This window comes from Pristiophorus japonicus, chromosome 12 (genome assembly GCF_044704955.1).
Source record: "Pristiophorus japonicus isolate sPriJap1 chromosome 12, sPriJap1.hap1, whole genome shotgun sequence".
Lineage (NCBI taxonomy): Eukaryota > Metazoa > Chordata > Chondrichthyes > Pristiophoridae > Pristiophorus > Pristiophorus japonicus.
The window spans coordinates 84840519-84912245 of record NC_091988.1 but is presented as its reverse complement, the minus strand read 5'-3'; the positions used below and the strand labels follow the sequence as shown (position 1 = coordinate 84912245).

The following is a 71727-nucleotide window of genomic DNA, read 5'->3' as shown; positions in this document are numbered from 1 at the left end:
ACTCAGTCAGCTTACGGCGCTTTGCCTCAACGATTTTGTGCATGTCTGGGAGGATTAATGAGAGCCTTGTTTTTAAAGTCCTTTTCATCAACAGTTACGCGGGGGGGATCCCAGTCAGTGAGTGCGGATGAGATCTGTATGCCAGCAGCAGTCGCAACAGGCGACCCTACAGCATGGGACCTTGGATTTTAAGCATGCCTTGTTTAATGATTTGCACTGCTCTCTCCGCCTGGCCGTTGGAGGCCGGCTTGAACGGTGCCGTCTTGACGTGATTTATGCCGTGGTCAATTATAAAATCTTGGAATTCTGCGCTGGTGAAGCATGGACCATTGTCACTGACCAATATGTCAGGGATTCCATGCGTTACAAACATGGTTGCGAGGCTCTCCAAAGTGGTGGAGGTTGTGCTCGAGTTTAAAATAGTGCATTCGATCCACTTTGAAAATGCATCTACAACTACGAGGAACATTTTGCCCATGAATGAGCCCACATAGTCTACATGCACCCGCGACCACGGTTTGGTAGTCCAGGGGCTCAGTGGAGCCTCCCAGGGGGCATTGCTGAGTTGGGCACAAATGGTGCACCTTCGGACGCAGGGCTCCAAGTCCGCGTCAATACCAGGCCACCAGACGTGGGATCTGGCTATGGCCTTCATGAGAACGATCCCCGAGTGCTCGCGGTGGAGCTCCCGGACAAATGCCTCTCTGCCTCGCAGAGGCATGACTACTCGGCTGCCCCACATCAGGCAGTCTGCTTGTAGTGATAGCTCATGTATGCGCCTGTGAAAGGGTTTTAATTCCTCGGGGCAGGCATCGCGAGCCTCTGCCCAGTCACCGTTTAGGACACATCCTTTTACTAAGGATAATGTGGGGTTGCTGGCCGTCCAGGCTCTGATTTGGCGAGCCGTCATGGGCGAACCTGTGGACTCAAAGGCATTGATTGCCATGACTATCTCATAGTCCTGTTCATCAGACCCTTCCGTGGTCACCAGGTGTAGCCTGCTGAGCGCGTCGGCACAGTTGTCTGTGCCTGATCTGTGCCTTATGGTATAGTCGTAGGACGCCAGCATGAGTGGCCACCATTGAATTCGCGCCGAGGTATTGGCGTTTATTGCCTTGCTCTCGGATAGGAGCGACGTGAGGGGCTTGTGGTCAGTTTCTAACGCGAACTTGGCCCCGAAAATGTATTGGTGGATCTTTTTGACACCGTACACGCACGCGAGCGCCTCCTTCTCTACCATTCCGTACCCGCGCTCTGCCCGCGAAAGTGACCTGGAGGCATAAGCTATGGGTTGTAATTTGCCCGCACTATTGACATGTTGCAAAACGCACCCGACCCCATACGCTGATGCATCGCATGTGAGAACTAGCTTTTTACCTAGGTCAAAGAAAGTCAAAACACTGTTGGAACACAGAAAGTTGCGTGCCTTATTGAAGGCTCGTTCCTGGGCGTCCCCCCAAAACCAATCGCACCCCTTCCTGAGTAGCACGTGGAGAGGCTCCAGCAGCATGCTTAAGTTCTACATAAAGTTCCCAAAGTAATTGAGTAGCCCGAGAAAGGCGCACAGTTCTGAGAAATTCCGGGGCCTGGGTGCCAGGCGAATTGCTTCTGTTTTGGACTCTGTTGGGCGGATTCCATCAGCGGCAATCCTTCTGCCCAAAAATTCAACCTCGGGTGCGAGAAACAGGCACTTGGATTTCTTGACTCGTAGGCCTACCCGATCCAACCGCTTCAGTACTTCCTCCAAATTACGGAGATGGGAGTCGGTATCCCTGCCCGTGATAAGTATGTCGTCTTGAAATACAACCGTTCCCGGGATGGACTTGAGCAGACTCTCCATGTTGCGCAGGAATATGGCAGTTGCCGACCTGATGCCGAATGGGCATCGATTGTATATGAAAAGGCCTCGATGTGTGTTGATGGTGGTGAGTAGCTTGGATTCCTCGGTCAATTCTTGCGTCATATACGCAGTTGTGGGGTCTAATTTTGAGAAAAGTTTACCACCAGCCAATGTGGCAAATAAGTCCTCCGCTCTGGGCAGCGGGTACTGGTCCTGTAGGAAGACTCTGTTTATGGTAGATCTGTAGTCCCCAGAGTTTCATACAGATCCATCAGGCTTCATGACTGGGACGATGGGACTTGCCCAGTCACTAAATTCCACAGGTGATATAATGCCTTCCTGCAGAAGCCTTTCTAGTTCATGTTCAATCTTTTCCCTCATCACATAGGGTACAGCTCTGGCCTTGTGATGGACCGGTCTAGCATCCTGTGTGATATAGATTTTGACTTTGGCCCCTTTGAAAGTGCCCATACCTGGCTGAAAGAGATGTTCAAATCGCTTTATAACTGTTGAACAGGAGATCCATTCCTCTAATGACATGGCATGGACATCATCCCATTTCCAGTTTAGTTTTGCCAGCCAGCTTCTCCCCAGCAGTGCTGGGGGGTCTCCGGGGACAATCCACGGAGGAAGTCGGTTCACTGTCCCTTTGTGTGTGACAGAGAGCATGGCGCTGCCGAGGACTGGTACGATTTCTTTGGTATAGGTCCTTAGTTTGGTGTCGACCCTTGTGAGTTTTGGTCTGTCTCTTTTATGCGGCCACAGTTGTCCAAATTGTTGAGTGCCCATGAGATTGACTCGCTCCCGTATCCAGCTCCATGTTAACAGATATCCCGTTGAGTAGGACCCTCATCATTATAGGAGGCATCCTGTTGTAGGAGCAGTGGCCATTGGTCGCGTTGACCCGCTGTACATCGGTGTCCCGGGTACTGTCCCCACCATCTTCTGGTCTGCTTTCTGACCCATCCGATTTGTATACCAGCCGAGCTGCCCTTTTTTTGCACATGCGGGCCAAGTGCCCTGTATATTCACAATTTCTGCAAACAACCTGCTGAAATCGACATCCCATTGATGAGTGCCCACCCCCACACCTCCAGCACAGACCTGTTCCATTGTTCAAAGTGTTTCCAAAGAATGAGCTGCGTCTGGCTGATCTCTCATGAGCTTCTCTCAGTTTGTAGTTGATTGCTCGCATTGTGGGTTGATGAGGTGTGAACGGCCGTTCCTGTGGCCCTTGATGGCTTCTGCCTGCTGTCGAGAGCCTGTTCTCCCGTTTTTTTCTGTGTGTGGGGGTAGCAGCTTGTTTAGTGCTGTGAACTTCTTGTTCCGATATTTCGTTAGTTGTCGTATCTGCATTGTAAATCAACCTCGTTTCTTCTACCCCTATTCAATGTCTGTGCAACCAGTGCTGCTGCCTCTAAGGTCAGATTCTTGGTCTCTATGAGCTTTCGGAATATGCCTGCGTGGCCTATTCCTTCAATGAAAAAGTCTCTCAGCATTTCTCTCCTCAGTTCATCGGAGAACTCACATAAACTAGCCAACCTCCGAAGTTCCGCCACGAAGTCGGGTATGCTCTGGCCCACACAGCGTCTGTATTTGTAGAACCTGTGTCTGGCCATGTGTAGGCTGCTCGCTGGCTTCAGGTGGTCTCTTACCAGTGTGCTCAATTCTTCAAACGACTTGCTTGCTGGTTTCTCGGGTGCCAACAGATCATTCATTAAAGCGTATGTTTTCAAGCCACAGCTGGTCAAGAGATGGGCTCTTCTCTTGTCTGCCTTATCATCGCCGAACCATTCTTTGGTTACAAAGCTTTGCTGGAGCCTTCCTATAAAGTCCTCCCAATCGTCTCCCGCATTGTTCTTTTCATCTGATCCGTTGTTCGCCATTCTGTGGATTCTGTAATCCCATAACTCGTCGCCACTGTAAAGTCCTGTCCCCTCAGTACAGATTCACACGAGGCATATAATGAAGTCAAGGTCACTCTGGACCTGCATCTTTATTTCACAGCTCTGGAATGCTGCACTTGCCTGAGACCTGTCCTTATATACCTGTCTCTTGCAAGTGCACCCCTGGTGGTAAGGTATGCTGGTGGTTACAAGTCATATCTTATTACAGTCATGTATAGCATGTTAGGATACAGTTATATATAATAATGTAAGATACATGAAAACTCGGTGTCAAATTGTGTTTGATGACTTTCCTGTAAAGCACCTTGGGTCATTTTACGATGTTAAAGGTGCTACATAAGTGCAGGTTGGTGTTGTTTTTAAAGCTGTCCATGAGCTCTTTTATAAACCTTTTGGTGCAAGACCCTAAAACGATTGGAGACTTGTTCAGAATGAGTTTGGGTTCAGATCTAAACTGGATAACTGCCCTACAGCCTGATGCAATCCGTAGTGATCTGTTGAGGTCCATTAGCTGACTGCATGTGGAGAATTGGTCAAGTCTTGGTTTATTTTAATAAACCAATAGAGATGATATTGGATGTCCCAGTTCCACCAAGAGAGAGGCAACTACACAAGTGCCCCTCAAACTGAGGCGGCACCACTAATATAATTAAACATCATCAACTATTAAACTAAAATAAACTCATAATGTAAATCACAATATTATTACTCATGTCGATAAGACTTTCCTTTCCCTGTGGTACCCATCGGTTGCAGGAGGACTCGAGTGTACCGATGGGCATTGCACGCTCCCTCTCCAGGGCCACCTGAGCATGGACAAGACCCAGCAGGAGAGACAGGAAGCCTGAGTGACCCCTCCCAACCCGTGGGCTGCACTCAGTCTGGGCCTGTGAACATCCGTCTTTGCCAGGCCCTGGCTCAGAGGTCAAGTTATTACAGAATTCTCCTTCTCTCTCGATTATCATTGAAAATTCTTTTGCCAATTGAGATTCCCTCCTCTCCCACTCCTGGCTCCTGAGCTCACCCCCATCCCCAATTCCAGCACCCTGCTAACTATCCCCTACCCCATCCCCCCACTGATGCTGCCGGCTACTGACCCCACCCTGTCCACAGTTCCTTCACCCCAACGTCTGTTACCTACCTCCTAGCCCCACCCACCCCCCACCCCCCACCCCCATTCCCACACCTTTCCCCTTCAACTGGCCACTATATGCCCCAGCACCCCACCACTCGCACTGCTCCCCACCGCCTGTCCGAACCCTGCCAAACCAGCTGGTCCAGCCCTGCCCCTGCAACTGTCCCTGCCCCCCATCCCCTTCCCACCCCCAACCCCTTCTGTTACTCTAGGCCCTCACTGAAGTTCTCCACCCCCTTTCCAACCATCCCCTGCCCACTCCTTAGTCCCAGCCCTAGAATGGCTCGCTCAGCATGGACAGGTTGAAACTGAACCAGACAGGCAAGCAGACACCACATTTAACTTCTGACCTTGTCCTGAGCTTACTAATCTTAGCCCATGGTGCTGATCAATTTGCCTTAGTGTCGGTTATGGAAGGGGGAGAAAGTCAACCAATGCCCTGCTATAATTCTTGGCCTTGCTGTTTAATTGGTTTATAGAGTGCTGTGGTGTGTTGTGCATCACCTTGACAGGAAGATGTGGAGGAAGCTGGCAGTGGTTTATTTGGGGGATTAACCGCCGCCGCAGGAACTTGTGGTTTGGTTTCGGCAGAAGCTGTGCTCAGGTAGTGTGGCGCGGCCCCATTGGAGGGAGTGTCTCGCTGCGCCATGTTTTAGTGTGGTTCTACTACAGTAAAATGGACAATCCATTTGTACACCCAATGAAAAGAAAGAATGAACTTGGGCTGAATTTTGGGGTCATTTGCGACTGGGTTTTTGCCGGGTTTTGACCCTCTGCGGCAAAAAATCTGTCGGTCAGCTGTTTTTCACCCTGCCGCGATCCTCGATTCGTTTTTTGCGGCGGCGTTGAGAAACACCGGGAAGAACTGCACCAGGTGTGCACCGGCTCGCATTGTGACACTGCTGCGAGTTTCGAGTCTCACCCGACCCAAATGGCGTAAAATGCAGCTCGCGATGGCCACCAGGGAAAACACAGCCCTGTCGGCGGTGGTGAGTTGGATAAACTGGAAAAAAGGCAAGTTAATTTTTTTAATGTTTTAATATTTTTGCAGCGATTTGAGAGGCAAGGGTGTCGGCAATGTTTCTTTAATGATTTTTTTCCCTCCCAAGGCCTCTCTCCGAGTGTTCCTGGCCCGCACTAAAGTTGGCGAGGTTTCTGTTTTAGTGTCGCAAAAGTAGTTCAACGCCTCCCTTTGCGCTGCACCTCTGGCACAGAGCCCAAATGTTGAAAGTTAAGCAATTAATCGCTAATGTTAATTGGGCAGTAAATTTCCTGCCCCGCCTGTTTTCACCCTGAAAACGGAAAGCCAAAGATCTAGCCCCTTGTGTTTATATAGCACATTTCACAACCACAGAGCGTCCCCAAGCACTTTACAGTCAATTAAGTATTTTTAAAGTGTGGTCACTGTTGTAATGACGGAATTACAGGCGGCGTCTCGGTTTAACGTCTTATCCGTAAGATAGCACCTCCAACAATGCTGCATTGGAAGTGTTTGCCTGGAATACCTGCTCAACTCCCTGGAGTGGGACGTGAACCCACGACCTTCTAACTCAGAGGCGAACATGTTGCCCATTGAGCTATGGCTGATCTGTTGGGCCTTTATTGTGTATAATCTTCCACAGGGCCCCTATAAGCGATCAACAGAGAGAGATCCTGGACTTCCCATGAACATCACCAGTAGAGATTGATTTGTGTAATATATAAACTACTCTATGAATGGATAAGATGCAGAGGCGCTAACCCAGTCAGAGTGTTCCGATACCCAGGCACAGTGGCCAACTCCTCTTTGGACATATTCTTGAAGGTTTCATCACATGACCTCCACATCCATCCTGGGGACACCCTGCCTTCCCATCCCGATTGGAGAGCGGACTCGCTTCCTTACCCACTCAGACAACCATTTTATCCTTTCTCCAATATTTTTATCAATAAACAGAAGTGCTCAGAGAAAATGAAAATGAAAAAGACACAATTTATTTTAAAGCCCCTGTGATTTTTCTGCTCGTTGCAGTGTCCTGAATATTTATCTTTATTTTGTGGCGCCTCCAGGTTAATCCTGGAGGGTTGGCAACCTTAGATCCAGGGCTAGCTGGCTTTCCCCACAATGTCATTTTCATACTAGATTCCCAGACATTTTACAATGTTGGGTGGAGATTTGGGAGAGGAACACTAACCCCAAGCGGACATAGTCAAGAGTCCCTACACCAGTGTGGCATTACCCCATCTCACACCAGATACTCCTTGTGAGCTGGGAGAGTGAGGCCAACCATTTCTAATCACCTGATTGAGAGTTGTGTTGTGGGTCTGGGTTGGGAAGAGAGTTGAGTCTATCCTCAAACTTATTTCACCCAAGACCGTTAAAGGCAGCAGGGAGTGAAAGAGAAAGGGAGAGAGAGTATAGAGTCTTCCATTTCATCAGGCTGGGTTGAATTCATATCTTGAATCCCAGAAGCCAAATGAGAAAATTCAATTTGTTTTTTTTTGTTCCCCACTCCAATGTACTCCTTGCCTGAAGGCTTTGATTCCTCAACCTGATTGGCTGCTGTTCTTGTGAACCCAGCCAATGAGTGTTTTCACTCTATTTGATCTTGGTGGGGCTGAGAAGGGGTGATTGGGGGAGGGAGCATAGAGGGTGGGGGATTGGAAGACAACATAAATTTGAATCCACTCCTCACAGCTGCACTTTCCAGATGGGGTGTCCGGATGGTGATGAGGAGCAGGAATCTTTAGCAAACTTGCCTCCTCCCTAACCAAGCGTCAGAGGCTGACTATTCCCCCACACTGCTCTCCTTGCTGAGATTGGCTGACACTGAGCAGACCAAGCATCGAATCTGGGATTTTCTGTTCTATTGGCCTCAGTATCACAAAGAGTCAGTGCCTTTAAAAAAGGATTGGTACGGAGATCAGCCATCAAATTTGCCTTGATAGGTAGATCTCCTGAGTTCAAATCCCACTCCAGAGCCTGAAGCACAAAATCCAGGCCAGCACTAGTTGAGTACTGAAAAGGAGCATTGCACTGGCAGAGGTTAGTCTTTCAGATGGTACGTTCAACCGCGGCTCCATCTGCCCTCTCGAGCAGCAGTAAAAGATCCCATGCGGCTATTGCAAGAGCAGGGCAGTTCTCTGCGTGTTCTGGCCAATATTTATCAGAATGATACTGGGGCTAAAAGGGTTAAATTAAGGGAACAGACTGCTTAGACTAAGTTTGTATTCCTTGAGTAAAGGTGGTTAAAGGGTGATCTAATTGAGATGTAGATTAAAGGAATTGGTAGGGAAAATATTTCCGCTGGTCAGAGAGCCCAGAACACATAAGAATAATAGCAGGAGTAGGCCATCTGGCCCCTTGAGCATGCTCCGCCAATTAATAAGATCATGGCTGATCTGATAATGAACTCAGCTCCCTTCCCTGCCCACTCAAAAATCTGTCTATCACCAGCTTAAATATATTCAATGACCCAGCCTCTGCAACTCTCTGGGGCAGAGAGTTCCATAGATTTCCAACCCTCAAGAAGAAATTCCTCATCTCAGATTTAAATGAGCAGCCCCTTATTCTGAGACTATGTCCCCGGAGTGGAAATATCCTCTCTGCATCCACCTTGTCAAGCTCCCACATTATCTTATGTTTCAATATCACTCATTCTTCTGAACTCCAATGAGTATAGGCCCAACCTACCTTCATAAGTCAACCCCCTTAGCTCCAGAATCAGCCAAGTGAACTTTCTCTGAACAACCTCCAATGCAAGTATATCCTTCCATAAATACGGAGGCCAAAACTGTATGCAGTACTCAAGGTGTGGCCTCACAACACCCTGTATAGTTGTAGCAGGAATTCTCTGCTTTTATACTCTATCCCCCTTGCAATAAAGGCCAACATTCCATTTGCCCTCTGATTACTTGGTGGACCTGCATACTAACTTTGTTTCTTGCACAAGGACCCTCTGTACTGCAGCATTTTGCAATTTATCTTCATTTAAAATTACAATTTGCTTCTCAATTATATCCGCCAAAGTGGATAACCTCACATTTTCCCACATCATACTCCAGCTGCTAAATTTTTGCCCACTTACCCTGTCTATATCCCTTTGCAGATTGTGCCCTCCTCTCAATTTGCTTTCCCATGCATCTTTGTATTAGTAGCAAACTTGGCTACATTACACTCGGTTCCTTTGTCCAAGTCATTAGTATAGATTGTAAATAGTTGAGGACCCAGCACCAATCCCTGCAGCACCCCACTAGTTACTGTTTGCCAACTGGAAAATTACCCATTTATCCCAAATCTTCTGTTAGCCAATCCTCTATCCATGCTAATATATTACCCCCAACCCCGTTAACTTTTATCTTGTGCAGTAACCTTCTGTGGGAGATTACTGATGGATTGACGTGTTTCGCAGCCACTGCGGAGGATGGGGGGAGTGTCCTGGGCAGCGCACAACCTCCCTGCAGACTTGCTCAAGTACATGCGCGGGTGGGGAGATTTGGCCCCTAAGATGGCGGCAGCTGTGGGGCACCTTCGGACATGGAAGGGCCTTTGTTATTGTCAGGGGTTGTGGTGAGTTCGGGCGCCATCTTTGGACAGCAAGAGTCCGCCCGCCTCCGGGAGCAGGAAGTGACACGGGCGGGGCTTTCTCGACATCAGCGCTTTCCATTGTCTCGCTGTGGGGCAGGGAGCATGCGCGGCAGCCAGCTTACTGCAGGGAGGCCATCAGGTGCTGGACGGTGACAAGTGTCATAAATACACAAGGTCCAGGTCAGTGATTGGAGCATGGGCAGATACAGCAGGAGCGGCAAGAGACTGGAGGGACGTGATCGGAGCCCAGAGAAGTGAGAGTTCGGGGCCAGGGGCAGCACGGGCCAGCCCACAATGCGATGTGCGCGCACACTAGGCCCGTGCAGCAGAGCAGGTCTCCAGTCGTCTTGGATAACCCTTGCCACTGGAGCAAGACCTAGCGGTCAAGCCCGTGTGGTGGCTGGTGTGCAACGGCCACCATTCATTTAAAAAAAATGCATACACAGGCATCTTCCACTCTTCAGGACATAGTTTGGGATCCTTCATTAAGACACCTGTGAACACCTTTTTTGGCATGGAAGCAAGTCATCCTAGTTTTGAGGGACTGCCTGTTGTGAATATGGCATCTTAGCGAATGTTTTCTGGAAATCCAAATACATCACATCGATTCGCTCCCCCTTATCCACCCACCTCATTATATCCCCACCAAAACTCCAGCAAATTTGTCAAACATGATTTCCCTTTAGAAAATCATGCTGACTTCGCTTGATTGAATTAGGCTTTTCCAAATGTCCCACTACTGATTCCTCAATAGACTCCAGCATTTTCCTAATGACATGTTAGGCTAACTGGTCTATAGTTTACTGCTTTTTGACTGCCTCATTTTTGGAAAAAAATGGAGGGGCAGTTATATTTGCGGTTTTCCAATCCGCTGGGACTGCCCCAGAATCCAGGGAATTTTGATAGATCACAACAATGCAGCCACTTCTTTTAAGACCCTCAGATGTAAGCCATCAGGTGCAGGGCACTTGTCCACCTTTAGACCCATTATTTTACTGAGTACCACTTCTTTAGTGATTGTTCTGCCCTCCCTATAGCCCCTTGATTATCCACTATTGGAATTTTTAAATAGTGTCTTCGACCGTGAAGATCAATACAAAATATTTTCTCAATGTCTTATTTCCCCGTTTCCCATTATTAATTTCCTAGTCTCATTCTCGAGGGGACCAACATTTACTTTAGCTACTCTTCCTTTTTATGTACTTGTAGAAATTAAAGACAATTGCAAGTAACCCTTAAGGGATATTAAATGTGGAACATTAGTGAAGTTACAGTACATGTGGAGGCCAATTAAAGAGAAGTTGCTTTGGTCTATTCCCTTGGCACTGGAGGGAGACTATAGCCTGCTCACAACTTCCTGGCTGACAGATGGGGTTACAGACACCCAGCATTCAACTTTCTGTAGAAAAATGGCAGCAGCTCCTTATTATTTACATCCATTTAAAGTCACAATATTTAATCCAGAGGAGTGGGGATTTATTTATTATTTATTTCACAAAAGTGGTGAAGGGGAGATTTAAGTGTGTCTTTCAAAAAAATGAAGGGTTTTAATAAGGAATGGGGAGGAGAACACTCTTCTAGCAGAAGGATCAGTCACCAGATGATCGATTTAAAGTACTAAAGGATATACTTTCTATAGAGAGTGCAGCAAAGGTTCACCAGACTGATTCCTTGGGATGGCAGGACTGTCGTATGACGAGAGAAATCAGTCAACTAGGCCTGTATTCAGTCGAGTTTAGAAGAATGAGGGGATCTCATTGAAATGTTTAAAATTCTGATGGGGTTGGACAGACTGGATGTTTCTCCTGACTGGGAAGTCTAGAACAAGGGGGTCATAGACTCAGGATATGGGGTAGGAAATTTAGGTCACGAGTAAGTTCTTAAGAAGGTGGTGAACCTGTGGAATTCTCTACCACAGAAGGCTGTGGAGACTAAGTCATAGAATATATTTGAGATATATCTAGACAAAAGACAAAGGGGTATGGAGAGAAAGCAGAATATGGTGTTGAGAGAGAGGATCAGACATGATCATATTGAATGGTGGTACAGGATCAAATGGCCTACTACTGCTCCTATTTTCTATGTGTCTATGTTAAATACATGCAGAAAGGGTCAAGTGGCCTCCTACCCTGCTGTATGCGTGCAGGTTCCATCCTTTTAAACTCAGGTACTGCAGAGTTTCAACTGACCCCAAAAAAGTGGCAGGTGTTGAGAATGTCAGTAAAATCTAATCTCATGTCTTTCAGATCAGAGGTTCGCAACCAATGGTCTGCAAAAATATTGTAAAGGGCTTGCCAAGCAGCCTGGGATTTTACACAGGATATACAGCACAGAAACAGGCCATTCAGCCCAACCAGTCAATGCTCCACTCAAGCCTCCTCCAGGTCTTTCCTCATCGAAATCTAGCAGCATATCCCTCTATCCCTTCTCCTGGATATGCTGGTCCAACTGCCCCTTATATGCTTCTCTATTTGTTTCAACCACTCCGTGGTAGTAGGTTCCACATTCTCACCACTTGGATTAAAAAAAAAATAAATGTCAGCTTTAAAAAACATACACCATCTCAGGTGGAAATCCAGCTGAGCAAAATGGTGGCTGTGGTCCAAACACTGAACGCCACACCCCCCAATGTTTGTGATAGCAGCAGCGGCCACTAAGCCCAGGGACCTGTTCACTGAAGGGAGAAAGCTGGCAGCACTGGTCCGCTGCCTTAATCTCGCCACCCTACACTCTCCACAGCTCCTTGTGATAATTCATACCTCACCACCACTTGTTCCAACGCCATGTTACGTGGGTTGGTCTTCCTTTTCCTGGACCAATTGCTCGGTTTTCACCCCTCACACCCCGAAGCCTCTCGCTGCCACACGTCACCAGCTACAACACTAACCCACGACTATTGAAGTCATCCAATGGAGGCTCCACTTCAGCTTGGAATTTTTCTCCCATGTGTTATTTGTGCGGTCAGGTTTGTCAATCAAGTGAAGGGGCAAGGAAATAGGCAGCAGGTGCAGGGAATAAAAGGAGCTGCTAGGTTCAGTCAGTGAGTCACTGTCTTTGGAGAGAATGGTGCCATTCAACTGACCTTTCAGAAACAGTTAACAATTACCAGTAAAATGGAGGCAGTTTGCAAACTCATTTATATAATCTGCACTAACTCAACCCCTGCCCCCTCTCTGCTGAATGGTTGACTCACACCAATAGTTACAAGGGTGTTGGCTGCCCTTTGCTGCCTGAACTCATTCATTCTTCACCTGTGAGCATTAGCAGTCTTGCTCTACCAAGGAGGGCCTCACACGCAGACCCAATTTTTCACACTCAATGTTGTGTTCCAGCTGGGATTTCAACCTTCCAACAGTGATCTGCACACTGCTGGGACCAATTTGGGCAAAAAGAAAACCCTGCAGCCTTTACAAAATATTGCAGATCGGCAAAAGGCTGTTTGACTGAATCAGAACCGGGACCGACTAATGTGCTGGAAACATTCGGAGGGAATGGGGGCTCATTAGGGAAAGTGGGAGTGGGATGGGCGCCGTGACCAGCATCATGATAGCACAAGCAGCTGCACTAGGAATTTAGTCATTTTTTTAAAAAAGTTACAAGGGAAATGTGGAATTTAAACACAGGAGAAGGGCCTTTGAAACAACTGAATTTCAAAGCACCAAGACCAAAGACTAATTCAAGCAAGTCACATTTCAAATTTATTACTCCATTTTGTGACAAATGATAGAAAAGCCCAAATGAGACAAAGGATTCAGGTGTGTTTCCTGAAGAGGAAGGCAGCCACCAGAGTCGCTGAGATCAGGGCCCCAGCTGCCAACGTCACAACCAGAAGCACCTCACCTGCAGATAATGAGAAGCCATTGAGTCAGGATTCACGAGACTGGAATTGGGTTCTCAAACTCAACACTCACCTGGAGAAGAACTCGGAGTCTCCGCACGAGTCTCGACAGCTTCACTTCCCATCGAATGAACCAGGTCTTTCAGATCAGCATCCACAATGATCAGGGTCCAAGGGAGGCTTCACCCTCCCACACAGGCTCCGACTCTGCAACAATTCATTCCATCCAGTTACAAACAAACATCGAACAATAGCCCCCACACCCAATACCACCACAACATACCCAGCTCAGATAGGACCTCCCTCCTGCCCCTGGAGTGAAGTCTTCCTCCAGATCGCAATCTCGAGGCTCCGCAGTTGCCCCCATCACAACAGGCACAAATCTCATTGGATCCTTCCACCATGGACAGGTCGAATTCAGTCACCAGGGACCATCTAAACAAACAAGGAAGCACACGATTGGCATATGGATGCATTCTGACCAAAGAGGATCACCATTGTTGGTTAGATTTCACTCACTGGTTGGCTGGCTTCTGGAAGGAACAAGCTTTGTTGACTGAATCTGGCCTTTGATCTGCTGCAGCTACTTTCAGGTGGCAAGTGATGAAGATCTGCAGGAGACACATGCAGGAGTTACTCAGTGTCAAACGCTCACTGTCTCAACATCTGGTCTCCTCTTACCAAGTCCCTGTCGTCCTCAAAGAAGCGGAATGCATCCAGCTTGAACTGAAGCTTGTCCTGGTGATCTCGCGGTGACACGAAGGAAGAAAAGGAGTCTTCGTCTCGGCTGTCCAACAGGCAACTGGAAAGAGGGTCAGAAAGAGCTGCATCATTAAGAATGGATTCCCTCCGCCAAACAGTTGTGAGAGTGACATATGCAGCCCAGATAAAGACCTTACCCGTTGAAGTCAATAATGTTGTATCTGGGGGTGGAGTCCTGGTCTGGGCTCAGTGTAGCTATACAGCGGTCAATATAGAGCTTCAGAGGCATGTGGTTCACGGTCATCACAGAGGCCTCGATGTGAATGAGGTCACCCAGGTGGTAGATATTGGAGGTACGCTCTGCACTCCAGTTAGCTGGAAAGGGAAAGGGAATGAGAGCAGGAACACAAGCTTTGGGTTCCTCACTTGATTCCAAGGAATGAGTAAAACAGGCATAGTAGATAATTGATGATCACTTACCAGTCATCAGACGCAGGGAGAATGACAGACGTCCCTCTCCGGCCTTGGTGGAGGAGAAGGGGACCCAGGTGGGCTTGATTGCATTGCTGCTCACTGTCCTCTTCCTGTGGGAAGGAAGGCGGACAGTTTTACTTCCAATTCACAACCCCATCAGAGGAAAGGAGAGCCTGTCAATCATCCACCTTACCTGGAATAATGGCACACAATAGGGACAACTGCTCCGCTGGTTCTCACAATGACTCCTCCAATACGGCTTGGCCTGTAGTACAGGTGGCTGGTGTAAATCAGCAGGTCATCCGTCATCTGGGAGAGAAAATGTGATCTGGTCAGGGTCAGGTACAGAACAAGGGAGTCATTCTTGGACAAGAGAGCAGTGTTTAGAGAAACACACACAGCCCTTCATACTTCTATTAATTAGAGTCCCAGCCCTATCCAAATGCATTTGAAGAGATATTGTAGGCCTCTGGGGGAAGTGAACCGCAATCAAGCACTTGTGCATTTATATAACTCACTTGACATTGTAAAACATTAAGGCACTTCACAGGGAGGTTCAGAAAAAAAGTTTGGCACCAAATCAACGCAAGATATTTGACCAAAGGCTTGGCCACATAAAACAAAGTTTTAATAAGTGCCATAAACAGATGGAGTGGTAGAGGCAGAGGGGTTTAGGGATGGAAGATAGAAATAGGGATAACTGCTCCATTGGGTCTCAGTACTTTATGGTCACTTATGGTGATGCATTCTGTGATGTATGTAAACACAATGTCTAACCACCAGAGGACTTATCCCCTGGAGTCTCAAGGGACCCCACAATGCCTTGGGAGCATCTGTATATATAAAAAGGAGGTCTCAGAGGGTGGAGAGGCACTGTGATCTGTAATAAAAGGACTATGGTCACATCTTTGAGCTTGCAGTATCTAGTCTGACTATTCAAGACATAACATTCTAAAATGTCAACAATCCTGAGAATTCCTTCAAAGGATTGTCTTCAGTCTAGGTTTCTTCAGTACAATTTCACCATGAGCATGTTCTGCCTTTACTCTAGAGGCACCTCAATTTGATGAAAAATGCCTCAATTTTTCCAAGCATTTTTGCATAAAGAACATTTGAATATTTAGACATCAGTTCCCATGATTCTTTCCCATGACCTGTTGAGGTCCAATAGCTGATTGCATGCAGAGAATTGGTCAAGTCTTGGTTTATTTTAATAAATCAAGAGAAGTAATGCTGGATTGCCCAGTTCCACCAACAGAGAGGCAACTGCACAAGTGCCCCTCAAACTGAGGCGGCACCACTAATATAATTAAACATCATCACCTATTAAACTAAAATAAACTCATAATGTAAATCACAATATTATTACTCGTGTCGATAAGACTTTCCTTTCCCTGCGGTACCCATCGGTTGCAGGAGGACTCGAGTGTACCTATGGGCACCGCATGCTCCCTCTCCAGGGCCACCTGAGCATGGACAAGACTGTGGAGGAGAGACCTGAAGGCTGAGTGAACCCTCCCCACTCGTGGGCTGCACTCAGTCTGGGCCTTCGCCAGGCCCTGGGTCAGTGGTCAAATTATTACAGAATTCTCCTTCTCTCTCAATTATCATTGAACATTCTTTTGCCAATTGAGCTTCCCTCCGCTCCCACTCCTGGCTCCTGAGCTCACCCCCATTCCCAATTCCAGCACCCTGCTAACTATCCCCTGCCCCCTCGCCCCATTGATGCTACCGGCTACTGACCCCATCCCGTCCACAGTTCCTTCACCCCAACATCTGTTACCTACATCCTAGACCCACCCCGCCCACCCTCATTCCCGTACCTTCCCCCTTCAATTGGCCACGATATGCCCCAGCACCTCACCACTCGCACTGCTCCCCACCCCCTGTCCGAACCCTGCCAAACCAGCTGGTCCCTTCCCCCCACCCCCTTCTGTTACTCTGGGACCTCCCCGTGCCCTCCGCCCCCTCTCTAACCATCCCCTGCCCACTCCTTAGTCTCAGCCCTGGAATCCCAGCTCCTGATCTACGACCCAATGGCTCACTCAAGATGGACAGGGTGGAACTGAACCAGACAGGCAAGCAGACACCACATTTAACTTCTGAACTTGTCCTGAGCTTACTAATCTTGGCGATGGTGCTGATCAATTTGCCTTCGTGTCTCTCGGTAATGGATGGGTGAGAAAGTCAGTCAATGCCCTGCTATAATTCCTGGCCTTGCTGATTAATTGGTTTATGGAGTGCTGTGGTGTGTTGTTCATGACCTTGGCAGGAAGATGTGGAGGAAGCTGGCTGTGGTTTATTGGGGGGATTAACCGCCACCTCAGGAACTTGTGGTTTGATTTCGGCAGAAGCTGTGCTCAGGTAGTGTGGTGCGGCCCCATTGGAGGAAGTGTCCCGATGTGCCATGTTTTAGTGTGGTTTTACTACGGTAAAATGGACAATCCATTTGTACACCCAGTGAAAAGAAAGAAAGAACTAGGGCTGGATTTTGGGGTCATTTGCGATCGGGTTTTTGCCAGGTTTTGACCCTCCGCGGCGAAAAATCTGTCGGTCAGCTGTTTTTCACCCTGCCGCGATCCTGGATTCGTTTTTTTCGGCGGCGTTTAGAAACTCTTTTGAGTTTACCTGCAAAACATAAAAACATTAAACGGTGCCACCCGACCTGGGTGACACTCCAGACATTTACAAGGCCCTTTTTTTTCCCCCTCTTTTTTTTGTTTTTTTTTGTGTTTTTCTTTTTTGGTTTTTTTTTTTGGGCACTAAATTCACAATTTTCCCCTGTGCCCCCTATAAAAGGGAAGGGGGACACTAAAAGCACCGGCAATTAAAACAAATTAAACTTAAAAAACGTAAAATCAAATTAAAATTTGGTTGCCGGGCGTGATGATGCACTCCAGTCCCTCCGGTGAAACACCGGGGAGAGCTGCGCCAGGTGTGCACCGGCTCACATTGTGACACCGCTGCGAGTTTCGAGTCTCACTCGACCCGTACGCCGCGAAACGCGCCCCACGATGACCACCAGGGAAAACACAGCCCTGTCGGCGGTGGTGAGTTGGATAAACTGGAAAAAAGGTAAGTTAAAATTTTTAATGTTTTAATTTTTGCAGCGATTTGTGAGGTAAGGGTGTTGGCAATGTTTCTTTCATGATTTTTTTGACGTTTTTTCCCCTCCCAAGGCCTCTCTCTGAGCGCTCCTGGCCCCGCACTAAAGTTGGCGAGGTTCCTGTTTTTGCGCTGCAAAAGTAGTTCAACGTCTCCCTTTGCGCTCCACCTCTGGCACAGAGCCCAAATGTTGAAAGTTAAGCAATTAATCGCTAACGTTAATTGGGCAGTAAATTTCCTGCCTCGCCTCTGTTTTCGCCCTGAAAACGGAAAGCCGAAGATCTGGCCCCTTGTGTCTATATAGCACATTTCACAACCACGGAACATCCCAAAACACTTTACAGTCAATTCAGTATTTTTGAAGTGTGGTCACTGTTGTAATGACAGAATTACAGGCAGGGTCTCAGTTTAACATCTTAGCCGTAAGACGGCACCTCCGCCAGTGCAGCACTCTCCCAGTACTGCACTGGAAGTGTTGGCCTGGATTACCTGCTCAACTCCCTGGAGTGTGATATGAACCCACGACCTTCTGGCTCAGAAGCGAACATGTTACCCATTGAGTCATGGGTGACCTGTTGGGCCTTTATTGTGTATAATCTTCCACAGGGCCCCTATAGCGATCAAGAAAGAGATCCTGGACTTCCCATGAACAACACCAGGAGTGATTGCTTCGTGTAATATCTAAAACTACTCTATGAATGGATAAGATGCGGAGGCGGTAACCCAGGCAGAGTGTTCCGATACCCAGGCGCAGTGGCCAACTTCTCTTTGGACATATTCCTGGAGGTTTCATCACATGACCTCCAACCCTTCCACCAACATGTTCATCCTGAGGGCACACCACCTGATGGGAGAGCGGACTCGCTTCCTTACCCACGCAGGTGATTCTTGACTCCCAGTCAGCCAACCATTTTATCCTTTCTCCAATATTTTTATCATCAATAAACAGACGTGCTCAGAGAAAATGAAAATGAAAAAGACAATTTATTTTAATGCTCCTGTGATTTTTCTGCTCAGCGACAGTGTCCTGGAGATTTATCTTTATTTTGTGGAGACTCTAACGTAATCCTGGCACGCCCAGCAACCCTATATCCAGGGCTGGCCAGTTTTTCCCACAATGTCATTTTCATAGCAGATTCCCAGACATTTTACATTGCTGACCCCACCAATGAACATTAACACCGAGCAGACATGGTCAAGAACCCCTACACCAGTGTAGCATTACCCCATCTCACACTAGACACTCCTTGAGAGCTGGGAGAGAGACTGACCATTTTTAAGCACCTGATTGAGAGTTAGTTTTGTGCTGTGGGTCGGGATAGGGAAGAGTGGAGATTATCCTCAAACTTATTTCAGCCATGACCATTAAAGGCAGCAGGGAGTAAAGAAGAATGGGAGAGAAAGAATTTTGTGTCTTCCATTGCATCAGGCTTGGTCAAATTCATACCTTGAATCCCAGAAGCCAAAAGGAGAAAGTTCCAATTTGTTTTAGTTTGGGTCTTTTTGTTCCCCACTTCAATGTTCTCCTCGCCTGAAGGCTTTTTGATTCGCAGAGATTCCTCACCTTGAGTGGCTGAGCTCAAAAGAACAGCAGCCAATGAGTATTTTCACTCTATTTGAGTGGAGTGGGGCTAACAGTGGAGTTTTTTTTTTAAATTTAAAAATATACTTCATGAATATAACATTTTCAAAATACATTTGGATGTGGTCAGCAATTCCATACAATACATTTAGATACTGACAGCAGTTCTGTTCAACACAGTTGCTTACTTTACATTTCAGAGGTACAATTCAGGATACATTGTAATACAGTCATCAAATTACATTACATATGGCACTATACAGTACATGGAATGGGTGAGGTTAGTTAGATTTCTTTGCAACATACATTACTAAACAGAACTTTCATTATACATGGCGCTACATAGATGTTTTCAGATCATGGTGCTTTACATATATAAAAAGTTTACCAATACAGCCCGAGGGGCATTTTATACTGATTTCAGCCCCTGGGTGGAGCTGGGAGATGGAGTGTAGGGGAAATTGGAAAACAGCATCATAAATTTGAATCCACTCCTCACAACTGCACTTTCCAGACAGGGTGTCCAGATGGTGATCAGGAGCAAGAATCTTCAGCTAACTTGCCTCCTCACTAGCCCAGGGTCAGGGGCCAACTCTATTCCACCACACTGTTCCACTTGCTGAGATTGGCTAACACTGAGCAGACCAAGCATCAAATCTGGAATTTTCTGCTCTGTTGACCCAAGTACCACAAGAGTCAGTGTCTTTAAAAATGTTTAGTACCGAGGAGGTCAGACATGGAATTTGCTTCAGTGGGTAGATCCCCTACCTGTGGTCAGAAGATCATGTGTTCAAATCCAACTCCAGAGATTGCAGCACAAAATCCAGGCCAACACTAGTTGAGCACTGAAGGAGCACTGCACTGGCAGAGGTTCATCTTTCAGATGGGACGTTTAACCGCAGCACCATCTGCCCTCTCGAGCAGCTGTAAAATATCCTATGGGATTATTGGAAGAGCAGGGCAGTGCTCTGTGTGTTCTGGCCAATATCTATCAGAATGATACTGGGGCTAAAAGGGTTAAATTACAGGAACATGCTGCTGAGACGAGGTTGTATTCCTTGAGTAAAGAAGGTTAAAGGGTGATCTAATTGAGATGTAGATTTAAAGGAATTGGTCGGGAAAAATATTTCCGCTGGTCAGGGAGCCCAGAACAAGTATAAGAATAATAGCAGGAGTAGGCCACCTGGCCCCTCGAGCATGCTGTGCCAATTAACAATATCATGGCTGATCTGAAAATGGACTCAGACAGATTTTTGAGCGGGCAGGGAAGTGAGCTATCACCTGCTTAAAGATATTCAATGATCCAGCCTCCACAGCTCTCTGGGGCAGAGATTCCATAGATTTACAACGCTCGGGAAGAAATTCCTCCTCATCTCAGTCTCAGAATAAGGGGCCGCCCATTTAAAACTATGTCCCCCATGAGTGGAAATATCCTCTCTGCATCCACCTTGTCAAGCTCCCTCATTATCTTATGATTCAATATCTCTTATTCTTCTGAACTCCAATGATATAGGCCCAACCTACCTTCATAAGTCAACCTCCTTAGCTCCAGAAGCAACCTAGTGAACTTTCTCTGAACAGCCTCCAATGCAAGTATATCCTGCCTTAAATACAGAGACCAAAACTGTACGCAGTAATCCAGGTGTGGCCTCAATACTCTGTACAGTTGCAGCAGGACTTCCCTGCTTTTATACTCTATCCCCCTTGCAATAAATGCCAACATTCCATTTACCTTCCTGTTTACTTGCTGTACATGCAGTCTAACTGTTTCTTGCACAAAGACCACCCCCCCGACTAGTCCCTCTGTACTGCAGCACTTTCATTTAAATTATAATTTGCTTCTCAATTATTGCTGCCAAAGTAGATAACCTCACATTTTCCCATATTATACTCCAGCTGATAAATTTTTGCCCACTTAGCCTGTTTATATCCCTTTCTAGATTTTGTGTCCTCCTCTCAATTTACTTTCCCACCCATCTTTGTATCAGCAGCAAACTTGGCTACATTGCACTCAGTCCCTTCATCCAAATCATTAATAGATTGTAAATAGTGGAGGACCCAGCACCAATCCCTGCAGCATTCCACTAGTTACTGTTTGCCAACTGGAAAATTACCCATTTATCCCAACTCTTCTGTTAGCCAATCCTCTATCCATGCTAATATATTACCCCCAACCCCATGAACTTTTATCTTGTGCAGTAACCTTCTACGTGGGAGATTATTGGTGGACACACAAGTTTTGCAGCCACCACGGAGGATGGAGGTGTGGCCTGGGCAGCGTACAACCTCCCTGCAGACTTGCACTCAAGTACATGTGCAGGAAGGTGGGGGGGGGATTTGGCCAGAGTCGGCGGCAGTGGCTGCGGGGCACCTTCGGGCATGGACGGGCCTTTGTTACTGTCGGGGGTTGCAGTGAGTTCGGGCGCCATCTTTGGTCTGCACAAGTCCACCCGCCTCAGGGAGCAGGGAGTGATGGGGCGGGGCTTCCTCGATGTCACACCGCTTTCCATTGTCCCGCTGCGGGGCAGGGAGCATGCGCAGCAGCCAGCTTACTGCAGGGAGACCATCAGGTGCTGGATGGTGACCAGTGACATAAATATCCAGGTCAGTGATTGGAGCATGGACAGAAACATCAGGAGTGGCAAGAGACTGGAGGGATGTGATCGGGGCCCAGGAGAGGAGAGTTAGGGGCCAGGGGCAGCACCGGCCAGCCCACACTGCGATGTGTGCGCGCACTAGACTAGTGCAGCAGAGCAGGTCTCCAGTCGTCTTGGATAACCCTTGCCACTGGACCAAGACCTAGCTGTCAAGCCCATGTGGTGGCCGTTACACACCAGCCACCAACATTTAATAAAATCCATGTACTGGTATCTTCCACTGTTCAGGATCCTTCATTGAAACACCTGTGAACTCATCCTTTTTTGTCGTGGAAGCAAGTCATCCTAGTTTTGAGGGACTGCTTGTGATGAATATGGCACCTTAGAGATTTCCAGAAGGCAAATGCATCACATCCACTGGTACCCCCTTATTCACCCACCTTGTTACATCCTCACCAAAACACCAGCAAATTTGTCAAACATGATTTCCCCTTCATAAAATTATACTTTTCCAAATGTCTCACTACTGCTTCCTTAATAGACTCCAGCATTTTCCCTAATGACATATTAGGCTAACTGGTCTATAGTTTACTGCCTCATTTAAAAAAAAAAAAAAGAGGGGCAGTTATATTTGCGGTTTTCCAATCTGCTGGGACTGCCCCAGAATCCAGGGAATTTTGGTAGATCACAACAATACATCCACTATCTCTGCAGCCACTTCTTTTAAAACCCTCAGATGTAAGCCATCAGGGGCAGGGGACTTGTCCACATTTAGACCCATCATTTTACTGAGTACCACTTCTTTAGAGCTTGTTCTGCCCTCCTATAGCCCCTTGATTATCCACTATTGGAATTTTGTGTTTGGTCGAACATGAAGAATACAAAATATTGGTTCAATGTCTGCCATTTCCCTGTTCCCCAGTCTCATTCTCTAGGGAACCAACATTTACTTGAACTATTCTTGTCCTTTTTAATATACCTGTAGAAACTTATTTAAAAAAAAAAAGACAATTACAACTAACCCTAAAGGAATATTAAATGTGGAACACATTTAGTGAAGTTACAGTATGTGGAGGCTAAAACATACCTATCTGCAGTGGCCAATTAAGGAGATGCTGCTTTGGTCTATTCCCTTGGCACTGGTGGGAGACAAGAACCTGCTCACACAACTTCTGGGCTGACTGAATGCTGGGTGTCTGTAACCCCATCTACTTTCTGTAGAAAGATGGCAGCAGCTCCTTATTACTTACATCCATTTAAAAAGGCACAATATTTAATCCAGAGGCATGGTGATTTATTTATTTGAAAAGTTGTGAAGGGGCGATTTAATATAGAGACTTCCAAAAAAATTGATGAAGGTTTCCATGAGGAATGGGGAAGAGAACACTTTCTAGCAGAAGGGTCAATCACCAGATGATAGATTTAACGTACTAAAGGTTATACTTTCCATAGAGACAGTGCAGCAAAGGGTCACCAGACTGATTTCTTGGGATGGCAGGACTGTCGTATGAGGAGAGAAATCAGTCAACTAGGCCTGTATTCACAAGAGTTTAGCAGAATGAGGAGATCTCATTGAAATGTATAAAATTATGATGGGGTTGGACAGACTGGATATTGTCCATAGCTGGGAAGTCTAGAACAAGGGGGTCACAGTCTCAGGATAAGGGGTAGGAAATTTAGGACATGAGAAATTTCTTCAGAGGGTGGTGAACCTGTGGAATTCTCTACCACAGAAGGCTGTGGAGACCACGTCATGGAATATATTTGAGATATAGCAAGACAAGAGTATGGAGAGAAAGCAGGAATATGGTGTAGAGAGGATCAGACATTATCATATTGAATGGTGGTACAGGATCAAACAGCCTACTACTGCTCCTATGTTCCATGCTTCTATGTTGAATATAGGCAGAAAGGGTCAAGTGGCCTCCTACCGTGCGGTATGTGTGCAGGCTCCATCCTTTTAAACTCAGGTACTGCTGAGTTTCAACTGACCCCAAAGTGGCAGGTGGTGAGAATCAGTAAAATCTAGGCCTCCATATCTGGTCTCATGTCTTTCAGATCAGAGGTTCTCAAACAATGGTCTGCACAAATATTGCAAAGGGCTTGCCAAGCAGCCTGGGATTTTACACAGGATATACAGCACAGAAACAGTTCATTCTGCCCAATCAGTCCATGCTCCATTCGAGCCTCCTCCAGTCTTTCATTGAAATCTAGCAGCATATCCCTTCTCCGACATGCTGGTCCAACCTCCCTTTATATACATCCATGCTATTTGTTTCACTCAGTGGTAGTAGGTTCAGCATTCTCACCACTGATTTAAAAAAACTTTAATAAGTCAGCTTTTAAAAAAAAAACATACCATATTAGGTGGGAAATCCAACCGAGCAAAAAGGTGGCGGTGATCCGAACACAACACTGTCCCCCAGACCCCGCTCCAGTGTTTGTGATGGCGGCAGCGGTCATTAAGCCCAGGGACCTGCTCACTGAAGGGAGAAAGCTGGCAGCACTGGTCTGCCACCTTAATCTCTCCACCCTCCACTCCCCGCAGCTTATAGAAACAGAAACATAGCAAATAGGTGCAGGAGCAGGCCATTCAACGAGTTCATGGCTGAACATGCAACTTCAGTACCCCATTCCTGCTTTCTCACCATACCCCTTGATCCCCTAGTAGTAAGGACTTCATCTAACTCCTTTTTGAATATATTTAGTGAATTGGCCTCAACGACTTTCTGTGGTAGAGAACTCCACAGGTTCACCACTCTGGATGAAGAAGTTTCTCCTCATCTCGGTCCTACATGGCTTACCCCTTATCCTTAGACTGTGACCCCTGGCTCTGGACTTCCAACATTGGGAACATTCTTCCTGCATCGAACTTGTCTAAACCCATCAGAATTTTAAACGTTTCGATGAGGTCCCCTCTCCTTCTTCTGAACTCGCAATGAGTACAAGCCATTCAGGAGACCAAAATTGTACACAATACTCCAGGTGTGGCCTCACCAAGGCCCTGTACAACTGTAGCAACACCTTCCTGCCCCTGTACTCAAATCCCCTCGCTATGAAGGCCAACATGCCATTTGTTTGCTTAACCGTCTGCTATATCTGCATGCCAACCTTCAATGACTGATGTACCATGACACCCAGGTCTCATTGCACCTCCCCTTTTCCTAATCTGTCACCATTCAGATAATAGTCTGTCTCTGTTTTTAAACCACCAAAGTGGATAACCTCACATTTATCCACATTATACTTCATCTGCCATGCATTTGACCAATCACCTAACCTATCCAAGTCGCTCTGCAGCCTCATAGCATCCTCCTCGCAGCTCACACTGCCACCCAACTTAGTGTCATCTGCAAATTTGGAGATACTACATTTAATCCCCTCATCTAAATCATTAATGTACAGTGTAAACAGCTGGGGCCCCAGCACAGATCCTTGCGGTACCCCAATAGTCACTGCCTGCCATTCTGAAAAGTACCCATTTACTCCTACTCTTTGCTTCTTGTCTGACAACCAGTTCTAAATCCAGGTCACCACACTACCCCCAATCCCATGTGCTTTAACTTTGCACATTAATCTCTTGTGTAGGACCTTGTCGAAAGCCTTTGAAAGTCCAAATATAACACATCAACTGGTTCTCCTTTGTCCACTCTACTGGAAACATGCTCAAAAAGTTCCAGAAGATTTGTCAAGCAGGATTTCCCTTTCACAAATCCATGCTGACTTGGACCCATCATGTCACCTCTTTCCAAATGCGCTGCTAAGACATCCTTAATAATTGATTCCATCATTTTACCCACTACTGATGTCAGGCTGACCGGTCTATAATTCCCTGTTTTCTCTCCCTCCTTTTTTTAAAAAAAGTGGGGTTACATTGGCTACCCCGCACTCGATAGGAATTGATCTAGAATCAATGGAATGTCAGAAAACGACCGTCAATGCATCCGCTATTTCCAAGGCCACCTTCTTAAGTACTCTGCGATGCAGTCCATCAGGCCCTGGGGATTTATCGGCCTTCAATCCCATCAATTTCCCCAACATAATTTCCCGACTAATAAGGATTTCCCTCAGTTCCTCCTCCTTACTAGACCCTCTGACCTCTTATATCCAGAAGGTTGTTTGTGTCCTCCTGAGTGAATACCGAGCCAAAGTACTTGTTCAATTGGTCTGCCATTTCTTTGTTCCCAGTTATGATTTCCTGATTCTGACTGCAGGGGACCTACGTTTGTTTTCACTAACCTTTTTCTCTATACATATCTATAGAAATTTTTGCAATCCGTAGTAATTTTCCCTGCCCTAATCAAACCCTTGGTCCTCCTCTGCCGAGTCCTAAATTTCTCCTAGTCCCTGGGTTCGCTGCTATTTTTGGCCAATTTCTATGCCACTTCCTTGGCTTTAATACTATCCCTGATTTCCCTTCATAGCCACGGTTGAGCCACCTTCCCTTTTTTATTTTTACACCAGACAGGAATGTACAATTGTTGTAGTTCATCCATGCGGTCTCTAACTGTCTGCCATTGCCCATCCACAGTCAACCCCTTAAGTATCATTCGCCAATCTATCCTAGCCAATTCACACCTCATACCTTCAAAGTTACCCTTCAAGTTCTGGACCATGGTCTCTGAATTAACTGTTACATTCTCCATCCTAATGCAGAATTCCACCATATTATGGTCACTCTTCCCCAAGGGGCCTCGCACAATGAGATTGCTAATTAATCCTCTCTCATTACACAACACCCAGTCTAAGATGGCTTCCCCCCCTAGTTGGTTCCTCGACATATTGGTCTAGAAAACCATCCCTTATGCACTCCATGAAATCCTCCTCCACCATATTGCTTCCAGTTTGGTTAGCCCAATCTATGTGCATATTAAATTCACCCATGATAAGTGTTGCTCCTTTATTGCATGCACCCCTAATTTCCTGTTTGATGCCCTCCCCAACATCACTACTACTGTTTGGAAGTCTGTACACAACTCCCACTAACATTTTTTGCCCTTTGGTGTTCTGCAGCTCTACCCATAAAAATTCCACATCATCCAAGCTAATGTCCTTCCTAACTATTGCATTAATCTCCTCCTTAACCAGCAATGCTACCCAATCTCCTTTTCCTTTTAATCTATCCTTCCTGAATGTTGAATACCCCTGGAAGTTGAGTTCCCAGCCCTGATCATCCTGGAGCCACGTCTCTGTAATCCCAATCACATCATATTTGTTAACATCTATTTGCATATTTAATTCATCCACCTTATTACAGATACTCCTTGCATTAAGACACAAAGCCTTCAGGCTTGTTTTTTAACACCCTTTGTCCTTTTAGAATTTTGCTGTACAGTGGCCCTTTTTGTTCTTTGCCTTGGGTTTCTCTGCCCTCTACTTTTCTTCATCATCTTTTTGTTTCCCTCTGTCTCCCTGCATTGGTTCACATCCCCCTGCCATATTAGTTAACTCCTCCCCAACAGCACTAGCAAACACTCCCCCTAGGACATTTGTTCCGGTCCTGCCCAGGTGCAGACCATCCGGTTTGTACTGGTCCCACCTCCCCAGAACCAGTAATGATAATTCATACCTCACCACCTCCACTTGTTCCAACACCATGTTATGTTGGTTGGTCTTCCTTTTCCGGATAGAATTTCACCCCTCACTCCCCAAATCCTCTCCCTGCAGAAGTCACCAGCTGCAACACTAACCCACTTCAAGTATCCTGCAACTATTGAAATCAGCCAATGGAGGCTCCACTGCCACTTGGAATTTTTCTCCCATGTATTATTTGTGCTGCCAGGTTTGTCAATCAAATGAAGGGGAAAGGAAATAGGCAGCAGGTGCAGGGAGTAAAGGAGCTGCTAGGGTCAGTGAGTCACTGGTTTTTGGGAAAAAGCCCAGTTGAATGGCACCATTACCAGCAAAACAGAAACAGTTTGCAAACACATTTATATAATCTGCAGTAACTCAACCCTGGCCCTCATTTTCTCTGCTTGACTCACACCAATAGTTACAAGGGTGTTGGCGGATTCATTCTTCACCTGAGCATTAGCAGTCTTGCTCTACCAAGGAGGGCCTCACAGGCAGACCCAATTTTTCACTCAATATGGTGTTCCAGCTGGGATTTCAACCTTCCAACAGTGATCTGCACACTACTGGGACCAATTTGGGATGAAGAAAAAACCCTGTGACCTTTAACTGATGTAAAATATTGCAGATGGGCAAAAGGCCATTTCACTAAATCAGAGAACCGGGACTGACTAATGTGCTGGAAACAGTCGGAGGGAATGGAGGCTCATTAGAGAAAGTGGGAGTGGGATGGGTGCCGTGACCAGTATCATGATCGCACAAGCAGCTGCACGAGGAATTTAGTTTTTTTTTAAAAACCATTACAAGGGAAATGTGGAATTTAAACACATGAGAAGGGCCTTGGAAACAACTGAAGTTCAAAACACCAAGACCAAAAACTAATTCAAGCAAGTCACATTTCAATTTTATTACTACATTTTTTGACAAATGATGGACAAGCCCAAATGAGAGAAAGGATTTAGATGTGTTTCCTGAAGAGGAAGGCGGCCACCAGAGTGGCTGAGATCAGGGCCCCAACTGCCAACGTCACAACCAGAAGCACCTCACCTGCAGAGAATGAGAAGCCATTGAGTCAGGAGTCACTAGACTGGAATTGGGTTCTCAAACTCAACACTCACATGGAGAAGAACTCGGAGTCTCCTCACGAGACTCGACAGCTTCACTTCCCATCGAATGAACCAGGTCTTTCAGATCAGTGGTCCAAGGGAGGCTTCAACCTTCCACACAGGCTCCGACTCTGCAACAATTCATTCCATCCAGTTACAAACAAACATCGAACAATAGCCCCCACACTAAATACCACCACAACATACCCAGCTCAGATAGGACCTCTCTCCTGCCCCTGGAGTGAAGTCTTCCTCCAGATCGCAATCTCGAGGCTCCGCAGTTGCCCCCATCACAACAGGCACAAACCTCATTGAATCCTTCCACCATGGACAGGTCCAATTCAGTCACCAGGGACCATCTTATCAAACAAGGAAGCACACAATTGGCATATGGATGCATTCTGACCAAAGAGGATCACCATTGTTGGTTAGATTTCACTCACCGGTTGGCTAGCTTCTGGAAGGAACAAGCTTTGTTGACTGAATCTGGCCTTTGATCTGCTGCAGCTACTTTCAGGTGGTTAGTGATGAAGATCTGCAGGAGACACATGTAGGAGTTACTCAGTGTCAAACGCTCACCGTCTCAACATCTGGTCTCCTCTTACCAAGTCCCTGTCGTCTTCAAAGAAGCAGAATGCATCCAGCTTGAACTGATGCTTATCCAGGTGATCTCACGGTGACACGAAGGAAGAAAAGGAGTCTCCGTCTCGGCTGTCCAACAGGCAACTGGAAAGAGGGTCGGAAAGAGCTGCATCAGTAAGAATGGATTCCCTCCGTTATGAGTGTGACTTATGCAGCCAAGATAAAGACCTTACCCGTTGAAGTCAATAATGTTGTATCTGGGGGTGGAGTCCTGGTCTGGGCTCAGTGTAGCTATACAGCGGTCAATATAGAGCTTCAGAGGCATGTGGTTCACGGTCATCACAGAGGCCTCGATGTGAATGAGGTCACCCAGGTGGTAGATATTGGAGGTACGCTCTGCACTCCAGTTAGCTGGAAAGGGAAAGGGAATGAGAGCAGGAACACAAGCTTTGGGTTCCTCACTTGATTCAGAAGGCTTTCGACAAGGTCCCACACAGGAGATTAATGTGCAAAGTTAAAGCACATGGGATTGGGGGTAGTGTGCGGACGTGGATTGAGAACTGGTTGTCAGACAGGAAGCAAAGAGTAGGAGTAAATGGGTACTTTTCGGAATGGCAGGCAGTGACTAGTGGGGTACCGCAGGGTTCTGTGCTGGGGCCCCAGCTGTTTACATTGTACATTAATGATTTAGACGAGGGGATTAAATGTAGTATCTCCAAATTTGCGGATGACACTAAGTTGGGTGGCAGTGTGAGCTGCGAGGAGGATGCTATGAGGCTACAGAGTGACTTGGATAGGTTAGGTGAGTGGGCAAATGTGTGGCAGATGAAGTATAATGTGGATAAATGTGAGGTTATCCATTTTGGTGGTAAAAACAGAGACAGACTATTATTTGAATGGTGACAGATTAGGAAAAGGGAAGGTGCAACGAGACCTGGGTGTCATGGTACATCGGTCATTGAAGGTTGGCATGCAGGTACAGCAGGCGGTTAAGAAAGCAAATGGCATGTTGGCCTTCATAGCGAGGGGATTTGAGTACAGGGGCAGGGAGGTGTTGCTACAGTTGTACAGGGCATTGGTGAGGCCACACCTGGAGTATTGTGTACAGTTTTGGTCTCCTAACCTGAGGAAGGACATTCTTGCTATTGAGGGAGTGCAGCGAAGATTCACCAGACTGATTCCCGGGATGGTGGGACTGACCTATCAAGAAAGACTGGATCAACTAGGCTTGTATTCACTGGAGTTCAGAAGAGTGAGAGGGGACCTCATAGAAACGTTTAAAATTCTGACAGTTTGGACAGGTTGGATGCAGGAAGAATGTTCCCAATGTTGGGAAAGTCCAGAACCAGGGTCACAGTCTAAGGATAAGGGGCAAGCCATTTAGGACCGAGATAAGGAGAAACTTCTTCACGTGGAGAGAGTAGTGAACCTGTGGAATTCTCTACCACAGGAAGTAGTTGAGGCCAATTCACTAAATATATTCAAAAGGGAGTTAGATGAAGTCCTTACTACTCAGGGGATCAAGGGGTATGGCGTGAAAGCTGGAAGTGGGTACTGAAGTTTCATGTTCAGCCATGAACTCATTGAATGGCGGTGCAGGCTAGAAGGGCTGAATGGCCTGCTCCTGCACCTATTTTCTATGTTTCTATGTTTCTATGAATGAGTAAAACAGGCATGGTAGACAATTGACAATCACTTACCAGTCATCAAACGCAGGGAGAAGGACAAACGTCCCTCTCCCGCCTCGGTGGAGGAGAAGGGGACCCAGGTGGGCTTGATCGCATTGCTGCTCACTATACTCTTCCTGTGGAAAGGAAGGCGGCCAGCTTTACTTCCAATTCACAAACTCCACCACCCCCAACCATCATTGGAGGAAAGGAGAGCCTGTCAATCATCCACCTTACCTGGGATAATGGCACACAATCGGGACAACTGCTCCACTGGTTCTCACAATGACTCCTCCAATACGGCTCGGCTTGTAGTACAGGTGGGTGGTGTAAATCAGCAGGTTGTCCGTCATCTGGGAGAGAAAATGTGATCTGGTCAGGGTCAGAACAAGGGAGTTATTCTTGGACAAGAGAGCAATGGTTAGAGAAACACACAGCAATTCATACTTCTATTAATTAGAGTCCCAGCCCTATCCAAATCCATTTGAAGAGATATTGTCAGCCTCTGGGGGAAGGGAACCTCAATCAAGCATTTATATAACTCACTTGACATCGTAAAACATTAAGGCACTTCACGGGAGGTTCAGAAAAAAAGTTTGGCACCAATCAACACAAGATATTTGACCAAAGGCTTGGCCACATGAGCAAACTTTTAATAAGTGCCATAAACAGGTGGAGTGGTAGAAAGGCAGAGGGGTTTAGGGATGGAAGACAGCACCAGGGATAACTGCTCCATTGGATCTCAGTACTTTATGGTCACTTATGGTGATGCATGTAAACATGTAAATACCATGTCAAACCACCAGAGGACTGATCCCCTGGAGTACCAAGGTATCCCACTATGCCTTGGGAGCATCAGTATATATAAAAAAAGGAGGTCTCACAGGGTGGAGGCACTCTGATCTGTAATAAAAGGACGATGGTCACATCTTACTTTGAGCTCACAGTATCTAGTCTGACTATGCAAGACATAACATTCCAAATGTCAACAATCCTGAGAATTCCTTCAAAAGGATTGTCTTCAGTCTACATTTCCTCAGTACAATTTCACCATAAGCATGTTCTGCCTTTACTCTAGGGGCAGCTCAATTTGATGAAAAATGCCTCATGCTGCAAAGCATTTTTGCATAAAAGAATCCTTGAATAGTTAGAAATCAGTTCCCATGATTTTCTACAATTGTGAAATATATCAGTTGGGATACAGTTAGAGTTCAATCTCAGAAATCAAAACTAAACCACCAAATGTACACCAAAAAAAGTCACCCATGTAGCCACAATCCTTCATCTCACCCTCCACTGTTACATTGCTCAAGACAGTCTAGTAACCATGTACTTCAGTCCAGATGACCAGTTTAGATTCAATCAATAAAACATTGAATCAGGGAAAGAAACCTCCATGAGTATCTCATTTAAACAGGCCTCACTAAAATATTCTGATCATGAAGTCCAATGAAAATGAAAGCTTACATTAAAATCATATTGTTACAGGTCCAAATATTTCATTGAATGTTCAGCACAAACAGTCCATTCAGCCCAACTAGTCTATGCCCATGTTCCTCCTCCCAGTGGCCCATTGTTTGCAGAAGGTTTTAGATCAAGAATCACATTACCTTTACTGTGCTGTCACATTCATGGAGCCCATAGTGAAATAGGACAGTGTGGTTCTGAGAGTAGACCCCAGTAGGCCGACAACCTGTTGACCCCAGGGTCAGATCAGCTGCTTTAATCAGGTGCCTGGTTCCAAATAAATCCATCTGTACACTGACCAGCAGGTTCTGCTCTCCACACTGTACCATCACAGTCTGCAGTGGAGACACACTTCGCCCCTCAGACTTACTGAAACCAGAACCAAAAGCTGGGCCAGGAGGGACACGAGCGGCCTTCTCAATGCTCCATGGGAAGTCCCAGTTTCTAAACCGCAGCCTAGTATCAGAGCGACAAACAACTCCACCCAAACCCTTCACTAGTTGCCCCATAACACAAACTACTACAGCTCAACTGTGCTCTGTGGGGAGTCCCCTGATCCCCTTTTATACACACAGCCTGCCGTCACCTGAAAACAATTGGAGCAGGTGTGGTTCAACTAAACCAATAGACTATCCAACAATCTTACTAATTGGTTGTTTCCAGAAAGTTTTTCACACAGACTGGGTCAGTGATCGGGAGATGCTCCAGGCTGGAGACTATCTGGGTCTATGGGAACAAGACAAGTTCTCCTTTTGTTTTTGATGTACTGAAGGTTTACTGAAACAGAATGTAATGAAAGAAACATATACAGACACCTAAAGAACATACATTCTGTTCAAACTATGTAAATTTAATCAAACTTTCCAACTTCAGATAAATACAGAACTATATTTTATTAAGAGCTTTGATAATGTTTCACTGAAAGAAGTCTATTTCCATCTCTGTACCACTGCCCGACTCCGCCCCTGCCTTGGCTCCTCCAACCCTGCAACGCTCCGAGATCTCTGCGCTCCTCCAATTGTGGACTCTTGCGTCTCCCTGATTTCGATTGCTCCACCATTGCTGGCTGTGCCTTCAGCTGCCTTTGCCCTCAGCTCTGGGATATCCTCCCTGAGCCTCTCCTCCTCTCTGCCTCTCTCCTCCTTTCAGACGCTGATGCAAGGTCATCGACATTACATTCTGACGAAAGTTCATCGACCTGAAACGTTAACTGTGTTTCTATCTCCAAGATGCTGCCTGACCTGCTGAGTATTTCCAAAATTTTCTATTTTTATTTCAAATTTCCAGCATCTGCTGTTTTTTGCTTTTGTCCTCCTGTAAGACGCTCTTTAAGACCTATCTATTTGACATGTTTTTGATCACCTGTTCTAATATCTCCACTTGTGACTCAGTGTCAAATTGTGTTTGATAACTTTCCTGTGAAGCACCTTGGGTCATCTCACGATGTTAAAGGCACTACATAAGTGCAGGTTGTTGTTAGTTTTAAAGCTGTACATGGGCTCTTTTAAAATCCTTTTGCTGCAAGACCCTAAAACGATTGGAGACTTGTTCGGAGTGAGATTGGATTCAGATCTAAACAGGATAACTGCCCTGCAGCCTGATGCAGTCTGTAGTGAACTGTTGAGGTCCAATAGCTGATTGCATGTAGAGAATTGGTCAAGTCTTGGTTTATTTTAATAAATCAATAGAAGTGATGCTAGATTGCCCAGTTCCACCAACAGAGAGGCAGCTGCACAAGTGCCCCTCAAACTGAGGCGGCACCACTAATATAATTAAACATCATCACCTATTAAACTAAAATAAACTCATAATGTAAATCACAATATTATTACTCGTGTCGATAAGACTTTCCTTTCCCTGCGGCACCCATCGGTTGCAGGAGGACTCGAGTGTACCGATGGGCACCGCATGCTCCCTCTCCAGGGCCACCTGAGCATGGACAAGACCGAGGAGGAGAGACAGGAAGGCTGAGTGACCCCTCCCAACCCGTGGGCTGCACTCAGTCTTGGCCTGTGAATATTTGTCTTCGATGGCCCTGGGTCAGAGGTCAAGTTATTTCCGAATTCTCCTTCTCTCTCGATTATCATTGAAAATTCTTATGCCAATTGAGCTTCCCTCCGCTCCCACTCCTGGCTCCTGAGCTCACCCCCATCCCCAATTCCAGCACCCTGCTAACTATCCCCTTCCCCCTCCCCCCACTGATGCTGCCACCTACTGACCCCACCCCATCCACAATTCCTGCACCCCAATGTCTGTTACCTACCTCCTAGCCCCACCCACCCCCTGCCCCTGTTCCCACACCTTTCCCCTTCAACTGGCCACTATGTGCCCCAGCACCTCACCACTCGCACTGTTCCTCACCCCTGTCCGAAACCTGCCAAACCAGCCCCCACCCCCACCCTCTTCCGCTACTCTGGGACCTTCCCGGAGCCCTCCGCCCCCTCTCCAACCGTCCCCTGCTCACTCCTTAGTCCCAGCCCTGGAATCCCAACTCCTGATCTACGACCCAATGGTTCACTCAGGATGGACAGGGTGGAACTGAACCAGACAGGCAAGCAGACACCACATTTAACTTCTGAACTTGTCCTGAGCTTACTAATCTTGGCCATGGTGCTGATCAATTTGTCTTAGTTTTGGTTATGGAAGGGGGGGAAAATCAACCAATGCCCTGCTATAATTCCTGGCCTTGCTGATTAATTGGTTTATGGAGTGCTGTGGTGTGTTGTTCATGACCTTGGCAGGAAGATGTGGAGGAAGCTGGCTGTGGTTTATTGGGGGGATTAACCGCCACCTCAGGAACTTGTGGTTTGGTTTCGGCAGAAGCTGTGCTCAGGTAGTGTGGCGCGGCCCCATTGGAGGAAGTGTCCCGATGTGCCATGTTTTAGTGTGGTTTTACTACGGTAAAATGGACAATCCATTTGTACACCCAGTGAAAAGAAAGAAAGAACTTGGGCAGGATTTTGGGGTTATTTGCGACCGGGTTTTTACACTCCGCGGCGAAAAATCTGTCGGTCTGCTGTTTTTCACCCTGTCGCGATCCTCGATTCGTTTTTTGCTGTGGCGTTTAGAAACACCGGCTCGCATTGTGACACCGCTGCGAGTTTCGAGTCTCACTCGACCCGTACGCCACGAAACGCGCCCCACGATGACCACCAGGGAAAACACAGCCCTGTCGGCGGTGGTGAGTTGGATAAACTGGAAAAAAGGTAAGTTAAAGTTTTTAATGTTTTCATTTTTGCAGCGATTTGTGAGGTAAGGGTGTTGTCAATGTTTCTTTAATGATTTTTTTGACGTTTTTTCCCCTCCCAAGGCCTCTCTCTGAGCGCTCCTGGCCCCGCACTAAAGTTGGCGAGGTTCCTGTTTTTGCGCTGCAAAAGTAGTTCAACGCCTCCCTTTGCGCTCCATCTCTGGCACAGAGCCGAAATGTTGAAAGTTAAGCAATTAATCGCTAACGTTAATTGGGCAGTAAATTTCCTGCCTCGCCTCTGTTTTCGCCCTGAAAACGGAAAGCCGAAGATCTCACCCCTTGTGTCTATATAGCACATTGCACAACCACGGAACATCCAAAAGCACTTTACAGTCAATTCAGTATTTTTGAAGTGTGGTCACTGTTGTAATGTCAGAATTACAGGCAGAGTCTCAGTTTAACGTCTTATCCGTAAGACGGCACCTCCGACAGTGCAGCACTCTCTCAGTACTGCACTGGAAGTGTTGGCCTGGATTACCTGCTTAACTCCCTGGAGTGTGATATGAACCCACGACCTTCTGACTCAGAAGCGAACATGTTACCTATTGAGCCATGGGTGACCTGTTGGGCCTTTATTGTGTATAATCTTCCACAGGGCACCTATAGCGATCAAGAAAGAGATCCTGTACTTCCTATGAACAACACCAGGAGTGATTGCTTCGTGTAATAGATAAAACTACTCTATGAATGGATAAGATGCGGAGGCGGTAACCCAGGCGGAGTGGCCAACTCCTCTTTGGACATATTCCTGGAGGTTTCATCACATGACCTCCAATCCTTCCACCAACACGTTCATCCTGAGGACACCCCACCTTCCCACCCTGATTGGAGAGCAGACTCGCTTCCTTATCCACTCAAGTGATTCTTGACTCCCAGTCAGACAACCATTTTATCCTTTCTCCAATATTTTTATCATCAATAAACAGACGTGCTCAGATAAAATGAAAAAGACAATTTATTTTAATGTTCCTGTGATTTTTCTGTGTCCTGGAGATTTAATCTTTATTTTGTGGAGACTCTAGGGTAATCCTAGAGCGTTGGCAACCCTCTATCCAGGGCTAGCCAGTTTTCCCCACAATGTCATTTTCATACCAGATTCCCAGACATTTTACATTATTGGGTGGAGATTTGGGAGAGGAATTCTGACCCCAACAATGAACATTAACACAGCGCAGACATGGTCAAGAACCCCTACACCAGTGTAGCATTACCCCATCTCACACTAGACACTCCTCGAGAGCTGGGAGAGAGACCGGCCATTTTTAGCACCTGATTGAGAGTTAGTTTTGTGCTGTGGGTCTGGGTTGGGAAGAGTGGAGATTATCCTCAAACTTATTTCAGCCAAGGCCATTAAAAGCAGGAAGTAAAAAAGAATAGGAGAGAAAGAGAGTGTTATGTCTTCCATTTCATCAGGCTTGGTCAAATTCATACCTTGAATCCCAGAAGCCAAAAGGAGAAAGTTCAACTTGTTTCAGTTTGGGTCTTTTTGTTCCCGACTCCAATGTTCTCCTCGCCTGAAGGCTTTGATTCGAAGAGATTCCTCACCTTGATTGGCTGGGCTCACAAGAACGATAGCCAATAAGTATTTTCACTCTATTTGAGTGTAGTGGAGCTAGAAGTGGAGTTTTTTTTTTAATATTTCAAAATATACTTCATGAATATAAAATTTACAAAATACATAGGAAAGCAGTTCAGTACATTTGGATGTGGTCAGCAAATCCATACAATACATTTAGATACTGACGGCAGTTCTGTTCAAGACAGTTGCTTGCTTTACATTTCAGAGGTACAATTCAGGATACATTGTAATACAGTCATCAAATTACATTACATATGGCACTATACAGTACATGGAATGGGTGAGGTTAGTTCGATTTCTTTGCAACATACATTACTAAACAGAACTTTCATTATACATGGCGCTACATAGATGTTTTCAGATCATGGTGCTTTACATATATAAAAAGTTTACAAATACAGTCCGAGGGGAGTTTTATACTGATTCCAGGCCCTGGGTGGAGCTGGGAGATGGAGTGTAGGGTTGGGGGTGGGGGAAATTGGAAAACAGCATCATAAATTTGAATCCACTCCTCACAACTGCACTTTCCAGACAGGGTGTTCAGATGGTGATCAGGAACAAGAATCTTCAGCTAACTTGCCTCCTCACTAGCCAAGGGTCAGAGGCCAACTCTATTCCACCACACTGTTCCACTTGCTGAGATTGGCTAACACTGAGCAGACCAAGCATCAAATCTGGGATTTTCTGCTCTGAATACCATAAGAGTCAGTGTCTTTAAAAATGTTTAGTACTGAGGAGATCAGACATGGAATTTGCTTTAGTGGGTAGATCTCCTACCTGAGGTCAGAAGATCATGTATTCAAATCCCACTCCAGAGACTGCATCACAAAATACAGGCCAACACTCGTTGAGTACTGAAGGAGCACTGCACTGGCAGAGGTTCATCTTTCAGATGGGACATTCAACCGCAGCACCATCTGCCCTCTCGAGCAGCCGTAAAATATCCCATGGGATTATTGGAAGAGCAGGGCAGTGCTCTGTGTTCTGGCCAATATCTATCAGAATGATACTGGGGCTAAAAGGGTTAAATTATAGGAACATGCTGCTGAGACTACGTTGTATGCCTTGAGTAAAGAAGGTTAAAGGGTGATCTAATTGATATGTAGATTTAAAGGAATTGGTCGGGAAAAATATTTCCGCTGGTCAGGGAGCCCAGAACAAGTAGAAGAATAGTAGCAGGAATAGGCCATCTGGCCCCTCGAGCATGCTGTGCCAATTAACAAGATCATGGCTGATCTGAAAATGGACTCAGCTCACTTCCCTGCCCGCTCAAAAATCTGTCTATCACCTGCTTAAAGATATTCAATGATCCAGCCTCCACAGCTCTCTGGGGCAGAGATTCCATAGATTTACAACGCTCGGGAAGAAATTCCTCCTCATCTCAGTCTCAGAATAAGGGGCCACCCTTTTAAAACTATGTCCCCATGAGTGGAAATATCCTCTCTGCATCCACCTTGTCAAGCTCCCTCATTATCTTATGATTCAATATCATCTCTTATTCTTCTGAACATCAATGATATAGGCCCAACCTACCTTCATAAGTCAACCCCCTTAGCTCCAGAAGCAACCTAGTGAACTTTCTCTGAACAGCCTCCAATGCAAGTATATCCTTCCTTAAATACAGAGACCAAAACTGTACGCAGTAATCCAGGTGTGGCCTCAACACCCTGTACAGTTGTAGCAGGACTTCCCTGCTTTTATAATCTATCCCCTTTGCAATAAAGGCCAACATTCCATTTACCTTCCTGATTACTTGCTGTACCTGCATTCTAACTGTTTCTTGCACAAAGACCACCACCCCCCCCATCCCCGACCTAGTCCTTCTGTACTGCAGCACTTGTTCATTTAAATTATAATTTGCTTCTCAATTATTGCTGCCAAAGTAGATAACTTCACATTTTCCCATATTATACTCCAGCTGCTAAATTTTTGCCCACTTAGCCTGTTTATATCCCTTTCTAGATTGTGTCCTCCTCTCGATTTACTTTCCCACCCATTTTTGTATCAGCAGCAAACTTGGCTACATTACACTCAGTCCCTTCATCCAAATCAATAGATTGTAAATAGTGGAGGACTCAGCACAAATCCCTGCAGCACTCCACTAGTTACTGTTGGCCAACTGGAAAATTACCCATTTATCCCAACTCTTCTGTTAGCCAATCCTCTATCCATGCTAATATGTTACCCCCAACCCCATGAACTTTTATCTTGTGCAGTAACCTTCTACGTGGGAGATTACTGGTGTATGGGCAAGTTTTGCAGCCACCATGGAGGATGGAGGAGTGGCCTGGGCAGCGCACAACCTCCCTGCAGACTTGCACTCAAGTACATGTGCAGGAAGGTGGGGGATTTGGCCAGAGTCAGCGGCAGTGGCTGCGGGGCACCTTCGGGCATGGACGGGCCTTTGTTACTGTCGGGGGTTGCAGTGAGTTCGGGCGCCATCTTTGGTCTGCACAAGTCCACCCACCTCGGAGCAGGGAGTGATGGGGCGGGGCTTCCTCGATGTGTCAACGCTTTCCATTGTCCCGCTGCAGGGCAGAGAGCATGCGCAGCAGCCAGCTTACTGCAGGGAGACCATCAGGTGCTGGATGGTGACCAGTGACATAAATGTCCAGGTCAGTGATTGGAGCATTGGCAGAAACATCAGGAGTGGCAAGAGACTGGAGGGATGTGATCGGGGCCCAGGAGAGGAGAGTTCGGGGCCAGGGGCAGCACCGGCCAGCCCACACTGCGATGTGTTCGCGCACTAGACCAGTGCAGCAGAGCAGGTCTCCAGTCGTCTTGGATAACCCTTGCCACTGGACCAAGACCTAGCTGTCAAGCCCATGTGGTGGCCGTTACACACCAGCCACCAACATTTAATAAAATCCATGTACTGGTATCTTCCACTGTTCAGGATGTAGTTTGGGATCATTCAAACACCTGTGAACTCATCCTTTTTTGGCGTGGAAGAAGTCATCCTAGTTTTGAGGGACTGCTTGTGATGAATATGGCACCTTATTTAGATTTCCAGAAGGCAAATACATCGCATCCACTGGTACCCCTTTATTCATACACCTCGTTACATCCTCACCAAAACACCAGCAAATTTGTCAAACATGATTTCCCCTTCATAAAATTATGCTTTTCCAAATGTCTCGCTACTGCTTCCTTAATTGACTCCAGCATTTTCCCCAATGACATATTAGGCTAACTGGTCTAGAGTTTACTGCCTCTTTTTTTTATAAAATGAGGGGCAGTTATATTTGCGGTTTTCCAATCTGCTGGGACTTCCCCAGAATCCAGGGAATTTTGGTAGATCACAACAATCCATCCACTATCTCTGCAGCCACTTCTTTTAAAACCCTCAGATGTGAGGCATCAGGGGCAGGGGACTTGTCCACATTTAGACCCATCATTTTACTGAGTACCACTTCTTTAGAGCTTGTTCTGCCCTCCTATAGCCCCTTGATTATCCACTATTGGAATTTTTTTTTTGTCTAATATGAAGAATACAAAATATTTGTTCAATGTCTGCCATTTCCCTGTTCCCCAGTCTCATTCTCTAGGGGACCAACATTTACTTTAACTATTCTTGTCCTTTTTTTGTACCTGTAGAAACTTATTTAAAAAAAAAAGACAATTACAACTAACCCTAAAGGAATATTAAATGTGGAACACATTTAGTGAAGTTACAGTATGTGGAGGCTAAAACAAACCTATCTGCAGTGGCCAATTAAGGAGATGCTGCTTTGGTCTATTCCCTTGGCACTGGAGAGAGACTAGAACCTGCTCACACAACTTCCTGGCTGACTGAATGCTGGGTGTCTCTCACCCCATCTACTTTCTGTAGAAAGATGGCAGCAGCTCCTTATTACTTACATCCATTTAAAAAGGCACAGTATTTAATCCAGAGGAGTGGAGATTTATTTATTTGAAAAGTTGTGAAGGGGAGATTTAATATAGAGACTTTGCAAAAAATTGATTAAGGTTTTCATAAGGAATGGGGAGGAGAACACTTTCTAGCAGAAGGGTCAATCACCAGATGATAGATTTAACGTACTAAAGGTTATACTTTCCATAGAGGGAGTGCAGCAAAGGGTCATCAGACAGATTCCTTGGGATGGCAGGACTGTCATATGAGGAGAGAAATCAGTCAACTAGGCCTGTATTCACGAGAGTTTAGCAGAATGAGGAGATCTCATTGAAATGTATAAAATGATGATGGGGTTGGACAGACTGGATATTGCCCATGGCTGGAAAGTCTAGAACAAGGGGGTCACAGTCTCAGGATAAGGGGTAGGAAATTGAGGACATGAGAAATTTCTTCAGAGGGTGGTGAACCTATGGAATTCTCTACCACAGAAGGCTGTGGAGACCACGTCATGGAATATATTTGAGATATAGCAAGACAAGAGTATGGAGAGAAAGCAGATATATGGTGTGGAGTGTATCAGACATGATCATATTGAATGGTGGTACAGGATCAAACAGCCTACTACTGCTCCTATTTTCTATGCTTCTATGTTGAATAGAGGCAGAAAGGGTCAAGTGGCCTCCTACCGTGCTGTATGCGTGCAGATTCCATCCTTTTAAACTCAGGTACTGCTGAGTTTCAACTGACCGCAAAGTGGCCGGTGGTGAGAATCAGTAAAATCTAGGCCTCCAAATCTGGTCTCATGTCTTTCAGATCAGAGGTTCTCAACCAATGGTCTGCAAAAATATTGCAAAGGGCTTGCCAAGCAGCCTGGGATTTTACACAGGATATACAGCACAGAAACAGTTCATTCTGTCCAATCAGTCCATGCTCCACTCGAGCCTCCTCCAGTCTTTCATTGAAATCTAGCAGCATATCCCTTCTCTGACATGCTGGTCCAACCTCCCTTTATATACATCGATGCTATTTGTTTCAACCACTCAGTGGTAGTAGGTTCAGCATTCTCAAAGATTTTAAAAAACTTTAATAAGTCAGCTTTAAAAAAACACACCATATTAGGTGGGAAATCCAGCCGAGCAAAAATGGTGGCTGTGATCTGAACACAACACTGTCCCCCAGACCTCGCTCCAATGTTTGTGATGGCGGCAGCGGCCACTAAGCCCAGGGACCTGCTCACTGAATGGAGAAAGCTGGCAGCACTGGTCTGCCACCTTAATCTCTCCGCAGCTTATGATAATTCATCCCTCACCACCGCCACTTGTTCCAACACCATGTTACGTTGGTTGGTCTTCCTTTTCCTGGAAGAATTTCACCCCTCACTTCCCAAATCCTCTTCCTGCATACGTCAGCAGCTGCAACACTAACCCACTTCAAGTAACCTGCGACTATTGAAATCAGCCAAATCGAGGCTACACTTCAGTTTGGATTTTTTCTCCCATGTATTATTTGTGCGGTCAGGTTTGTCAATCAAGTGAAGGGGAAAGGAAATAGGTAGCAGGTGCAGGGAGTAAAGGAGCTTCGAGGGTCAGTGAGTCAGTCTTTTGGGAGAAAGCCCAGTTGAATGGCACCATTACCAGCAACAGTTTGCAAACATTTATATAATCTGCAGTAACTCCACCCTGGCCCTCATTTTCTCTGCTGAATGGTTGACTCACACCAATAGTTACAAGGGTGTTGGCTGCCCAAACTCATTCATTCTTCACCTGTGAGCATCAGCTGCCTTGCTCTACCAAGGAGGGCCACATAGGCAGACCCAATTTTTCACTCAATATTATGTTCCAGCTGGGATTTCAACCTTCCAACAATGATCTGCACACTACTGGGACCAATTTGGGATGAAAATAAAACCCTGTGGCCTTTAACTGATGTAAAATATTGCAGATGGGCAAAAGGCCATTTTACTGAATCAGAGAACCGGGACCGACTAATGTGCTGGAAACAGTCAGAGAGAATGGGGGCTCATTAGGGAAAGTGGGAGTGGGATGGTCGCCGTGACCAGTATCATGATAGCACAAGCAGCTGCACTAGAAATTTAGTCATTTTTTTTTTATAAAAACAGTTACAAGGGAAATGTGGAATTTAAACACAGGCAAAAGGGCCTTTGAAACAATTGAAGTTCAAAACACCAAGACCAAAGACTAATTCAAGCAAGTCACATTTCAAATTTATTACTCCATTTTTTGACAAATGATAGAAAAGCCCAAATGAGAAAGGATTCAGGTGTGTTTCCTAAAGAGGAAGGCGGCCACCAGAATGGCTGAGATCAGGGCCCCAACTGCCAACGTCACAACCAGAAGCACCTCACCTGCAGAGAATGAGAAGCCATTGAGTCAGGAGTCACTAGACTGGAATTGGGTTCTCAAAATCAACACTCACCTGGAGAAGAACTCGGAATCTCCTCACGAGTCTCGACAGCTTCACTTCCCATCGAATGGACCAGGTCCTTCAGATCAGCATCCAGAATGATCAGTGGTCCAAGGGAAACTTCACCCTCCCACACAGGCTCCGACTCTGCAACAATTCATTCCATCCAGTTACAAACAAACATCGAACAATAGCCCCAACACCCAATACCACCACAACATACCCAGCTCAGATAGGACTTCCCTCCTGTCCCTGGAGTGAAGTCTTCCTCCAGATCGCAATCTCGAGGCTCCACAGTTGCCCCCATCACAACAGGCACAAACCTCATTAGATCCTTCCACCATGGACAGGTCCAATTCAGTCACCAGGAACCATCTAAACAAGCAAGGAAGCACACGATTGGCATATGGATGCATTCTGACCAAAGACGATCACCATTGTTGGTTAGATTTCACTCACCGGTTGGCTGGCTTCTGGAAGGAACAAGCTTTGTTGACTGAATCTGGCCTTTGATCTGCTGCAGCTACTTTCAGGTGGCAAGTGATGAAGATCTGCAGGAGACACATGCAGGAGTTACTCAGTGTCAAACGCTCACCGTCTCAACATCTGGTCTCCTCTTACCAAGTCCCTGTCGTCTTCAAAGAAGCGGAATGCATCCAGCTTGAACTGAAGCTTATCCAGGTGATCTCGCGGTGACACGAAGGACGAAAAGGAGTCTTCGTCTCGGCTGTCCAACAGGCAACTGGAAAGAGGGTCAGAAAGAGCTGCATCATTAAGAATGGATTCCCTCCGCCAAACAGTTATGTGTGTGACATATGCAGCCCAGATAAAGACCTTACCCGTTGAAGTCAATAATGTTGTATCTGGGGGTGGAGTCCTGGTCTGGGCTCAGTGTAGCTATACAGCGGTCAATATAGAGCTTCAGAGGCATGTGGTTCACAGTCATCACAGAGGCCTCGATGTGAATGAGGTCACCCAGGTGGTAGATATTGGAGGTACGCTCTGCACTCCAGTTAGCTGGAAAGGGAAAGGGAATGAGAGCAGGAACACAAGCTTTGGGTTCCTCACTGGATTCCAAGGAATGGGTAAAACAGGCATAGTAGATAATTGACGATCACTTACCAGTCATCAGACGCAGGGAGAATGACAGACGTCCCTCTCCTGCCTTGGTGGAGGAGAAGGGGACCCAGGTGGGCTTGATCGCATTGCTGCTCACTGTCCTCTTCCTGTGGGAAGGAAGAAGGCAAGTTTTACTTCCAATTCACTACCCCATCAGAGAAAAGAAGAGCCTGTCAATCATCCACCTTACCTGGGATAATGGCACACAATAGGGACAACTAATCCACTGGTTCTCACAATGACTCCTCCAATATGGCTTGGCCTGTAGTACAGGTGGCTGGTGTAAATCAGCAGGTCATCCGTCATCTAGGAGAGAAAATGTGATCTGGTCAGGTACAGAACAAGGGAGTTATTCTTGGACAAGAGAGCAGTGTTTGGAGAAACACACACTGCAATTCATACTTCTATTAATTAGAGTCCCAGCCCTATCCAAATACATTTGAAGAGATATTGTAGGCCTCTGGGGGAAGTGAACCACAATTATGCACTTGTGCATTTATATAAAACTCACTTGACATTGTAAAACATTAATGCACTTCACAGGGAGGTTCAGAAAAAAGTTTGGCACCAAATCAACACAAGATATTTGACCAAAGGCTTGGCCACAAACAAAGTTTTAATAAGTGCCATAAACAGATGGAGTGGTAGAAAGGCAGAGGGGTTTAGGGATGGAAGACAGCACCAGGGATAACTGCTCCATTGGGTCTCAGTACTTTATGGTCACATGGTGATGCATATAAAGCTGTAAATTATATATAAATTCAATAGGTCTCAGGGGACTCTGATCTGTAATAAAAAAGGACTATGGTCACAGCTTACTTTGGAGCTTGCCGTATCTAGTCTGACTATTCAAGACATAACATTCCAAATTTCAACAATCCTGAGAATTCCTTCAAAGGATTGTCTTCAGTCCAGGTTTCCTCAGTACAATTTCACCATAAGCATGTTCTGCCTTTATTCTAGGGGCAGCTTAATTTGATGAAAAATGCCTCAATTTTTCCAAGCATTTTTGCATAAAAGAACACTTGAATATTTAGCAATCAGTTCCCATGATTCTTTCTACAAGTCAAAAATAGCATGGAACTCCAACTGTGTCCCAACCAATCTCAAATCAAAAATAAACCAGCAAATGTGCATCAAAAAAAGTCACCCATGTAGCCACAATCCTTCATCTCACCCTCCACTGTTACATTGCTCAAGACAGTCTAGTAACCATGTACTTCAGTCCAGATGACCAGTTTATTTTCAATCAATAAAAGGTTGAATCAGGGAAAGAAACCTCCATGAGTATCTCATTTAAACAGGCCTCACTAAAATATTCTGAACATAAAGCACAATCAAAATGAAAGCTTACATTAAAATCATATTGTTACAGGTCCATATATTTCATAGAATGTTCAGCACAAACAGTCCATTCAGCCCAACTAGTCCATGCCAGTGTTCCTCCTCCCAGGGGCCCTTTGTTTGCAGAAGGTTTTAGATCAAGAATCACATTACCTTTACTGTGCTGTCACATTCATGGAGCCCATAATGAAATAGGACGGTGTGGTTCTGAGAGTAGACCCCAGTTGGCCGACAACCTGTTGACCCCAGGGTCAGATCAGCTGCTTTAATCAGGTGCCTGGTTCCAAATAAATCCATCTGTACACTGACCAGCAGGTTCTGCTCTCCACACTGCACCATCACAGTCTGCAGTGGAGACACACTTCGCCCCTCAGACTTACTGAAACCAGAACCAAAAGCTGGGCCTGGAGGGACACGAGTGGCCTTCTGAATGCTCCATGGGAAGTCCAAGTTTCTAAACTGCTGCCTGGTATCAGAGCAACAAACCACTCCGATCAAAACCAATAGAGGCACCAAACCCTTCACTAGTTGCCCCATAATACAAACTACTGCAGCTCAACTGTTCTCTGTGGGGAGTCCCCTGATCCCCTTTTATACACACAGCCTGCCATCACCTGAAAACAATTGGAGCAGGTGTGGCTAAACTAAACCAATAGACTATTCAACATTCTCACTAATTGTTTGTTTCCAGAAAGTTTTTCACACAGACTGGTTCAGTGATCGGGAGATGCACCAGGTTGGAGACTATCTGGGTCTCTGGGAACAAGACAAGTTCAGCTTTTGTTTTTTGATGTACTGAATATTTACTGAAACAGAATATAATGAAATAAACATATACAGACACCTAAAGAACATACATTCTATTCAAACTATGTAAATTTACACATACTTTTTGACTTCAGATAAATACAGAGCTATATTTTATTAAGAGCTTTGATAATGTTGAACTGAAAGAAGTCTATTTCCATCTCTGTACCACTGCCCGACTCCGCCCCTGCCTCGGGTCCTCCAACCCTGCAACGCTCCGAGATCTCTGCACTCCTCCAATTGTGGACTCTTGCATCTCCCTGATTTCGATTGCTCCAACATTGGTGGCTGTGCCTTCAACTGCCTTTGCCCTAAGCTCTGTGATATCCTCCCTGAACCTCTCCTCCTCTCTGCATTTCTCCTCCTTTCAGACTCCGATGAAAGGTCATCGACATTAAATTCTCATGGAAGTTCATCGACCTGAAACGTTAACTGTGTTTCTCTCCAAAATGTTGCCTGACCTGCTGAGTATTTCCAAAATTTTCTATTTTTATTTCAAATTTCCAGCACCTGGAGTATTTTGCTTTTGTCCTCCTGTAAGACGCTCTTTAAGACCTATCTATTTGACAAGTTTTTGATCACCTGTTCTAATATCTCCACTTGTGACTCAGTGTCAAATTGTGTTTGATAACTTTCCTGTGAAGCTCCTTGGGTCATCTTATGATGTTAAAGGTGCTACATAAGTGCAGGTTGTTGTTAGTTTTAAAGCTGTACATGGGCTCTTTTATAATCCTTTTGGTGCAACACCCGAAAACGATTGGAGACTTGTTCAGAGTGAGATCGGATTCAGATCTAAACAGGTTAACTGCCCTACAGCCTGATGCAGTCTGTAGTGACCTGTTGAGGTCCAATAGCTGATTGCATGTGGAGAATTGGTCATGTCTTGGTTTATTTTAATAAATCAATAGAAGTGATGCTGGATTGCCCAGTTCCACCAACAGAGAGGCAGCTGCACAAATGCCCCTTAAACTGAGGCGGCACCACTAATATAATTAAACATCATCACCTATTAAACTAAAATAAACTCATAATGTAAATCACAATATTATTACTCGTGTCGATAAGACTTTCCTTTCCCTGCCGTACCCATCGGTTGCAGGAGGACTCGAGTGTACCGATGGGCACCGCATGCTCCCTCTCCAGGGCCACCTGAGCATGGACAAGACCGAGGAGGAGAGACAGGAAGGCTGAGTGAACCCTCCCAACCCGTGGGCTGCACTCAGTCTGGGCCTGTGAATATTTGTCTTCGCCAGGCCCTGGGTCAGAGGTCAAGTTATTACAGAATTCTTCTTTTCTCTCGATTATTATTGAAAATTCTTTTGCCACTTGAGCTTCCCTCCTCTCCCACTCCTGGCTCCTGAGCTCACCCACATCCCCAATTCCAGCACCCTGCTAACTATCCCCTGCCCCCTTCCCCCACTGATGCTGCCACCTACTGACCCCACCCCATCCACAATTCCTGCACCCCAATGTCTGTTACCTACCTCCTAGCCCCACCCACCCCCCGTCCCTATTCCCACACCTTTCCCCTTCAACTGGCCACTATGTGCCCCAGCACCTCACCACTCGCACTGTTCCCCACCCCCTGTCCGAGCCCTGCCAAACCAGCTGGTCCAGACCCCACCCCCTGCAACTGTCCCTGCCCCCCATCCCCTTCCCCTACCTTCACGCCCCCACCCTCTTCTGTTACTCTGGGACCTCCCCGGAGCCCTCCGCCCCCTTTCCACCCTTCCCCTGCTCACTCCTTAGTCCCTGCCCTGGAATCCCAGCTCCTGATCTACGACCCAATAGCTCACTCAGGATGGACAGGGTGGAACTGAACCAGACAGGCAAGCAGACACCACATTTAACTTCTGAACTTGTCCTGAGCTTACTAATCTTGGCCCATGGTGTTGATCAATTTGCCTTAGTGTCGGTTATGGAAGGGGGGAAAGTCAACCAATGCCCTGCTATAATTCTTGGCCTTGCTGATTAATTGGTTTATGGAGTGCTGTGGTGTGTTGTTCATGACCTTGGCAGGAAGATGTGGAGGAAGCTGGCTGTGGTTTATTGGGGGGATTAACCGCCGCCTCAGGAACTTGTGGTTTGGTTTCGGCAGAAGCTGTGCTCAGGTAGTGTGGCGCGGCCCCATTGGAGGAAGTGTCCCGATGTGCCATGTTTTAGTGTGGTTCTACTATGGTAAAATGGACAATCCATTTGTACACTCAGTGAAAAGAAAGAAAGAACTTGGGCTGGATTTTGGGGTCATTTGCGATCGGGTTTTTGCCAGGTTTTGGCCGTCCGCGGCGAAAAATCTGTCGGTCAGCTGTTTTTCACCCTGTCGCGATCCTCGATTCGTTTTTTGCGGCGGCGATGCTTAGAAACACCGGGGAGAGCTGCGCCAGGTGTGCACCGGCTCACATTGTGACACCGCTGCGAGTTTCGAGTCTCACTCGACCCGTACGCCGCGAAACGCGCCCCACGATGACCACCAGGGAAAACACAGCCCTGTCGACGGTGGTGAGTTGGATAAACTGGAAAAAAGGTAAGTTAAAATTTTTAATGTTTTCATTTTTGCAGCAATTTGTGAGATAAGGGTGTTGGCAATGTTTCTTTAATGATTTTTTGACGTTTTTTCCCCTCCCAAGGCCTCTCTCTCAGCGCTCCTGGCCCCGCACTAAAGTTGGCGAGGTTCCTGTTTTTGCGCTGCAAAAGTAGTTCAACGCCTCCCTTTGCGCTCCACCTCTGGCACAGAGCCCAAATGTTGAAAGTTAAGCAATTAATCGCTAACGTTAATTGGGCAGTAAATTTCCTGCCTCGCCTCTGTTTTCACCCTGAAGACGGAAAGCCGAAGATCTCGCCCCTTGTGTCTATATAGCACATTTCACAACCACGGAACATCCCAAAGCACTTTACAGTCAACAAAGAATTTTTGAAGTGTGGTCACAGTTGTAATGACAGAATTACAGGCAGAGTCTCAGTTTAATGTCTTATCCGTAAGACGGCACCTCCGACAGTGCAGCACTCTCTCAGTACTGCACTGGAAGTGTTGGCCTGGATCACCTGCTCAACTCCCTTAAGTGGGACTTGAACCCACAACCTTCTGACTGAGGTGCGAGCATGTTACCTATTGCACCATGGCTGACCAGTTGGGCCTCTATTATGTATAATCTTCCACAGGGCCCCTCTCGTTATCAAGAAAGAGATCCTGGACTTCCCATGAACAACACCAGGAGAGATCGACTCGTGTAATATATAAAGCTACTCTATGAATGAATAAGATGCGGAGGCGGTAACCCAGTCGGAGTGTTCCGATACCCAGGCAGAACGGCCAACTCCTCTTTGGACATATTCCTGGAGGTTTCATCACATGACCTCCAACCCCTCCACCAACACGTTCATCCTGAGGGCACCCCACCTTCCCATCCTGATTGGAGAGCGGAGTCATTTCCTTACCCACGCAGGTGATTCTTGATTCCCAGTCAGATAACCATTTTATCCTTTCTCCAATATTTTTATCATCAATAAACAGAAGTACTCAGAGAAAATGAAGACGACAATTTATTTTAATGCTCCTGTGATTTTTCTGCTTGCAGCAGTGTCGTGGAGATTTATCTTTATTTTGTGTAGACTCCAGGGTAATCCTGGAGCGTTGGCAGCCCTATATCCAGGGCGGGCCAGTTTTCCCCACAATTTCATTTTCGAACCAGATTCCCAGATCTTTTACAATGGTGGTTGGAGATTTGGGAAGAGGAATGCTGACCCCAACAATGAAAATTAGCACTGCGTGGACATGGGCAAGAACCCCTATACCAGTGTGGCATTACCCTATCTCACACTAGACACTCCTTGTGAGCTGGGAGAGTGAGAACGACCATTTTTAAACACCTGATTGAGAGTTAGTTTTGTGCTGTGGGTCTGGGTTGGGAAGAGTGGAGATTATCCTCAAACTTATTTCAGGCAGGACCATTAAAGGCAGCAGGGAGTAAAAAAAAAGAAAGGGAGAAAAAGAGTATAGAGTCTTCCATTTCATCAGGCTGGGTCAAATCCATACCTTGAATCCCAAAAGCCCAAAGAAGAAAGCTCAATTTGTTTTAGTTTGGGTCTTTTTGTTCCCCACTCCAATGTTCTCCTTGCCTGAAGGCATTGATTCAAAGAGATTCCTCACCCTGATTGGCTGCTGTTCTTGTATGCCCAGCCAATGCATGTTTTCGTTACTTGACCGTGGTAGGGTAGGGAAGTGGAGTTTTTGTTTCATTTCCAAGTATACTTGTAAATTTTTATATTCAAAATACATTGAAAAGCAGTTCAGTACAGTTGGATGTGGTCAGCAATTTAATACAATACAGTTGGATACTGACAGCGGTTCCGTTCAATACATTTGCTTGCTTTACATTGCAGAGGTACAATTCAGGATACATTGTAATACAGTCATCAAATTACAGTACATGGAATGGGTGAGGTTATAGTTAGATTTCTTTGCAACATACATTACTGAACAGAACTTGCATTACATGGTGTTTTCAGATCATGGTGCTTTATATATACAAAAAGTTTACAAGTACAGCCCAAGGGGAGTTTTATACTGATTCCAGCCTAGAGGTGGAGTTGGGAAAGGGATATTGAGGGAGTGTTGGGTTGAGGGTGGGGGATTGGAAAACAGCATCAGAAATTTGAATCCACTCCTCATAACTGCACTTTCCAGACAGGATGTCCGGATGGTGATCAGGAGCAAGAATCTTCAGCTAACTTGCCACCGCACTAGCCAAGAGTCAGAGGCCAACTCTATTCCCCCACACTGCTCCCCTTGCTGAGATTGGCAAACACTGAGCAGACCAAGCATCGAATCTGGGATTTTCTGCTCTGTTGGCCTCAGTACCATTAACAATGTTTAGTACAGAGGAGATCAGACATTGAATTTGCCTCAGTAGGTAGCACTCCTACCTGAGGTCAGAAGATCATGTGTTCAAATCCCACTCCAGAGACTGCAGCACAAAATCCAGGCCAACACTAGTTGAATACTGAAGGAGCACTACACTGGTAGAGGTTCGTCTTTCTGATGGGACGTTCAACCGTGGCTCCATCTGGCCTCTCTAGCGGCTGTAAAATATTCGATGGGACTATTGAAAAGAGGTCAGTCCTCTACATGTTCTGGCCAATATTTATCAGAATGATACTAGGGCTAAATTATACAAACAGGCTGCTTCGACTAGGTTTGTATTCCTTGAGTAAAGAAGGAAAAAGGGTGATCGAATTGAGATGTAGGTTAAAAGGAATTGGTGGGGAAAAATATTTCCTCTGGTCAGGGAGCCCAGAAGTAGTATGAGAATAATAGGTGCAGGAGTTGGCAACCTGGTCCCTCGAGCATGCTCCACCAATTAATAAGATCATGGCTGACCTGATAATGAACTCAGCTCCCTTCCCTGCCCGCTCAAAAACCTATCACCAGCTTAAATATATTCAATGACTGCAGCGCTCTGGGACAGAGTTCCATAGATTTACAACACTCGAGAAGAAATTCCTCGTCTCAGTTTTAAATGGGCAGCCCCCTATTCTGAGACTAAGTCCTCTGCATCCACCTGGTCAAGCTCTCATTATCTTGTCAATATCTCACATTCTTCTGAACGCCAATGATATAGGCCCAACCTACCTTCATAAGTCAACCCCCTTAGCTCCAGAATCAACCTAGTAAACTTTCTCTGAACAACCTCCAATGCAAGTATATCCTTCCTTAAATACTGAGACCAAAACTGTACACAGTAATCCAGGTGTGGCCTCACCAATACCCTGTACAGTTGTAGCAGGACTTCCCTGCTTCTATACTCTATCCTCCCTTGCAATAAAGGCCAACATGCCATTTGCCTTCCTGATTACTTGCTGTCGCTGCATACTAACTTTGTTTCTTGCACAAGGACCCCCCCGCCCCGCAGCATTTTGCAATTTATCTTCATTTAAAATTAGAATTTGCTTCTCAATTATTGCTGCCAAAGTGGATAACCTTACATTTTCCCACATTATACTCCAGCTGCTAAATTTTTGCCCACTTAGCTTGTCTATATCCCTTTGCAGATTGTGTCCTCCTCACAATTTGCTTTCCCACCCATCTTTGTTTCAGCAAACTTGGCTACATTACACTCGGTCCTTTCATCCAAGTCATTAATAGATTGTACATAGTTGAGGACCCAGCACCGATCCCTGCAGCACCCCACTAGTTACTGTTCGCCAAGTGGAAAATTACCCATTTATCCCGACTCTTGTGTTAGCCAATCCTCTATCCATGCTAATATATTACCCCCAACCCCGTGAACTTTTATCTTGTGCAGTAACCTTCCATGTGGGAGATTACTGGTGGACAGACGTGTTTCACAGCCACTGCGGAGGATGGAGGAGCGTCCTGGGCAGCGCACAACCTCCCTGCAGACTTACTCAAGTACATGTGCGGGTGGAGAGATTTGGCTACCGAGTCGGCGGCAGGGCACCTTTGGGTGGAAGGGCTTTTTTTTTTACTGTCTGGGGTTGCGGTGAGTTTTAGGTGCCATCTTTGGGCAACATGAGTCCACCTGCCTCCGGGAGCAGGGAGTGACAGGGGCATGGCTTCCTCGACGTCACAACGCTTTCCATTGTCCCCTGTGGGGCAGGGAGAATGCACAGCAGCCAGCTTACTGCAGATAGGCCATCAGGTGCTGGATGGTGACCAGTGACAAATATACAAGGTCCAGGTCAATCATTGGAGCAGTAAAAAATTGTCTGCCGAAGATTACAAAATATTTGTTCAATGTCTGCCATTTCCCTGTTCCCCAGTCTCATTCTCTAGGGGGCCAACATTTACCTTAACTATTCTTTCTTTATGTACTCGTAGAAAATTAAGACAATTACAACTAACCCTATTAAATATGGATCACATTTAGTGAAGTTACAGTACACTGAGGCCAAAACATACCTACCTGCAGTGGCCAATTAAGGAGATGCTGCTTTGGTCTATTCCCTTGGCACTGGAGAGAGACTAGAACCTGCTCACACAACTTCCTGGCTGACTGAATGCTGGGTGTCTGTAACCCCATCTACCTTCTGCAGAAAGATGGCAGCAGCTCCTTATTACTTACATCCATTTAAAGGCACAATATTTAATCCAGAGGAGTGGAGATTTAATAGAGACTTTCAAAAAGTTATGAAGGTTTTCATAAGGAATGGGAAGGAGAACACTTTCTAGCAGAAGGGTCAGTCACCAGATGATAGATTTAAAGTACTAAAGGTTATACTTTCCATAGAGGGAGTGCAGCAAAGGGTCACCAGACTGATTCCTTGGGATGGCAAGACTCGTATGAGGCGAGAAATCAGTCAACTAGGCCTGTATTCACTAGAGTTTAGCAGAATGAGGAGAGCTCAGGTGAAATATATAAAATTTTGATGGGGTTGGACAGACTGGATATTGCCCCTGGCTGGGAAGTCTAGAACAAGGGGTCAGTGTCTCAGGATAAGGGGTAGGAAATTTAGGACATGAGAAATTTCTTCAGAGGGTGGTGAACCTGTGGAATTCTCTACCACAGAAGGCTGTGGAAATTAAGTCATGGAATATATGAGATATAGCAAGACAAAGGAGTATGGAGAGAAAGCAGGAATATGGTGAGGAGAGGATCAGACATCATCATATTGAATGGTGGTACAGGATCAAACAGCCTACTACTGCTCCTATTTTCCATGCTTCAATGTTAAATACAGGCAAAAAGGGTCAAGTGGCCTCCTACCCTGCTGTATGCGTGCAGGTTCCATCCTTTTAAACTCAGGTACTGCCGAGTTTCAACTGACCCCAAAGTGGCAGGTGGTGAGAATCAGTAAAATCTAGGCCTCCAAATCTGGTCTCATGTCTTTCAGATCAGAGGTGCTCAACCAATGGTCTGCAAAAATATTGCAAATGGCTTGCCAAGCAGCCTGGGATTTTACACAGGATATACAGCACAGAATCAGTTCATTCTGCCCAATCAGTCCATGCTCCACGCGAGTCTCCTCCAGTCTTTCATTGAAATCTAGCAGCATATCCCTTCTCCGACATGCTGGTCCAACCTCCCTCTATATACATCCATGCAGAGGAGGACAAAGGGTTTGATTAGGGCAGGGAAAATGGAGTATGAGAAGAAGCTTGCAGGGAACATTAAGACGGACTGCAAAAGTTTCTATAGATATGTAAAGAGAAAAAGGTTAGTAAAGACAAATGTAGGTCCCCTGCAGTCAGAATCAGGGGAAGTCATAACGGGGAACAAAGAAATGGCAGACCAATTGAACAAGTACTTTGGTTCAGCATTCACGAAGGAGGACACGAACAACCTTCCGGTTATAAAAGGGGTCGGAGGGTCTAGTAAGGAGGAGGAACTGAGGGAAATCCTTATTAGCCGGGAAATTGTGTTGGGGAAATTGATGGGATTGAAGGCCGATAAATCCCCAGGGCCTGATGGACTGCATCCCAGAGTACTTGAGGTGGCCTTGGAAATAGTGGATGCGTTGACAGTCATTTTCCAACATTCCATTGACTCTGGATCAGTTCCTATGGAGTGGAGGGTAGCCAATGTAACCCCACTTTTTAAAAAAGGAGGGAGAGAAAAAACAGGGAATTATAGACCGGTCAGCCTGACATCGGTAGTGGGTAAAATGATGGAATCAATTATTAAGGATGTCATAGCAGTGCATTTGGAAAGAGGTGACATGATAGGTCCAAGTCAGCATGGATTTGTGAAAGGGAAATCATGCTTGACAAATCTTTTGGAATTTTTTGAGGATGATTCCAGTAGAGTGGATAAGGGAGAACCAGTTGATGTGGTATATTTGGACTTTCAGAAGGCGTTCGACAAGGTCCCACACAAGAGATTGATGTGCAAAGTTAGAGCACATGGGATTGGGGGTAGTGTACTGACATGGATTGAGAACTGGTTGTCAGACAGGAAGAAAAGAGTAGGAGTAAATGGGGACTTTTCAGAATGGCAGGCAGTGACTAGTGGGGTACCGCAAGGTTCTGTGCTGGGGCCCCAGCTGTTTACACTGTACATTAATGATTTAGATGAGGGGATTAAATGTAGTATCTCCAAATTTGCAGATGACACTAAGTTGGGTGGCAGTGTGAGCTGCGAGGAGGGTGCTGTGAGGCTGCAGAGCGACTTGGATAGGTTAGGTGAGTGGGCAAATGCATGGCAGATGAAGTATAATGTGGATAAATGTGAGGTTATCCACTTTGGTGGTAAAAACAGAGAGACAGACTATTATCTGAATGGTGACAGATTAGGAAAAGGGGAGGTGCAATGAGACCTGGGTGTCATGGTACATCATTGAAGGTTGGCATGCAGGTGCAGCAGGCAGTTAAGAAAGCAAATGGCATGTTGGCCTTCATAGCAAGGGGATTTGAGTACAGGGTCAGGGAGGTGTTGCTACAGTTGTACAGGGCATTGGTGAGGCCACACCTGGAGTATTGTGTACAGTTTTGGTCTCCTAACCTGAGGAAGGACATTCTTGCTATTGAGGGAGTGCAGCGAAGGTTCACCAGACTGATTCCCGGGATGGTGGGACTGACCTATCAAGAAAGACTGGATCAACTGGGCTTGTATTCACTGGAGTTCAGAAGAATGAGAGGGGACCTCATAGAAACATTTAAAATTCTGACAGGGTTAGACAGGTTAGATGCAGGAAGAATGTTTCCAATGTTGGAGAAGTCCAGAACCAGAGGTCACAGTCTAAGGATAAAGGGGTAAGCCATTTAGGACCGAGATGCGGAGGAACTTCTTCACCCAGAGAGTGGTGAACCTGTGGAATTCTCTACCACAGAAAGTTGTTGAGGCCAATTCACTAAATATATTCAAAAAGGAGTTAGATGAGGTCCTTACTACTCAGGGGATCAAGGGATATGGCGAGAAAGCAGGAAGCGGGTACTGAAGTGCATGTTCAGCCATGAACTCATTGAATGGCGGTGCAGGCTAGAAGGGCCGAATGGCCTACTCCTGCACCTATTTTCTATGTTTCTATGCTATTTGTTTCAACCACTCAGTGGTAGGTTCAGGATTCTCATCACTGATTTAAAAACTTTAATAAGTCAGCTTTAAAAAAAACATGCCATATTAGGTGGGAATCCAGCCGAGCAAAATGGTGGCTGTGATCCAAACACAACACTGCACCCCCCCTCCGCGCTCCCCTTCCAATGTTTGTGATGGTGGCAGCGGCCACAAAGCCCAGGGACCTGCTCACTGAATGGAGAAAGCTGGCAGCACTGGTCTGCCACCTTAATCTCTCCGCAGCTTATGATAATTCATCCCTCACCACCGCCACTTGTTCCAACACCATGTTACGTTGGTTGGTCTTCCTTTTCCTGGAAGAATTTCACCCCTCACTTCCCAAATCCTCTTCCTGCATACGTCAGCAGCTGCAACACTAACCCACTTCAAGTATCCTGCGACAATTGAAATCAGCCAATCGAGGCTACACTTGAGTTTGGATTTTTTCTCCCATGTATTATTTGTGCGGTCAGGTTTGTCAATCAAGTGAAGGGGAAAGGAAATAGGCAGCAGGTGCAGGGAGTAAAGGAGCTTCGAGGGTCAGTGAGTCAGTCTTTTGGGAGAAAGCCCAGTTGAATGGCACCATTACCAGCAACAGTTTGCAAACACATTTATATAATCTGCAGTAACTCCACCCTGGCCCTCATTTTCTCTGCTGAATGGTTGACTCACACCAATAGTTACAAGGGTGTTGGCTGCCCTTTGCTGCCTAAACTCATTCATTCTTCACCTGTGAGCATTAGCAGCCTTGCTCTACCAAGGAGAGCCACATAGGCAGACCCAATTTTTCACTCAATATTATGTTCCAGCTGGGATTTCAACCTTCCAACAATGATCTGCACACTACTGGGACCAATTTGGGATGAAAATAAAACCCTGTGGCCTTTAACTGATGTAAAATATTGCAGATGGGCAAAAGGCCATTTTACTGAATCAGAGAACCGGGACCGACTAATGTGCTGGAAACAGTCGGAGAGAATGGGGGCTCATTAGGGAAAGTGGGAGTGGGATGGTCGCCGTGACCAGTATCATGATAGCACAAGCAGCTGCACTAGAAATTTAGTCATTTTTTTTTTAATAAAAACAGTTACAAGGGAAATGTGGAATTTAAACACAGGCAAAAGGGCCTTTGAAACAATTGAAGTTCAAAACACCAAGACCAAAGACTAATTCAAGCACTTCACATTTCAAATTTATTACTCCATTTTTTGACAAATGATAGAAAAGCCCAAATGAGAAAGGATTCAGGTGTGTTTCCTAAAGAGGAAGGCGGCCACCAGAGTGGCTGAGATCAGGGCCCCAACTGCCAACGTCACAACCAGAAGCACCTCACCTGCAGAGAATGAGAAGCCATTGAGTCAGGAGTCACTAGACTGGAATTGGGTTCTCAAAATCAACACTCACCTGGAGAAGAACTCGGAATCTCCTCACGAGTCTCGACAGCTTCACTTCCCATCGAATGGACCAGGTCCTTCAGATCAGCATCCAGAACGATCAGTGGTCCAAGGGAAACTTCACCCTCCCACACAGGCTCCGACTCTGCAACAATTCATTCCATCCAGTTACAAACAAACATCGAACAATAGCCCCAACACCCAATACCACCACAACATACCCAGCTCAGATAGGACTTCCCTCCTGTCCCTGGAGTGAAGTCTTCCTCCAGATCGCAATCTCGAGGCTCCACAGTTGCCCCCATCACAACAGGCACAAACTTCATTAGATCCTTCCACCATGGACATGTCCAATTCAGTCACCAGGGACCATCTAAACAAACAAGGAAGCACACGATTGGCATATGGATGCATTCTGACCAAAGACGATCACCATTGTTGGTTAGAATTCACTCACCGGTTGGCTGGCTTCTGGAAGGAACAAGCTTTGTTGACTGAATCTGGCCTTTGATCTGCTGCAGCTACTTTCAGGTGGCAAGTGATGAAGATCTGCAGGAGACACATGCAGGAGTTACTCAGTGTCAAACGCTCACCATCTCAACATCTGGTCTCCTCTTACCAAGTCCCTGTCGTCTTCAAAGAAGCGGAATGCATCCAGCTTGAACTGAAGCTTATCCAGGTGATCTCGTGGTGACACGAAGGAAGAAAAAGAGTCTTCATCTCGGCTGTCCAACAGGCAACTGGAAAGAGGGTCGGAAAGAGCTGCATCATTAAGAATGGATTCCCTCCGCCAAACAGTTAGGAGTGTGACTTATGCAGCCCAGATAAAGACCTTACCCGTTGAAGTCAATAATGTTGTATCTGGGGGTGGAGTCCTGGTCTGGGCTCAGTGTAGCTATACAGCGGTCAATATAGAGCTTCAGAGGCATGTGGTTCACGGTCATCACAGAGGCCTCGATGTGAATGAGGTCACCCAGGTGGTAGATATTGGAGGTACGCTCTGCACTCCAGTTAGCTGGAAAGGGAAAGAGAATGAGCACAGGAACACAAGCTTTGGGTTCCTCACTTGATTCCAAGGAATGGGTAAAACAGGCATGGTAGACAATTGACGATCACTTACCAGTCATCAGACGCAGGGAGAATGACAGACGTCCCTCTCCTGCCTTGGTGGAGGAGAAGGGGACCCAGGTGGGCTTGATCGCATTGCTGCTCACTGTCCTCTTCCTTTGGGAAGGAAGGCGGCAGCTTAACTTCCAATTCACAAACCCCACCACCCCCAACCGCCGTTGGAGGAAAGGAGAGCCTGTCAATCATCTACCTTACCTGGGATAATGGCACACAATAGGGACCACTGCTCCACTGGTTCTCACAATGACTCCTCCAATATGGCTCGGCTTGTAGTACAGGTGGGTGGTGTAAATCAGCAGGTCGTCCGTCATCTGGGAGAGAAAATGTGATCTGGTCAGGGTCAGGTACAGAACAAGGGAGTTATTCTTGGACAAGAGAGCAGTGATTAGAGAAACACACAGCAATTCATACTTCTATTAATTAGAGTCCCAGCCCTATCCAAATCCATTTGAAGAGATATTTCAGCCTCTAGGGGAAGGGAACCTCAATCAAGCACTTAGGCATTTATATAACTCACTTGACATCGTAAAACATTAAGGCACTTCACGGGAGGTTCAAAAAAAAGTTTGGCACCAATCGACGCAAGATCTTTGACGAAAGGCTTGACCACTTAAGCAAAGTTTGAATAAGTACCATAAACAGATGGAGTGGTAGAAAGGCAGAGGGGTTTAGGGATGGAAGACAGCACTAGGGATAACTGCTCCATTGGGCCTCAGTACTTTATGGTCACTTATGGTGATGCATGTAAACCTTTAAATACCATGTCAAACCACCAGAGGACTTATCCCCTGGAGTCCCAAGGTAACCCAGTATGCCATGGGAGCATCATTATATAGTTAAAAAAAAAGGAGGTCTCACAGGCTACTCTGATCTGTAATAAAAGGACTATGGTCACATCTTACTTTGAGCTCACAGTATCTAGTCTGACTATGCAAGACATAACATTCCAAATTTAAACAATCCTGACAATTCCTTCAAAAGGATTGTCTTCAGTCTAGGTTTCCTCAGTACAATTTCACCATAAGCATGTTCTGCCTTTACTCTAGGGGCAGCTCAATTTGATGAAAAATGCCTCATTCTGTCAAAGCATTTTTGCATAAAAGAACCCTTGAATATTTAGTAATCAGTTCCCATGATTTTCTACAAATTGTGAAATATAACATCGGTTGGGATAAAGTTGGAGTTCAATCTCAGAAATCAAAACTAAACCACCAAACGTACATCAAAAAAAGTCACCCATGTTGCCACAACCCTTCATCTCACCCTCCATTGTTACATTGCTCAAGGCAGTCTCGTCACCATGTACTTCAGTACAGATGACCAGTTTAGATTCAATCAATAAAACATTGAATCAGGGAAAGAAACCTCCATGAGTATCTCATTTAAACAGACCTCACTAAAATATTCTGATCATGAAGTCCAATCAAAATGAAAGCTTACATTAAAATCATATTGTTACAGGTCCAAATATTTCATTGAATGTTCAGCACACACAGTCCATTCAGCCCAACTAGTCTATGCCCATGTTCCTCCTCCCAATGGCCCATTGTTTGCAGAAGGTTTTAGATCAAGAATCACATTACCTTTACTGTGCTGTCACATTCATGGAGCCCATAGTGAAATAGGACAGTGTGGTTCTGAGAGTAGACCCCAGTAGGCCGACAACCTGTTGACCCCAGGGTCAGATCAGCTGCTTTAATCAGGTGCCTGGTTCCAAATAAATCCATCTGCACACTGACCAGCAGGTTCTGCTCTCCACACTGTACCATCACAGTCTGCAGTGGAGACACACTTTGCCCCTCAGACTTACTGAAATCAGAACCAAAATCTGGGCCAGAAGGGACACGAGTGGCCTTCTCAATGCTCCATGGGAAGTCCCAGTTTCTAAACCGCTGCCTAGTATCAGAGCAACAAACAACTCCAATCAACACCAACAGAGGACCCAAACCCTTCACTAGTTGCCCCATAATACAAACTACTGCAGCTCAACTGTGCTCTGTGGGGAGGCCCCTGATCCCCTTTTATACACACAGCCTGCCATCACCTGAAAACAATTGGAGCAGGTGTGGTTCAACGAAACCAATAGACTATCCAACAATCTTACTAATTGGTTGTTTCCAGAAAGTTTTTCACACAGACTGGGTCAGTGATCGGGAGATGCTCCAGGCTGGAGACTATCTGGGTCTATGGGAACAAGACAAGTTCAGCTTTTGTTTTTTGATGTACTGAAGATTTACTGAAGCAGAATATAATGAAAGAAACATATACAGACCCCCTAAAGAACATACATTCTATTCAAACTATTTAAATTTACACATACTTTTTGAATTCAGATAAATACAGAGCTATATTTTATTAAGAGCTTTGATAATGTTTCACTGAAAGAAGTCTATTTCCATCTCCGTACCACTGCCCGACTCCGCCCCTGCCTCCAACCCTGCAACGCTCCGAGATCTCTGCGCTCCTCCAATTGTGGCCTCTTGCGTCTCCCTGATTTCGATTGCTCCACCATTGCTGGCTGTGCCTTCTGCTGCCTTTGCCCTATGCTCTGGGATATCCTCCCTGAGCCTCTCCTCCTCTCTGCCTCTCTCCTCCTCTCAGACGCTAATGAAAGATCATCGACATTAAATTCTGACGGAAGTTCATCGACCTGAAACGTTAACTGTGTTTCTCTCTCCAAAATGTTGCCTGACCTGCTGAGTATTTCCAAAATTTTCTATTTTTATTTCAAATTTCCAGCACCTGCAATATTTTGCGTTTGTCCTCCTGGAAGACGCTCTTTAAGACCTATCTATTTGACAAGTTTTTGATCACCTGTTCTAATATCTCCACTTGTAACTCAGTGTCAAATTGTGTTTGATAACACTACTGTGAAGCACCTTGGGTCATCTTACGATGTTAAAGGCACTACATAAGTGCAGGTTGTTGTTAGTTTTAAAGCTGTACATGGGCTCTTTTATAATCCTTTTGGTGCAAGACCCGAAAACGATTGGAGACTTGTTTAGAATGAGATTGGATTCAGATCTAAACAGGATAACTGCCCTACAGCCTGATGCAGTCTGTAGTGACCTGTTGAGGTCCAATAGCTGATTGCATGTAGAGAATTGGTCAAGTCTTGGTTTATTTTAATAAATCAATAGAAGTGATGCTGGATTGGCCCAGTTCCACCAACAGAGAGGCAGCTGCATAAGTGCCCCTCAAACTGAGGCGGCACCACTAATATAATTAAACATCATCACCTATTAAACTAAAATAAACTCATAATGTAAATCACAATATTATTACTCGTGTCGATAAGACTTTCCTTTCCCTGCGGCACCCATCGGTTACAGGAGGACTCGAGTGTACCGATGGGCACCGCATGCTCCCTCTCCAGGGCCACCTGAGCATGGACAAGACCGAGGAGGTGAGACAGGATGGCTGAGTGACCCCTCCCAACCCGTGGGCTGCACTCAGTCTGGGCATGTGAATATTTGTCTTCGATGGCCCTGGGTCAGAGGTCAAGTTATTACAGAATTCTTCTTCTCTCTCGATTATCATTGAAAATTCTTTTGCCAATTGAGCTTCCCTCCTCTCCCACTCCTGGCTCCTGAGCTCACCCCCATCGCTAATTTCAGCACCCTGCTAACTATCCCCTGCCCCCTCCCCCCACTGATGCTGCCACCTACTGACCCCACCCCGTCCACAATTCCTGCACCCCAATGTCTGTTACGTCCCTCCTAGCCCCACCCACCCACCACCCCTGTCCCCCCACCTTTCCCCTTCAACTGGCCACTATGTGCCCCAGCACCTCACCACTCGCACTGTTCCTCACCCCCTGTCCGAACCCTGCCAAACCAGCTGGTCCAGCCCCCACCCCCTGCAACTGTCCCTGCCCCCCATCCCCTTCCCCTACCTTCCCGCCCCCACCTTCTTCTGTTACTCTAGGACCTTCCTGGAGCCCTCCGCCCCCTCTCCAACCGTCCCCTGCCCACTCCTTAGTCCCAGCCCTGGAATCCCAGCTCCTGATCTACGACCCAATGGTTCACTCAGGATGGACAGGGTGGAACTGAACCAGACAGGCAAGCAGACACCACATTTAACTTCTGAACTTGTCCTGAGCTTACTAGTCTTGGCCCATGGTGTTGATCAATTTGCCTTAGTGTCGGTTATGGAAGGGGGGGAAAGTCAACCAATGTCCCTGCTATAATTCTTGGCCTTGCTGATTAATTGGTTTATAGAGTGCTGTGCTGTGTTGTTCATGACCTTGGCAGGAAGATGTGGAGGAAGCTGGCTGTGGTTTATTGGGGGAATTAACCGCCGCCTCAGGAACTTGTGGTTTGGTTTCGGCAGAAGCTGTGCTCAGGTAGTGTGGCGCGGCCCCATTGGAGGAAGTGTCCCGATGTGCCATGTTATAGTGTGGTTCTACTACGGTAAAATGGACAATCCATTTGTGCACCCAGTGAAAAGAAAGAAAGAACTTGGGCTGGATTTTGGGGTCATTTGTGACCGGGTTTTTGCCGGGTTTTGACCCTCCGCGGCGAAAACTCTTGTCGGTCAGCTGTTTTTCACCCTGTCGCGATCCTCGATTCCTTTTTTGCGGCGGCGCTTAGAAGCACCAGGTGTGCACCGGCTCACATTGTGACACCGCTGCGAGTTTCGAGTCTCACTCGACCCGTACGCCGCGAAACGCACCCCACGATGACCACCAGGGAAAACACAGCCCTGTCAGCGGTGGTGAGTTGGATAAACTGGAAAAAAGGTAAGTTAAAATTTTTAATGTTTTCATTTTTGCAGCGATTTGTGAGGTAAGGGTGTTGGCAATGTTTCTTTAATGATTTTTTGACATTTTTTCCCCTCCCAAGGCCTCTCTCTGAACGCTCCTGGCCCCGCACTAAAGTTGGCGAGGTTCCTGTTTTTGCGCTGCAAAAGTAGTTCAACGCCTCCCTTTGCGCTCCACCTCTGGCACAGAGCCCAAATGTTGAAAGTTAAGCAATTAATCGCTGACGTTAATTGGGCAGTAAATTCCCTGCCTAGCCTCTGTTTTCGCCCTGAAAATGGAAAGCCGAAGATCTAGCCCCTTGTGTCTATATAGCACATTTCACAACCACGGAACATCCAAAAGCACTTTACAGTCAATTCAGTATTTTTGAAGTGTGGTCACAGTTGTTGTTACGTCCTTACTATACAGTATAAATGCACACGAGGCCCATGCTTGAGAAAATGTCAGTCCGTGACCTGTCCTTTATTCCTTAGCATTCAAGTGATGAAGGTGGGTGGAGCTTCCCCTTTTATACCTGAAGGTCCAGGTTAGGAGTGTCTCCCAACTAGTGGTCAGTGTTCTCACGGTGTACAACTTCGGTCAGTTTATACATGGGTTACACTGCTGGTTGAATACATGACAGCACCTCCCCCCTCAAAGTCTTATTGGGATCACAGGTTGAGTCTCTCTGGTGGTTTATGCTCCCTTGTAGAGCGCCTGAGTTGGGGCTCTGGTTGTTGGGCGCTGGCCTGAGTGTCTGCTGTTTGCAGTGCCTCAGGCCTGTCCGGACTGCCCACAGTAACTGGGCTCTCCTCCCTTTGGTTCCGGTGTTCGGTCACCTGTGGTGGAGTGAACTCTATATCGTGTTGTTCCTCTGCTTTTTCTATGGGGTTGCTGAACCTCCTTTTTGTTTGATCCACATGTTTGCGGCAGATTTGTCCATTGGTAAGTTTAACTACCAGAATCCTATTTCCCTCTTTGGCAACCACAGTGCCTGCGAGCCATTTGGGCCCTGCAGCGCAGTTGAGGACAAAAACAGGATCATTTGCATCAATACATCGCGCCCTCGCATTCCTGTCATGGTAGTGATATTGTGACTGGCGCCTGCTCTCGACAATTTCTTTCATGGTGGAGTGTATAAGGGATAATCGGGTTTTGAGCTTCCTTTTCATTAGTAGCTGTGCGGGTGGAACCCCTGTGAGCGAGTGTGGTCGGGATCTATAGGCCAACAGGAGGCGTGATAAGCGGGTTTGTAGGGAACCCCCTTGGAATCTGAGCATCCCCTGTTTGATTATCTGCACTGCTCGTTCTGCCTGGCCGTTTGAGGCCGGCTTGAATGGTGCCGTTCTAAAATGGTTATTTCCATTGCCTGCATGAAGTCCTGGAATTCAGTGCTTGTGAAGCACGGGCCATTGTCGCTGACCAAGATGTCCGGTAGACCGTGGGCGGCGAACATTTCCCGTAGACTTTCTACCGTGGCAGAGGATGTGCTTGAATTTAAAATGTCACACTCGATCCATTTGGAGTAGGCGTCTACTACAACCAAAAACATTTTCCCCATGAAAGGACCTGCGTAGTCCACATGGATGCGTGACCAAGGCTTGGCGGGCCATGGCCAGGGGCTAAGGGGGGCTTCCCTGGGCGCATGGCCCAGCTGGGCACACGTGTTGCACCTGCGAACACAAAGTTCCAGATCTGCGTCTATCCCTGGCCACCAAACGTGTGACTTGGCAATTGCCTTCATCGTGACAATGCCCGGGTGCCCATTGTGGAGTTCTCTGATGAACACCTCTCTGCCCATCTGGGGCATGACTACGCGGTTTCCCCACCGTAGGCAATCGGCCTGAATCGAGAGTTCATCCTTGCGCCTGTGAAATGGTTTAAATTTCTCAGGGCATGCCCTGTACATGGCTGCCCAGTCCCCATTCAGGACACATTTCTTGACTAGAGACAATAGCGGGTCTCTGTTTGTCCAGACTTTAATCTGACGGGCTGTCACGGGTGAGCCTTCGCTTCCGAAAGCTTCAACAGTCATGACCATCTCAGCACCATGCTCGGTAGTCCCCTCAGTGGTGGCTAGTAGGAGCCTGCTGAGTGCATCGGCGCAGTTTTCGGTGCCCGGTCTGTGCCGAATTGTGTAGTCATAGGCAGCTAACGTGAGTGCCCACCTCTGTATGCGGGCCGATGCATTTGCATTTATGACCTTGTTGTCGGCCAAAAGGGACGTTAGGGGTTTGTGATCTGTCTCCAGCTCAAATTTCCTGCCAAACAGGTACTGGTGCATTTTCTTTACCGCATATACACATGCATTTTCTTTACCGCATATACACATGCGAGCGCCTCCTTTTCTACCATCCCATAGCCCCTTTCTGCCTGGGACAGACTCCTGGAGGCATAAGGGAAGGTGGCTCAACCGTGGCTATCAAGGGAAATCAGGGATAGTATTAAAGCCAAGGAAGTGGCATACAAATTGGCCAGAAATAGCAGTGAACCCGGGGACTGGGAGAAATTTAGAACTCAGCAGAGGAGGACAAAGGGTTTGATTAGGGCAGGGAAAATGGAGTACGAGAAGAAGCTTACAGGGAACATTAAGGCGGATTGCAAAGGTTTCTATAGGTATGTAAAGAGAAAAAGGTTAGTAAAGACAAACGTAGGTCCCCTGCAGTCAGAATCAGGGGAAGTCATAACTGGGAACAAAGAAATGGCAGACCAATTGAACAAGTACTTTGGTTCGGTATTCACTAAGGAGGACACCAACAACCTTCCGGATATAAAAGGGGTCAGAGGGTCTAGTAAGGAGGAGGAACTGAGGGAAATCTTTATTAGTCGGGAAATTGTGTTGGGGAAATTGATGGGATTGAAGGCCGATAAATCCCCAGGGCCTGATGGACTGCATCCCAGAGTACTTAAGGAGGTGGCCTTGGAAATAGTGGATGCATTGACAGTCATTTTCCAACATTCCATTGACTCTGAATCAGTTCCTATCGAGTGAAGGGTAGCCAATGTAACCCCACTTTTTAAAAAAGGAGGGAGAGAGAAAACAGGGAATTATAGACCGGTCAGCCTGACATCAGTAGTGGGTAAAATGATGGAATCAATTATTAAGGATGTCATCGCAGTGCATTTGGAAAATGGTGACATGATAAGCATGGATTTGTGAAAGGGAAATCATGCTTGACAAACCTTCTGGAATTTTTTGAGGATGTTTCCAGTAAAGTGGACAAGGGAGAAAATGGGTACTTTTCAGAATGGCAGGCAGTGACTAGTGGGGTACCGCAAGGTTCTGTGCTGGGGCCCCAGCTGTTTACATTGTACATTAATGATTTAGACGAGGGGATTAAATGTAGTATCTCCAAATTTGCGGATGACACTAAGTTGGGTGGCAGTGTGAGCTGCGAGGAGGATGCTATGAGGCTGCAGAGTGACTTGGATAGGTTAGGTGAGTGGGCAAATGCATGGCAGATGAAGTATAATGTGGATAAATGTGAGGTTATCCACTTTGGTGGTAAAACCAGAGAGACAGACTATTATCTGAATGGTGACAGATTAGGAAAAGGTGAGGCGCAACGAGACCTGGGTGTCATGGTACATCAGTCATTGAAGGCTGGCATGCAGGTACAGCAGGCGGTTAAGAAAGCAAATGGCATGTTGGCCTTCATAGCGAGGGGATTTGAGTACAGGGGCAGGGAGGTGTTGCTACAGTTGTACAGGGCTTTGGTGAGGCCACACCTGGAGTATTGTGTACAGTTTTGGTCTCCTAACTTGAGGAAGGACATTCTTGCTATTGAGTGAGTGCAGCGAAGATTCACCAGACTGATTCCCAGGATGGTGGGACTGACCTATCAAGAAAGACTGGATCAACTGGGCTTGTATTCACTGGAGTTCAGAAGAATGAGAGGGGACCTCATAGAAACGTTTAAAATTCTGACAGGTTTAGACAGGTTAGATGCAGGAAGAATGTTCCCAATGTTGGGGAAGTCCAGAACCAGGGGTCACAGTCTAAGGATAAGGGGTAAGCCATTTAGGACCGAGATGAGGAGAAACTTCTTCACCCAGAGAGTGGTGAACCTGTGGAATTCTCTACCACAGAAAGTAGTTGAGACCAATTCACTAAATATATTCAAAAGGGAGTTAGATGAAGTCCTTACTACTCGGGGGATCAAGGGGTATGGCGAGAAAGCAGGAAGGGGTTACTGAAGTGCATGTTCAGCCATGAACTCATTGAATGGCGGTGCAGGCTAGAAGGGCTGAATGGCCTACTCCTGCACCTATTTTCTATGTTTCTATGTTTCTATAAGCTACTGGCTGTAACTGACCCTTGGCATTCACATGCTGCAACACACACCCGACACCATAGAACGACGCATCGCACGTTAACACAAGTTTCTTACATGGGTCATATAGCGTTAACAGATTGTTGGAACATAACAAATTGCGTGCTCTATTAAAAGCCCTTTCCTGGCTGTCCCCCCAGACCCATTCGCGACCTTTGCGTAGGAGCACGTGTAGCGGCTCTAGCAGCGTGCTCAATTTGGGAAGAAAGTTACCATAATAGTTCAGGAGCCCCAGGAACGAACGCAGCTCCGTCATGTTACGGGGTCTGGGTGCTCTCTGGATCGCTTCCGTCTTGGATGCAGTAGGGCTGATCCCATCTGCTGCTACCCTCATCCCCAGGAATTCTACCTCTGGAGCTAGGAAGACGCACTTCGGCTTTTTCAGTCGCAGACCTACCCGGTCCAGTCTGCGTAGTACCTCCTCCAGGTTGTGGAGGTGTTCTTCAGTATCGTAACCCATAATGAGGATGTCGTCCTGAAAAACCACCGTCCCTGGAATCGACTTGAGGAGACTTTCCATATTTCGTTGGAAGATCGCGGCGGCCGAGCGAATCCCGAACGGACATCTGTTGTACTCAAACAACCCCTTGTGTGTCGTGATGGTGGTCAGCTTCTTCGACTCACTCGCCAGCTCCTGGGTCATGTACGCTGAGGTCAGGTCCAATTTTGAAAAAGGTTTGCCACCGGATAGCGTCGCAAAGAGGTCCTCCGCTCTCGGTAGCGGGTACTGGTCTTGGAGTGACACCCGATTGATGGTGGCCTTGTAATCGCCACATATCCTGACCGACCCATCCGCCTTGAGCACTGGCACAATCGGGCTCGCCCAGTCACTGAATTCGACTGGCGAGATGATGCCTTCCCTCAAAGGCGGTCCAATTCACCTTCTATCTTTTCCCGCATCACATACGGCATCGCTCTGGCCTTGTGGTGTACTGGTCTGGCGTCCGGGTTTATGTGAATCACTACCTTGGCCCCCATAAAAGTGCCAATGCCGGGTTGAAATAATGAGTCAAATTTGTCCAGGACCTGTGAGCATGATACTCGCTCCACAGAGGAAATTGCATTGACATCGCCCCATTTCCAGTTCAGGACAGCAAGCCAACTCCTCCCTAGTAGTGCGGGACCGTCCCCTGGGACAATCAAGAGTGGCAACCTATTCTCCGAATCTTTGTGGGTCACGACTACCGTGGCGCTGCCTAGCACCAGAATGATCTGCTTTGTGTAAGTCCGTAGCTGTGCGTCAATCGGCGATAATTTTGGCCTCCTGGCCTTGGATGGCCACAACTTTTTGAACTGTTTGATACCCATCAGGGACTGGCTGGCACCCGTGTCTAACTCCATTGATACTGGGATGCCATTGAGGAGCACTTTCATCATTATCGGTGGCGTCCTGGTGTATGAACAGTATACGTGCTCCACATGAACTCGCTGAACTTCAGCTTCCAGCGATTTCCCCCAGTGTCCATTTCTGCAATTTCTGCAGGTATTTTGCTCATCTCTGCAAACTCCGGCTGAATGTATGCCTCCACGCCTCCAGCATGAGTTGCGGTTTGAAACAAAAGGTCCCTTGCCAGTCGATCGTCCCTGACTGCCCCTGTTATTTTCCTTGAGTGCAGCATTAACAGGTGTTGGTGGCCCCATTACTGGCCGTATTGTCCCTTGCAATGGCGTGAATCGCTGTTCAGCTTGCCATTATCTCTGTCGAACTCCCCCTCTGGGTTCAACTACATATTGGGGCATGCCTGACTGCCCTTGTCTGCCTGGAGAACTGTGTGCTGCTTTAACAATGTTGAATCTCTGTCCTAACCATTCCTTAACACAATACCTCTCGTCTGTTCTGCTAGTGGCCATGCTCGCGTGGTTTAAATCCCAGTTTCTTGTCGCCATTGATACGTCCTTACTACACAGTATAAATGCACACAAAGCCCATGCTTGAGAGGTCAGTCTGTGACCTGTCCTTTATTCCTTAGCATTCAAGTGATGAAGGTGGGTGGAGCTTCCCCTTTTATACCTGAAGGTCCAGGTTAGGAGTGTCTCCCACCTAGTGGTCAGTGTTCTCACGGTGTACAACTTCGGTCAGTTTATACATGGGTTACAATGCTGGTTGAATACATGACAGTTGTAATGACAGAATTACAGGCAGAGTCTCAGGTTAACGTCTTATCCGTAAGACGGCACCTCCGACAGTGCAGCACTCTCTCGGTACTGCACTGGAAGTGTTGGCCTGGATTACCTGCTCAACTCCCTGGAGTGGGACTTGAACCCACGACCTTCTGACTGAGGTGCGAGCATGTTACCTATTGAGCCATGGCTGACCAGTTGGGCCTTTATTGTGTATAATCTTCCACAGGGCCCCTATAGTGATGAAGAAAGAGATCCTGGACTTTCCATGAACAACACCAGGAGAGATCGACTAGTGTAATATATAAAGCTACCTATGAATGGATAAGATGCGGAGGCGGTAACCCAATCAGATTGTTCCGATACCCAGGGAGAACGGCCAACTCCTCTTTGGACATATTCCTGGAGGTTTCATCTCAAGACCTCCAACCCCTCCCCCCCCCCACCAACACGTCCATCCTGGGGACACCCCGATTGGAGAGCGGACTCTCTTCCTTACCCACTCAGCCAACCATTTTATCCTTTCTCCAATATTTTTATCATCAATAAACAGAAGTACTGAGAAAATGAAGATGACAATTTATTTTAATGCTCCTGTGATTTATCTTTATTTTGTGGAAACTCCAGGGTAATCCTGGAGGTCTTGGCAACCCTATATCCAGGGCGGGCCGGTTTTCCCCACAATTTCATTTTTGTACCAGATTCCCACCCCTTTTACAATGGTGGGTGGAGATTTGGGAGAGGAATGCTGACCCCAACCACGAACATTAACACTACGCGGACATGGTCAAGGACCCCTACACCAGTGTGGCATTACCCTATCTCACTAGACACTCCTTGTGAGCTGGGAGAGTGAGATTGACCATATTTAGCACCCGATTGAGAGTTAGTTTTGTGCTATAGGTCTGGGATGGGAAAAGTGGAGATTATCCTCAAAATTATTTCAACCAAGACCATTAAAGACAGCAAGGAGCAAAAAAGAAAGGGAGAGAAAGAGTATAGAGTTTTGCATTTCATCAGGCTGGGTCAAATTCATACCTTGAATCCCAGAAGCCAAATGGAGAAAATTCAATTTGGGTCTTTTTGTTCCCCACTCCAATGTTCTCCTCGCCTGAAGGCTTTGATTCGTAGAGATTCCTCACCCCGATTGGCTGCTGTTCTTATGGGCCCAGCCAATGAATGTTTTTACTAGATAACCATTGTAGGGCAGGAAGTGGTGTTTTTCTTTTCATTTCAAAATATACTTCAATATAAAAAATTTACAAAATACATTGGGAACCAGTTCAGTACATTTGGATGTAGTCAGCAATTCCATACAATACATTTTAGATGCTGACAGCAGTTCCGTTTAATACATTTGCTTGCTTTACATTTAGGAGGTACAATTCAGGAGACAATGTAATAGTCATCCAATTACAGTACATGGAATGGGTGAGGTTACTGTTGTATGTTGCAAAGAAATCTATTACTAAACAGAACTTGC

The 71727-nt window shown here is 46.4% G+C and overlaps 2 protein-coding genes and 1 pseudogene across 2 annotated transcripts; all 3 read right to left on the bottom strand.

Moving 5' to 3' along the window:
- Positions 1 to 28276: 28276 nt before the first annotated feature.
- LOC139276816 (zona pellucida sperm-binding protein 3-like) lies at positions 28277 to 32469 on the bottom strand (annotated as a pseudogene).
- A 10629-nt stretch (positions 32470 to 43098) lies between these two features.
- LOC139276815 (zona pellucida sperm-binding protein 3-like) lies at positions 43099 to 50702 on the bottom strand. Its single transcript, XM_070894814.1, has 11 exons — positions 50664 to 50702; positions 48917 to 49029; positions 45863 to 46175; positions 44556 to 44671; positions 44369 to 44472; positions 44086 to 44263; positions 43868 to 43988; positions 43706 to 43797; positions 43470 to 43621; positions 43259 to 43393; positions 43099 to 43187 (listed from the first exon to the last, which is right to left on the bottom strand). Exons 1-11 carry the CDS (start codon positions 50700 to 50702, stop codon positions 43099 to 43101), a joined length of 1452 nt encoding a protein of 483 aa, XP_070750915.1.
- A 7068-nt stretch (positions 50703 to 57770) lies between these two features.
- LOC139276814 (zona pellucida sperm-binding protein 3-like) lies at positions 57771 to 63438 on the bottom strand. Its single transcript, XM_070894813.1, has 10 exons — positions 63294 to 63438; positions 60632 to 60876; positions 59244 to 59359; positions 59041 to 59144; positions 58758 to 58935; positions 58540 to 58660; positions 58378 to 58469; positions 58142 to 58293; positions 57931 to 58065; positions 57771 to 57859 (listed from the first exon to the last, which is right to left on the bottom strand). Exons 1-10 carry the CDS (start codon positions 63436 to 63438, stop codon positions 57771 to 57773), a joined length of 1377 nt encoding a protein of 458 aa, XP_070750914.1.
- Positions 63439 to 71727: the final 8289 nt, after the last annotated feature.

Excerpts from the sequence above, each read along its gene's own strand:
- LOC139276815 (XM_070894814.1), bottom strand. The coding sequence starts at position 50,702 with ATGCATTGGCTGGGCATACAAGAACAGCAGCCAATCAGG. Across the intron at positions 44,672-45,862 it reads AATGTGACAGCACAGTAAAG|ATGACGGATGACCTGCTGAT; the intron begins GTAATGTGATTC and ends TTTCTCTCCTAG. Across the intron at positions 43,188-43,258 it reads GATTCCGAGTTCTTCTCCAG|GTGAGGTGCTTCTGGTTGTG; the intron begins GTGAGTGTTGAT and ends CATTCTCTGCAG.
- LOC139276814 (XM_070894813.1), bottom strand. The coding sequence starts at position 63,438 with ATGGCACATCGGGACACTTCCTCCAATGGGGCCGCGCCACACTACCTG. Across the intron at positions 59,145-59,243 it reads ATTGTGTGCCATTATCCCAG|GAAGAGGACAGTGAGCAGCA; the intron begins GTAAGGTAGATG and ends TCCTTCCCAAAG. Across the intron at positions 57,860-57,930 it reads GATTCCGAGTTCTTCTCCAG|GTGAGGTGCTTCTGGTTGTG; the intron begins GTGAGTGTTGAT and ends CATTCTCTGCAG.